General features: G+C 40.2%; 4 protein-coding genes across 5 annotated transcripts; 1 reads left to right on the forward strand and 3 right to left on the reverse strand.

Annotated features, from left to right (window-relative positions):
• Positions 1-7,573: 7,573 nt before the first annotated feature.
• cact (NF-kappa-B inhibitor cactus) lies at positions 7,574-23,827 on the reverse strand. Of its 2 annotated transcripts, none has more exons than XM_065237248.1 (5): positions 22,761-23,827; positions 20,456-20,808; positions 9,507-9,595; positions 8,981-9,232; positions 7,574-8,297 (listed from the first exon to the last, which is right to left on the reverse strand). In XM_065237248.1, the coding sequence occupies exons 1-5, from the start codon at positions 23,195-23,197 to the stop codon at positions 8,226-8,228; spliced, it is 1,203 nt and encodes a 400-aa protein (XP_065093320.1). In that variant the 5' UTR covers positions 23,198-23,827; the 3' UTR covers positions 7,574-8,225. The 2 variants fall into 2 exon arrangements, with proteins under 2 accessions (XP_065093320.1, XP_065093321.1); XM_065237249.1 differs by having other exon boundaries at positions 7,574-8,829.
• Positions 23,828-34,168: 10,341 nt separating this feature from the next.
• On the reverse strand, positions 34,169-48,422 carry LOC135713997 (DNA replication complex GINS protein PSF1-like). The gene is made up of 3 exons (XM_065237257.1): positions 48,223-48,422; positions 48,093-48,157; positions 34,169-34,714 (listed from the first exon to the last, which is right to left on the reverse strand). The coding sequence occupies exons 1-3, from the start codon at positions 48,295-48,297 to the stop codon at positions 34,267-34,269; spliced, it is 588 nt and encodes a 195-aa protein (XP_065093329.1). The 5' UTR covers positions 48,298-48,422; the 3' UTR covers positions 34,169-34,266.
• A 183-nt stretch (positions 48,423-48,605) lies between these two features.
• On the forward strand, positions 48,606-49,502 carry mRpL4 (mitochondrial ribosomal protein L4). The gene has a single exon (XM_065237211.1). It carries the CDS (start codon positions 48,634-48,636, stop codon positions 49,468-49,470), a length of 837 nt encoding a protein of 278 aa, XP_065093283.1. The 5' UTR covers positions 48,606-48,633; the 3' UTR covers positions 49,471-49,502.
• A 30-nt stretch (positions 49,503-49,532) lies between these two features.
• Hyls1 (Hyls1 centriolar and ciliogenesis associated) lies at positions 49,533-50,433 on the reverse strand. Its single transcript, XM_065237256.1, has 3 exons — positions 50,245-50,433; positions 49,847-50,179; positions 49,533-49,786 (listed from the first exon to the last, which is right to left on the reverse strand). The coding sequence occupies exons 1-3, from the start codon at positions 50,339-50,341 to the stop codon at positions 49,617-49,619; spliced, it is 600 nt and encodes a 199-aa protein (XP_065093328.1). The 5' UTR covers positions 50,342-50,433; the 3' UTR covers positions 49,533-49,616.
• Between the last annotated feature and the right edge of the window lie 21,656 nt (positions 50,434-72,089).

The raw sequence follows: 72,089 nt of genomic DNA on the forward strand, positions 1-72,089 counted from the left end.
TGAAATAAATTTATGAAAGAAGCGAAGATCAGTGTTCCAATTTGATTAATCATTGGAAAATACCCAATCAGTTCAATGAACTGATCTACATTGGTATCGAGAAAAAACAGAACATTTTCAATTTTCATCATGCGTTCAATTGAACCGTTCGCGTTGTCAACATTGTTTTTCTTGTCACACTTTTCATACCGTCACTCTATGTGGCGATCAAGTGTGCTATGCGCGCTGCAAACAGACGTCAACAGCAACGCACGGTGGGGTTGAATTCGTGTTTCACGCAATCGTTAATTAACGACCCAACATGATGTGTTTAGTGCGAAATTGCGACAAAACTAAACAAGATAGAAAGTTGGTGTCAAAGAGAGAGTTGTAGCATAGAGGTAACTCTAAGACTAGAAGGTCCCGAAGAAACCTGCTCAACTTGTTGGCTCAGCTCTGGTACTCTCTTCGGTCACAAGCTAATCGATTCACCCCTCGAAACTTAGGAAAATCCACTAACCCCTCATTTTATCTGTCAAACTTTCATAGCAAATCAAAACAAACATTGTGTAGTACTAGAATTTCGACTAGAATGGGGTACGTTAATCCTTTACTTGGGACCAATAGGCTAGCCAAGTAGTGAGCCAATTTAAAATCGTTAGTTTCGTATTGATCGTTGGTTGTAGAGCGCATTGAGAGGCATCTTTTGGTTAGACAAAACAATACACTTTATTACGTATTTTTTTAAGTAATAAGGAAAAACCCGTAGAAAAACACAAGTTTTAGACTCGTTTACCCCTAAAATGTGTCTAAATGCAGTTTACTTAGGGTAGAAATAATACTATTAAGTAGGAAATTCACCAATCTGTCTAATGGATGCAAGAGTTTTGTGCTAAATGGCATAGTTTTCGAGTTAGAGCCAATTTATGGCAAGAATAGACCAAAACAGAAAAAGTTTAATAACTCAGAAATCTGAGATTTGATCATATGCGTAGAACAATTTTTTACTTCAAATATGATCTTCTATTGCCCCTTAAATTATTTGCACTAAGGAACCGAACACCCTGTATGCGATACAAAAACACCCATTCAAATTTACTTTCATTTATTTAAGAATCATAGGTGAAAAATTGTCCAACGTACAGTTTGAAATGATGGGTACATGACTTCGGACATTTGGACTGCTAACATGATTGGTGCTCATTTTCTTAAGGCGGAGCGTGGAAAACCAATCAAAGGTTAGGTACTCTATTCTGAAATCTGTGAAAGGGAACAGTATCATCACAGACAAACAGACATAACACATTGAATATTTCTCACTGTAAAACATCGTCGCAAAAACATTACCGCCATCTGTTGAGTACACTGTGGTGGGTAGTACGCTGAACAGATGGTGGTAGTGTGTAAACGTCAAACGCAAGGGAATTGACTATGCGCGCTACAGGTGGCGGTACTACCAACTACGATACTTTTAAATTGACCGTTAAATGCTTGTTCGATGAACAACTTGCAAGTGTTATGTCTGTTTGTCTGTGGTATCATGTAGAACAAAACGTCCAATGTAACACTCATTGATTATGTCACTGAGAAAAATCGTCCAATGTAACATGTCCGATGTACAACTTGACTAGTCAAAACGTCCACTGACTACAGTAAAAATAGTATTGCAAAATGTATTGTTTCTAAACAGTTGAAATAATAATATGTCGAACTTCAACTTCGTTTTCCTCAAAATGGCGGATATGTTACATTGGTCTATTTTAAAAGTGACGCGAGAATTCCACTCTCGCCAAATTTGTGAAGGAAGAACCATGGCGGAACAACAAACAAAAAATTTCGAGAGTGTATTTCTACGGCCACCACCGCCATTTTCACCAATGTTGATAGTTCAAAGGGTGGATGATCTGGGGGTAGCAACATTGTAAGAAATTATCAGGTCGTAGGATGGTTTCTTCTCAATTTCACGGCATAAACCATTTTTTTAAGTTTTTAGTTATGCATGATGTTAAATTACACTATTAACTATGGTAAATGACGGCTTTGGCAATATCTTATTCTATTATCGTCAGGAGGCAGTGTTGGTAGGAAAAGTGATTTTTGGCATTTAAGTCGAAACATTGATCTTTGAACGGCTATAACTTATATAACCGTACATCTTTTGACAAAGTTCGTGAACTATACTTTTACATGATTCGTTGCATGGTTTATGCAAAATTGTGAATCCTAAGGCGCATTATGGCAGGGAATCGTGGCTACTTTGGACTCCGCCGAATAAAGTTCACCGCACCATGAAGCTGACTATCTGCAAAACGCTTATTAGACCGGTAGTCCTCTACGGCCAACATACAATAATCATCGATCACATCACGCACGACAATGATTAGTTTAAAAAATAACCCAGCATCATTTCCTTGGAAATGGTGAAAAGGTTGGTAAAATTGGTCTAATGCAAAACAACAATGAACAAATTAATCATTCCCATTCAAGTAGATATAACTATAGAGTTGCGATCGGCTGAGATCCAGCAAAACAAACTGTCGAGCTGCTCTCGGTGGTGCCCATCTCGGCAACGACCAGATGGAAGACGACCTGAGTAACCTTCGCTGACTGCGCGGTTCTGGCGAAGTGCACGCCTTCTATGTACAACAAAGGACACCCAGGTCCTAGCTGGTAAGGTAAGGTAATATTGGTCATCTTTTACTTAATTAATAGCATGCACATTGTTCCGTCTCCGCCGAAAGTCAACTGATACGAACACGACCAACAAGCAACGAAGAACGAGACCATCAATAGGCTACAACATCCACCAATCAGCGACGACCACATCAACGCTCGCCGCTTTAAAAGAGGCATGCATCACCGTGCAAAACAAGAGTTCTTTTCCGACCAAGCACCAGCAAACATCAGCAGCAGTAGAAGCAGAATTTGTAGAGAGAAAGAGGAGAGAATAAACAGTTGTTAGCGTAGCCGTCCGATCAAGTTTATTTTGCACACATCCCTGGTTTGGAGCAGCGTCGAACCCACCAGCTCTTTTCAGAACCCTTACGAGTTGATTTCCGATCGACGCTTGCTTCCTCCACCACCCTGCCGATACAGTCCACTACCGAAAGGGAAAGTTCCCTCCCAGTCCGAACATAATTTGGTCCTTCGAACCGGATCACGAGCCAAGAAGCTTTCGCCGTGAAAGTTTACGCATAGATGTTCCTGCCAACTGGAACGAAGCCGATTTCCCACCGAAAGAAACGGACGTGCTACGCTAGCCAAGTACCAAACAAACAAAACTACTTCCGCTGCTGCCGATGACAGCATCGTGTGCGCAGTATACAAAAAAGTGAATCATATGAGTGAGCGCGTTCGCGAAAAACAATATTCCGAAAAGTGAATCGCATGCGTGTGATAGTTTACTACGCGTTCCAAAGATGACCGATGTGGAAAGGTTGATCGTACTTCGTGGCTTAGTAGAGGCGAAGGTAACGCGAATCCTGAAGGAAGTGCAAGAAACCGATATCACCATGCATCCGGTGCTGTGCAACAGGCACGCCAGGAACCTCCAGCGGTATTACCAGGAGTATCAATGGTTGCACAACAGAATTATGACCGCCATCTCTGCAGAGAGATTTGATGAGCAGGATGAGGACTACCTGCGTTTCGATGATCTGTACACCGAGGCCTGTATACTGGTGGAAACATTGCTGCTTGCCTTTCCAACTACCGATATCAGGCACCACCAACACCGAACACCATCACCGGCCACAAGCAAACCATACGCTCGGATCGTCCAAAATCAACCAATGACTCGAATGATGGAACAGCCCGTTCCGATTCCACTCGCGATGGAACTGCCATGTACGTTAATGACGATAAAGTTGCCACCGCAGCGTATGTCGTACCCGATCCAAACCATCGATGTGAAGACGATTGTGAATCAATCCACCGAAACGAAGTCGATCAAGAAGTCAACTGAAGTGGATAATCCAACTGAACTCTTGAAGGTGAAACCCATAATTATGCCGTTGAACTCCCATTGTGGACCGACCGAGGTCCGGCTAGTCGATGATTCACCTCCACCTACCAATGTGGCCGAGTACGGTAATCCTGCCGATACTGAAACCAAGCTGACAAGTACGATTGAAGATGAGGTTCCAACCGAAGCTGACTATGTTAAGCTCAACTCTGCGTGCAAGCCAAATTATCTTCCTCGTGGATTGACAGAGGACCGTTACGTCGAGAATTCAGCCAAGTTCGTAGAAGTCAAGCCTAATAACATGGCAAGTGAACCAACCGAGTGCCATGTCAATAAGGACTCACCTCAAGTCATGGATGTAAAACCGAAACGGTTTAAACATCCCGAAACAACCGAAGTCAATCCGAAGCTATTCCAAGACGACTTTCAAGCCATCGAACCGAAGTCCGTCGCAGCTGGTGAAGTTCCGAAAACAATCCTAACCTCGACTGGAACCAGACCGATCTTGAATTGTATCCCCGTCGGAAACCATCCGGTGTTGATGTCTTACCCGATGTCTACCGGAATCCTTCCAGTAATCAAGCCATTCCTGAGGGCCGCCAGAACCTATCCGGTGGTCCAACCGTCCCCGATGTCTGCTGGAATCCGTCCGGTGGTCAAGTCATTCTCGATGTCTGCCGAAACCAATTCGGTGGTCAAGCCATTCTCGATGTCTGCCGAAACCAATTCGGTGGTCAAGCCATTCCAGATGTCCGCCACAATCCAGCCGGTGGCCAAGCCGTTCCTGATCTCCACCGGAATCCAGCCTGTGATCAAGCCCTTCCTGATGTCTGCCGCAACCAATCCGGTGGTCAAACCGTTGTCGATGTCCGCCGGAACCAATCCGGTGGTCAAACCGTTCTCGATGTCCACCGAAACCAATTCAGTGGCCAAGCCGTTGCTGATCTCTGCCGGAATCCAGCCTGCGATCAAGCCTTTCCTGATGTCCGCCGGGACCAATCCGGTGGTCAAACCGTTCTCGATGTCCACCGAAACCAATTCAGTGGCCAAGCCGTTGCTGATCTCTGCCGGAATCCAGCCTGCGATCAAGCCTTTCCTGATGTCCGCCGGGACCAATCCGGTGGTCAAACCGTTCTCGATGTCCACCGAAACCAATTCAGTGGCCAAGCCGCTCCTGATCTCTACCGGAATCCAGCCTGCAATCAAGCCTTTCCTGATGTCCACCGGAACCAATCCGGTGGTCAAACCGTTCTCGATGTCCACCGAAACCAATTCAGTAGTCAAGCCGTTCCTGATCTCTGCCGGAATCCAGCCTGCGATCAAGCCTTTCCTGATGTCCGCCGGAACCAATCCGGTGGTCAAACCATTCTTGATGTCCACTGCAACCTGTCCGGTGGTCAAGCCATTAATGATATCCACTGGAACTCGTCCGGTCACCAAGCCGTTCCTGATGTCCGCCGGAATCAAAGCGGTAATCAAGCCTTTCCTGATGTCCACCGGAACCCGTCCGGTGTTCAAGCCGTTCCAAATGTCTACTGGAACCCGTCTGGTGGTCACGACCTTCATGATGTCCACTGGAACTCGTCCGGTGTCCAAGCAATTCCCGATGACCCTTAGAATTCATCAGGTAAACAAGCCGTTTCTGATGTCCCCTGGAAACCATCCGGTGAACAAGCCGTTACCGATGTCAACAGGAGACCATTCGGTGTTGTATTTTCCGATGCCAACTCGAAATCATCAGGTGCTAAAGCTATTCCCGATGTCTGCCGGAACCCGGCCCGTGTTCAAGATGTTTCCGATGTCTACTGGAAAACGTTCGGTATTCATGCGGTACCCGAAGCCAATGGAAAAGTATCCGGTGTTCAAGCGGTTTCTGATGCCAACCGAAAACTGTCCGATGTTCAAGCCGGTCCCGATGTCAGCTGGAATTCACTCAAGGCCAGTTCTGGAGCCAAGTGCACTCGTTCCGTTACCGACGTCTGAGAAACAACAAATAAGAGATCCACCAGACAAGCCAAGCTCAGCTAATCCTGTACCGAAGATGCCCTATCCTGATTCCAATGATATCGTTCCAATACCAAAGCCTGAGGAGCCACCGCCACAGGATCTTTCTATTCGACATCGAGCCAGCAAGCTCAGACTGAGAACACTACTTTGCGCCGCTCACCTTCTAACCCGGTTAGTACAGAAGGTATTACCAGTCCTGGATATGGAGTTCCGAGAAATTGTGCTATGGTGCGAAAGTACGATAGTGCTGGCCTGGATCAACAAACCGCTCAACCAACTACAGTCAACCGGAACGCTGTGATCCAAAAACAAACCGATATCGTGTCTTGGTGGAGTGGTCCTGAGTTCCTCCAGAGAGAAAGGTACAACATCGAACTACCCGAAAATATTCCAGACCAGATGCTACCTGCACTGAAAGCAGTTATCGTCAACCCAGATGACCCAGTCGACCTGAAGAAAAAGCAGCCCTTAATCATCCCGCAACCACGCCAGGCAACCGAAACTATCACCCAAGTGGTTCAGTTTGTTCATTTGGCGGAAGACATTCAGCGAGTTGTTACCCACGACCCTTGCAAGAAATTGGCAAACCTGCATCCGATCTACACTGATGGCCTGGAAGCGTTATACGATCTGAGCACCGATGCCTTCCTGGCATTCTTCAAGCGTTTCATTGAACAACGAGGTAGCAGCAGCAGCATTCGGATAATTGTACTATTTTCCAAAGTACCCACCCAGAAATTATCCTACTACACAGGAAGAAGAACCTACGAGCCATGCCGATCATCCGTGAAACCCTGATACCGACACCCAATCCGCAATTCTAGACAATCGTTGTTAATCGTTGAGTTACCTCAACCGGGGGAGTATGTTCCGTCTCCGCCGAAAGTCAACTGATACGAACACGACCAACAAGCAGCGAAGAACGAGACCATCAATAGGCTACAACATCCACCAATCAGCGACGACCACATCAACGCTCGCCGCTTTAAAAGAGGCATGCATCACCGTGCAAAACAAGAGTTCTTTTCCGACCAAGCACCAGCAAACATCAGCAGCAGTAGAAGCAGAATTTGTAGAGAGAAAGAGGAGAGAATAAACAGTTGTTAGCGTAGCCGTCCGATCAAGTTTATTTTGCACACATCCCTGGTTTGGAGCAGCGTCGAACCCACCAGCTCTTTTCAGAACCCTTACGAGTTGATTTCCGATCGACGCTTGCTTCCTCCACCACCCTGCCGATACAGTCCACTACCGAAAGGGAAAGTTCCCTCCCAGTCCGAACACACATAACCTGAACATACATATGAACGACTAAGAAGGGTTTTCAGCATTTTATGTAAATTTCACTGCTGCAAGCGAAATAAACAGCATCTTGAGAGTGACTAATTCGATTCGCCGAGAAGATGAAGGTACACATCTGGGGACGCATTGTGTTCGAAGAAACCACATGGAGACTGACAGTAGGATGACACACATTAAGGGGTGTTTCCCGAGTTCACAGCAGCAATGAATCAAACCGGCGTGCGCGCACGGATGGTTTACACATGTCCGGTAGTGAAGTACCGTTGTTTCCTCTAGCGCGATATCAAAGTCATGGACGTTTCTTTCACAATGCAAGCCGGGAGATTCCAGTAGAATATGCTATTTTATTACAGTTCACTTCTGATAACATCCTATTTGCGATCGATGAGATCAACCATACGATGTATGGGGATGCTAAGGTGTGTAAGTGTCCCATTTCGGACACCGTTAGATTTGTTTATAAATACGAAGACATTATAACATAGGAAACAAAAAAGATTTCAAATATGTGTAACATACAACTAAACGCTTTACTTGCTAAACGTATATTTTCTCATTTTGCTACAAATTTTACTGTTAATGGATTAAATTGGTCCGGTGTAGAAGACAATTTCACATGACAAAAATCTACAGAAATACATTGTTTTTTTTTTCTAGCTACTCACAAAGTTATTTTTCCAGATAGGAGAGAAAAGTCTGTCCCAGAAAAAGCGGCTCTATCGGTGCCTGTCTTTCTTATCAGGCAGTTAATGCACACATGGCTCTTGTTCTGGGATGTCGGTGAAGAAAGTTAGCAAATAAGGCACAACTACATTTAACACATAGAGGGGAGGGGGTCACAAAATCGCCTGTCTGGTCCTTTTGCTTTGTGCTAAAATCCCGATCGACTGCTACCGATCAACCAATAATCTTTGCTTTTGTAAAGGTGCTGCTTTGTTTCATTGTTTGTTTTGTCTCGTGTGACTAAAAGCACGATTTACGCTACATTGATCGTGGAAAGTCCTGCGAAATTGGTACCAAATGCATTGGATCCGTAATACGATGATATCTGCGTGGAACATATAATGAGATATTATTTAGTTGTACTGGATCGAATGCTTTCGACAGTTACGATCTGAACACCGGTACGGAATAGTCTAAAATGAATCGTTTAAGAAAACAAAACGACTGTTTTTTTTTTCGTGATAATAAGGCGTTAGTTTATATTTTAATATGTACAATTACACAGAGTTACAACAGTTTTTAACCAATTGTGTTGAGTCTTATTAGCAATAAAGGTTGATTTTAGTACTTACAAACATAAATATAACCTTAATTAGTGAGACTATTTTTGTTTTGAACATTTTTCCTAATTGCTATGATTTTTGATCTATTTTAATCAGAAGTCTTTTGCCCTTAGAAACTAGTCAACAACGGATGCACTCACGCCCTACGCGGCCAGCCAGACGACACTCATGCGATTCGTACAAAAAGGACACACATGCCCTACCATCACCAACACCACACTGATGAGATAGAGGAAGGCCAGACACATACACAGAGAGATAAGGATTACTTAGTAGCAGCTGGAGAAGCGATTACTGAAGAGAAGAGAAAAAACGAAAAATTAAGCGTTAGTTTGTTTCGTGAGCCAACACCCGTGTAAGGGGAATGGTAAATTTGGAAGACATTCCCTAAACGATTCATTTGATATCTCTAGAATGGCAATTGGGGCCGTTTTGGACTATTTACCTGTTCGTCTTCTTCGCTGTCCTCTTCCTCGTAGTCACTCTCCGGGGGCGTTAGCAGTTCCGCGCCGTGGTTTTTCAGTCCGACCAGCAGGGACTGGTTGTGCTGGATGGCGGCCAGTTGGTAGGCGGTAAGGCCGGCATACGTTACCTGCTCGAGCCGCAGTTTGGGGCACTCGTCGAGCAAGAAGTTGGCCAGCTGCTCGTTGCTGGACTCGATGGCAATGTGCAACGGCGTTAGGCCCGATTTGCCTTCCTACGGAGGAATAAAAAACGGAAACATGGTTATTATGACTGTTGCCATGAACTAAATGTTTCGTTATTGGGAAGGTTGATTCGTATTCTTGAGCTGTTACAAGATAACTAACGTAGCTATTTTATGACGTTTTTCATTGTTTGATAAGCATACAGACTTAATGAAACATAATTGTTTGATTGTTACATTATTGGAAATGAAATTTGAGAAAGAATACGAAATCAACGATTTCACAATGGTGACCAAATGCGATTCTAAAAGAATAACAACTTACCCGTGAGTTAATGTCGGCTCCAACGCTAACCAAATACCGAAGAATCTCAACGTTGGACGTCTCAGCGGCAATGTGAACACATCGTTTTCCTGGAATCATAGAAAAAGAAATTCAAGATTAATTAACCGAGCGTACATTGCGCCGATGTTTCGGGAAATACCCCAATGCGTAAAATATTGAGCATAGTAAATAATGATGAATGAAGACATGTCACGTCCGGGGAGCAAATATTACAATGCGCAGCGCGTGGAAAATAATATATAATAAAAGAATGAATCCGCTTACAAATAATTGATAAGAGGCACATTTTGCGAAACGATTGGTATTCTCAAAGGAAATTTCCAGAATGATAAGCCATGGAAACTTAGCAGAAGACATATCTCAAAATTTTGCATTTATTTATGAACATAAAAGCACGCGCGTGTGAAAGCCATTACAAATGCGCGGAAATTTCCAAAATACTCCACCAGCTATGGGCAAATGAGCAAGAACCGGTTTCCCGCTGTTTAGGGGTAAACCTTCTGCGCTTGGGCAAATTCAACGATCTATATTATCTACATATTTCGATTGATTTTGTCTATCGACCCCTCTCAGCCCTCTCTCAGCAGAAGGAGTTGTCTCAGGTGGGCGCGCGTATCAGTGAAGGGTAAAGAGCGAGCCGAAACAAAGCGATTCAATCAAACCAGTCAGTCAGTCGGTCGGTCGGCTATAGTAGGTAGATATGTGTGTTTGTTCGAGCACAACTTGCACAAACAAAAGCAGGTATTACAGACAGCGAGTGCAAAGCGTAATACAAAAAACGTGAAAACCCCCTGGAATTCCCAGAGTCGCTACGTATTCACGTGTGTATGACGGGTACTTCCAGGCGTGCTGTACGTATGGTCTTGAGTGAGGGCACTCGCGTGGTGGGCACTAACTAAACTTTGGGCGATTCAACCCATTACCGATTGCGCAAAACGGGGACATCGTTCGCATTCGATGATTACGGGGGGCATGATTAATCCGTCTCGTATTGTACGCGGAACTTTGACCAGTCAGGAATATCCCCAAATTCATCATCGTCGTCATGATGATTACGCCGTCGCGCAGGAATGCATGCTTTTATTTTTAAAACATCCGCGCAGATGAGGACACACGAAAGCAGTGTGGAAAGCGGACAGCGTTCGGTTAAATTTAAATCACGGGCCGGTCGAATGTTGGGAAAAAAATTTCCACTTTCAATATTTATATCCGACGCATTCTCGCGAGTGAGTGGGCTTAGAATGGCGTTGTTTGAATACAGAGAAGGTAACAGCTGGGACGTGCTGAATGGTGATCTTCTGGGCGTTGGAAACTGGTTTCTTGTATTTTTTTTTGTTCATAAAGAATAGCGATTACAGGTGGTTTTAATATTAATTTGATTCTTTAGAAGATATTTATGGCTCAAATGCTTACCAGCTTTGAGATGAATTACCATTGTTACAATACTTACGACCTATTGAGAAAACTATTGGAATCAACAAACAAATCGGCATCAACATTTGCATGCGGACGAAAATGTTATCGTTATTAATGTTCCGCTCTATTGAAATGTTGATGCCGAAATGATATCTGACAATGGAACGGAAAAAATATATGTTAGGACGTTTTAACGGTTTGAAAATCAAGTTATGTTTTTAATTATTTATATCGATAATGCGGAACATTCCCATACAATTGGTAGCTATTTAGCGGTGCTACAGAATGGTATCAAAAAAGTATTTTGGACATAGGTCCATTTTAAATGTTACGCGATATATGATCTAAAATTAAGGACTGCATCGAAACTAAGGTTGCCTTCAAATCAGTAAAAATATTTGTAAATGAAAACAAGTTCTTCTATTTTCTGTGTCATGCTCTTCTTTACAAGTTAACGATTTAAAACAAACAAAACGATATTCTTTGAGGTACTGATACCATCTTAAAGTTAGTTGCTCTTATGAGAATTTGCACAGCGTATTTTTGCATTTTTTGAAGGCATCGTACCAGCATATTTTTAACTATTTCAAGTTTTAATAATCTCTTTGTAGATGCTCTTTACAATTGCCACTCAAAATCAGTCGTCAAAACCCAATAGGTCTTAGTTTCGAGAAAGTTGAATGAATTGATGTCGTTTTCAGAAAAGTCGAATTTTAACATTTTTTTCTAATTTTCAGCTAGCATAACTTAGTAAATTCATGTCAAATTAGGCAAAAACTACGTTTCCTTTACAACCTTTTCGATGGATGCTACACGGCGAATGAGAACGGTCCAAATTTGAGGTTAGTTTACGCATAATCGCCAAAGGTGTAGGAACTCAGCGATGAGTAAATTACCTCATGTTTTTTGTTGTTGTGGAAAACCTCAAAAATCTGCCGGAAAATGAGGGAAATTGACGGAAATAGTAGGAGTAGTACCAATATACTGAGTGAATCCAATCTTTACTTTTCTCATATTCTGGAATTTGTTCCATGAGGCAAATTTACTCATCGCTGAGTTCCTGCCCTTTATGTGAATTATAAGTAAGTTAAGCTTAAATTTGGGTCGTTCTCATTCGCCGTGTAAGGCTACTAAGATCATGAAATAGCGTACAAAAATCGTACGATGGGTACATAAAGTACGAAAAACCTTTGTCACGGTGTGCAACATTTTATAAGAGGACCAAAATATAAGACCATAAAAGCACCTTACAGAATATATTTTTTTTAAAGAAGAGTACTTCATTTTGAATTATGTTCTATCGATTTGGCTAGAAATATTTGTTTATAACTTATTTTCGATAAGTAATTGAAGTCACTTTAACACTCTTGTCTGGGGGTGAGATTTGAACTCGTGACTTTGGCATGAGAGGTATCGCTTGGCATTGACAGTTGTACACACCAACTGCACTATAGATGTGCAAAGAGTAGGTAAATCTTAACATTTGAATCAACACCAATGAATTTATACACATAGTCCGAGGTGTGCAGCGAGCATTTCTCACTCGATTTTCACAACGCAAAAACAACTGTGTGCAAAGTTATAAGCAAATGAGCAGTTCGTGACCAAAACTGTGTATGCCAAGCATGGAGGTATGGATTCTAATCACTACGCCGGGGTCGCTCCCGATACAGTCCTTATATTCCTAAAAACAAACTTCATACGGGGCAGGAGTGCCACTCTTACATTTAATATGTAAAACATATAAAAATGTTAAACTATTTTGCATAAAAAAATATCAAACAGAGTTTAAATTTGATCTTTAAGAAGTGCTTGGCTTATCATATTTGTATAAACATGTATCGTTAAGTTCAATACAATGTAACAGACAATAAGCTGTTGCTTAAGTCGTAAGTTAGTCATTGTTTATAAATAAACGTTAATCTGGTTCATTCTAAGATGTATGGGCTTTTTGCCTCATAAGAGTGGCTCTCTTATCCCGTAGCATTTAAAAAAAGTAGATATGACAGTTACCGTATGCGTGATAATGCTTGCACCATCGTACCAATAAGGTTCACGTTTCACCTGTGCATAAAATGCCTTGGTTTTCTTTGCCTGCACGTAACCTATAGCTCATACCGTAGTAGGCTGTGTATAAAAGAAAATGATTTACTTAGTTTGACAGTTGCACCATGACGAAGTGGCAGCGTATTCGTGATTTGTCCCACGCGCAAATGTCGCAAAAAGACATTTCAATCGCTGTGGGAGTGTCCCGGTGGACCGTCAAAAGGGTTTTAGACCGAGAAAAGAAAGGACAACTATCTGCGAAGGTGGCCACAGGTCGTCTGAGGTCAGCTCGGGTTCCGAGGGTTATCGCTGCTATCAAAAGGAAGATTCGGGTGAATCCAGTGCGTTCAATAAGGAAAATGGTAAAGGAACACGGGATCAGTGACTTTACGGAACGGAATATCGCAAAGGAAGATTGCGGGGCGAAGTCGAGGGCACGGAAAAAAAAACTCACATGATTACCAACCGCATCCGGGAGCTACGAATCGAACGATGCAAGAAAATCTTGAACTTCTTTGAGCGAAAAAATCCGGTAATCCTGTTCACCGACGAGAGCATGTTTGCCGTCGATACCGTATCAAATTCCAGAACCGATCGGTATATTAGTTCTTTTCCAGTAAAAGACGTGGCCGACGAGCACAAGAACGTGTATGTAGCGTTATGGTGTTTGGATTGGTGGCTTCCGATGGCATTCCAGAAGGCAACAAGGTCAACACGGAGGTCTACATCGGGATTTTAAGTAAGTATGTTCTTCCGTGGATCAAAGAACAGTACGGTCCGAAGCCAAATGTTGTATTTCAACAAGATGGGGCTCGTGCCACACCTCGAACCGCACTCAGAAGTGGGTGCAGGCACATTTTCCGTTCTGGGCGAAGGATATGTGGTCGCCATTCAGTCCCGATCTTAATCCGCTGGATTACTCAATATGGCGCGTCATGAAGGCCTGTTCTAAAGGCCACCCGAGTACAGCAAGCCTCAGACAAACATTGACCCGTACCTGGAGAGAAATGGATCCAGACTACATTATTAGAACCTGCCGTGCAATCCTGGAAGCATGTGGAGGCCGTAATTGCAGCAAGTGGAAACTCGATCGATGATTAACCTGGTTTAAGACTCTGAGACACATCTCCCCTTTGAAAAAAAAAACTCAAAAACGAAATTTTTTAGATTTTTTTTAAATTTTGAAATTGATCAATGGTGTAAACATTATCATGCATACGGTAGATAGTTTTGATGTGGATTAATTTAAATGAATACATTGTTATATATTATTATTAGGGTGACCTTCTTGCCCCTAGTTCCCCTACGTCAATTTCAAATCATAAAAGTACCACGATCCGGTTCTCAACGAGACTTAAAGAACGCAAAAAGTACACAGAGCTTAGGATAGTGAGCCTTAGCTCAGGACTATTTGAGGAAAATAATTAGGCGATAATGGCATTTGATTGATGTATAATTATAACTTAAGACTGGCAACTGATTGATTGCTTTTATAAGCATACCATGACTGCGATAAAAGCTGCGTGTATTATAATAAAAATAAAATTAATGCACTTATCAATAAGTTTGTTTTGCAACATTGTGTCATCATTGAATCGCTTAGTTAAATACTGGTACACTGCGACACAGCAGTGAGATTGAGAAAAAAAAACGTCCAAACAGGTTTTTAACGCGAGTGATTCCTGAATTTTCGATTAACCGGTAGGTTTTTGCTGAATCATTGCCATCCATTTGAGAAGAGACAGAGTAAAAAATCAAGACAATCTGTTTGTCATGCAAGGATTCCTTGAGAGGCGCGGTGATGATTCAGCAGTGTTAAGCCTTTAAATAATTTATCGCGCTTCAAAATTTGCCTTTTTGTATGGATTGATTTAGCGATCTTTTATTTTTAGGAACGAATGCTTCTGGGATTCTATTTCAGGAAAATGATGGAAGCACATAACTGCTCGGAACGGAAATAAACTCTCCATAATTCGATATTGAAGTATTTTGCGAATGTGATTTGTTGAACTACCTTTATCATGACAATATTTATAGAAACAAGCAAGGACAAGATTGATTGTTGAAAAGCAAGCGAATGTATGTAAATTCATGCAAAATCTGGTTATATTCTGAAATTTTCTAGGGCTTTAATTCTGCAAAATTTGCTACGTCTTATCGTTCCTATTTATATTCGCAATGTCTTGTCACTCCTGAAGATTACTAGCCCAGTTCACCCATAGGAATTTTGGGTCAATGAGTGTTCTTTCCCCAATGCAGCTTGTTTTGTGGATTTTGAGTGTTGGGTTTCGCACCTGCTAGTCAACGATGAAACGCTAGTTCAGGTTTCGTGCTTGAATGACTGCGTTATGGTTTTCCCCCGCTAGATTAAAATGCAATATCCAGATCTTCTTCGCACAGGATGTAGCTAGATTGATTGCTTCGAGGACTTGAAGAGCTTCAAACGACGAGCGAAGTCGAATAACCTTTTCCCAAATCCAAAGAAAACAGAAGCGATCATATTTTGCAAGAACAATACACCCGATACGGACATCGATTTGTAGGGAAACACCCAGACTATCTACAATAATGAAGAAAACTGTTCGTTTTGAAGGGTCCATTAGGTGGAACGAACTTCCTTTGAGGACCAGATAACATCTCGCACTACCGTTCATACTGGCGACAACGCTCTGCTAAGAAAACGCAACCCCACCCCAATACTCCTCCCCTGATCCCATAATTCGACAATGTACCCCTCTAATCTCTGTTAAGCCGCGAGTATTCCGCTCAACTCCTACTAGACATAAAATTAAGTGAATTTTGTTGCAAACAATTAACAATTCATTATCGGCTCCGTAAAGCTAACACGTAATAAATGAACTAGATGAAAAAAGAAGACACTAATGTTGATAGTTAAGTGCAATTCAAATGTGTAGTCTTACTTTAATTTCCTTAACAGAGTTACAGACGCTTTAACCTTGAATGGTCGTTCGCGTTTTGTTTGTTATTGGAAATAAAAACTTTACCTTTACCTTATCTTATGTAAACAGATTAATTAAAATTATTTCCTTTAAAAATTCAATTAATTTGTCTTTGTTTTTTTAAAATAATATTTGAGTAATTCCTTAAATTTTAATTTTATATAATATTTCTTTCTTAGGTTTGCTAATTCTTTACATTCTAAAAGAATGTTCCCTGATTTTCCAGTAATTTTCAAACAAATTCCAGTTGCAGTGTCTACAAGGTTTTTGGTTTTCAGATAGTCGACACCCTGTTAAATTTGGGTGAGTCGTGATATGGTGATAGAAGATATCCATGTGTTAAACGAGTGCGTCCAATTCTAAGCTTAGTAAGTGCACGTTGCTCTTATTGATCATATCGGTCCTTCCATTTTAATACGTTTTTTTTTTATTATTTTGTTTAACTGAGTACCTGGATTGGACGAGCTCCATTCCCACTGCCGGCTTCTCAAATTTTTGTTTTTATAGATCTATTAGCATCTATTGCCCCGGAATCCACACCAAATTGATGTCTTTATTCAACGCTGCATTTTCACAGGCATGGTTCCATGGATTTGGGCAAGAACCAGTTTCAAATGCCATCAGCCTGCTGGCACTATCGGAGAACATAACTGTCTTCTTGTTTTCTGGGGCCTTGCGAATTGCTGTGCATATGGCCATTACCCCTGTCGATAAAACTGAACATTCAGCGTTGATTCTGCCGCACATTTCGAAAAACTCCGAATACGCACCAAATCCAGTAATTTCTTCATGTTTATAACCGTCAGTATACATTTTGAAATACTCTTTATATGTTTCATAAATCATCGCTCTGTAAGCAGCCAATGCTTTAACTGAATTTTCACCCGCTTTTACCATACGAAAATTCCTTTTGACTAAATCATGAATGTTCACTGAGCCGCCAATCGGATTCTATCACAAGCGTGCACAGAAGAGCTGCACTGTCCGTCATTCTGTACATTTGAGAACTGTGTTGGGCCTTTGGTACACCTTAAATAGATACACGCGACTTTTACTTGTCAAAAAGTACTCTATGTACAGCGAGTTTGCCTCATACTGCTGAGCACACTAACGGATTTGCATTAATCATATAATACGTATATAGTTTCTAGGAATTCTAGATTGATTTTGCTAAAATAACAACAATGTTTCGAGTTCACAGAAGCTGATAATCGATAGTTACGTGGAAAACTGATGCTTACGAAAGCGATGCAGTTGTAAACAATTATGACAACTTGAAACACATAATCCTAGTGCAAATATCATAAAAAAAGCTGCTATGATCTTATGAATGCTAGTAATGAATGGCGATTCTTCGGGAACTTCGCTTCTGATCTCATGTGGAAGACCAATGAATTTGCAGTCCTACATCCGTCGTATTACGCTGAAATAAACTCAGAGATGCTTGATGATAATGTTACGGACAAACAAAAATCCCAAATACGACTTAATCTGTCTACCAGTTGTTGTTACTTTGGAATAAATACGGTTTGTTGGAACGTTTCCAATTTTATAGATTCCGGTTTTGTCTAGATCAGCCAAAAGTTTTGATGTTTTTGTGGAGCATTTTTGATTCGATCGATTCCTCTTTCAGAGGATTCATGAAGAACCGCTAAAAGAAACCCTATTTATACTTGTAATTGCGACTAGTTTGAATTCGTAAACAACCATGAAAACTCATAGAACGAATGTTTCCGATCATTGTAAAGTAAAATGCAGTCCAAAATGCTCACCCGGTGGCTTTGAAAATTTTGAGCTCAGAGACAGTCTGCTTATCTCAATGGGGAGGTATTCTACAGCTTGGAAGAGGCGATTCTTCGGGAACTCCGGTGACCGGACCATGTCTTTCCAAATCGACGTCTATCGTACTATGTAGCGTACCGTAAAACGGGGTGCATAGAAATGGTGGGGCGAAAAGAAACAAAACTTTCCACTACTAAAAGTATGACTAAGATTATCTTGGAAAAACATCCACAAACATTTTCCCCTGTTACTTAGATACTGAAAGAGTTCCACCAAGCTATTGGTTGGTAGCACTGCTGTAATTTTTCTATAAATTTCACAAAGTTATGGTCCGCTTACTGTAACAGTAAGTGAAATAATTTTCAATCATCACCAGGTATTTTACACCTTCAAATGCGTTGGGAAGCATTTCCATTCGGCCCATTTTACGGTACATCCATAGGTCTTCGTGTGGCTTGTTCAACTGATAAGGGATTTGTTTTTTTTTTCAGTATGCTGCTGGAGAAGCTTGATGATGCTACGGGGGAAAATCCCCGAGTATGATTTAATCAGTGCACTGGAATTAATGCCGGTACGTTGAACTAACAACCATAGATTCCGTAAAATGTTTCCAAATACGTACAACTATCACCGGGGGAAGGTCATATCGAGTAATCATATCTCAGGCGTGAAACAATAAAATGCCGACCGTACCGAACCAGATCGCTCATAAGTAACTAACTGTCAGGAAAAACCACTTTTTACCTGTCAGGTATGTAGTATGTAGTGGCATGAACATACATACACAAAATGCGAGGGAGATAACGAGACAGGTGTTTTTTTTTGAGTCGTGGTGGTAGTGAGGCAACCACTATGCACTGTTACCTACCGCAATGTATGTACCTAGGCACATTTATATCATCATCATCACCATCATCATCATCATCAAGCAGGTCTATTTCCAATGTGTCCGCTCCGTTCGTATTTTTATCATCGGGAAGCGAGGCCGAACAACGTGGTCTGGTTTGATGAGGTGTGGGAGGGTAATCAAAACAAAAATAGCAAACTATTCGACGAGGCATACGATGTACATGGCCTTCTGTGTTGGTGTCGGTCGATATACGTGTAATATGACGTTACAACTACGAACCGACATTCGTCTATACCATTAATACTGCAACAGCACACTCGACGACGACGACGCCAACGACGATGGTTAGGCTGGTTGTTGGGAAGCAGCGCAGCAGCAACAGTAGACGATGAATGTGTGCGACTCGTTGGCAACGGGCGGGGTGTGCTGGCAGCGGTCGGTCGGTGTGGGAAACATGAAAGAGAGCACGACATTGGGGAAAACCCAAAAGTTCGAGCGCACCACGATGAGGGAGCGGTTTGCTTTCGGAAAAGGGGCGCCCCTGGGGTGTTAAAGATATTCCGACATAACTTCTTCGCTCTGGGTTTCGCGGGTTTACAAAACAAAACGAAGGCGAATTAAAATCGATGCCACGGTTTTGCACTGAACCGACGCGAGGCCACGGAAGAGGGTGAACGTTAAGTTACGCAAAGAAAGAAGACAGAAAAACAGCGACGAGGAGATGACTAGGGAAAGCCCCAAGATCGAGATTGACCTCCTTCAACTGTGCGGTAGCTGTTGCTGAAGGCGAGGGAGAAGTAGCTATTTTAAGCAACCGGGAAAAGCCCACAGGAGAAAGCCATGCGAAGGCTTCCGCCTTTCTTCGTACGGGGCGCAGATAAAACCCACTGATTGGTGGTGCTTGCTTACTGCTTACTGCTATCGAGAGGTTTTGGTATTTTCCCATCGTAATGAAGCGGTTTTACCGGTCTGTGTATGTGATTCGCATGACTTTACCAACCGCACTCAGCGAGACAATAAATAAATGGCCTTCTTGCCATCCGTCAGTCAGTTGGGATATTTCTTCAACTGGAATTTCTCAAGCTCACATAAAACGCAACAAATTTCCTCATCTTCAATTTGTCAACAAAGCCATCCACCAAACAGGCCAATTAAAATAACCGACCTATCTTGCTTTCGCTCGTTCTCTTCAGCCTGCAGACGGAAAATATGCACGGCCTAATTTTAGCACGCAGGAAAACCTAATTTTAGAGCATATTTCCTTCGACTGCGGTGAAATTCCACCGAGTGATATATTTTTTCCCTTGGCGAATGAAATCTCCGTCATAGAACAGCACACCGATTGCCGTCCGTGTGAAAATTCCGACCAAGATGATGAGAAGGAAAGGAAGAGAACGCGCCGCGCAATTTGGGTTTTTTCGAGGGGCATTTTTCTATTTTTACCACCCCAAACGCGACCAGTATTGGATGCGGTGTGGGAACGAAATCTTTACCATAAAAAGTCCTGTTTCCATTCATTCATTTGGCGGCGAAAGAGTGACGTGTTGGAAAATAAGTGAATCGCACGGGTTGGTAAGAGAATTGAATGACCGACGACAACGCCCGAACGGGTCGACCCACGTTGAGCGTTAGGGTATGAGATCATTTTGTGCGATCGATCGTCATGCAACATTATGTTATTTCCCTGTTTGGACAGACGCCGAGCGAGACAAAGGCCAATAGTAGTATATTAAGCGGCGGTGAGAGCCTGGAGTCTGGTTTTTCAGCTGCCGGTTGGAATTCCCCGAGCGGCTTCAATTCAACAAGCAGGATGATAATGGTGATGATGATGATTGTGATCGGGAAGTGGAAGAACTTGGATGAGAGGCACTTACCATTATAGTTCCACTGTTCGAGATCTTGTGGAATTTTGATCGCTGCTTGAGCAGCGGGACTGCTTTGCTGGAATTCCACGGCGTTCAGGGGAGTTAGGAGTTCCTTTGCGCAATCGGTCCTCCGATGCAGGCAGGCCAGATGCAGTGGAGTGTTTCCTTCGATGTCACGGATACTGGTCTTGGCTCCGGCCACGACCAACCGACGAACGATTTTTGGCTGACCGGTTAGCACCGAAAGGTGCAGCGGCGTTTGGCCAATATCGTTCTGGATATCCAGCCAGGGCCGCGGTGCAACGTGAATCAAATTGAAAACGACTTCGGTGGCCTCGTGGATCACGGCCAGATGAAGGTATCTGTGGAAGAAAAGAGAGCGTACAACATTTCAGTTAAATTTGATTATAAAATGCATGCGTAGGGTATATGGAGAACCTGATACTACAGGGATTGACGTTCATTCCTAGCCGCGAGGCGACAAACAAACAAACAAGCGATCGATGGAACAGTACTGTTACTGTCACTGTCTGACCGCGGCTGCTGCCGTTAACGGGTTGGTAGGTTTTTACGCTCGGCAGGCGTTAATGAGTTAGAGAAGTATTGAGAAAACATGTTCTAGTATTGAGCAGCAACGATTCCCGACAGAGCCAGACGAAGCCGGGTAGGGGGATGAAGTATTTTCTAGGAATTAGGAATTGCTTTCTGGGAACAAAAAGATACAACAACTTGCTATGAACAGCCATTGACGTAGCTAATGGGGATGAGCTTAGGATGCTTGGCTACCGCCATCTAGGCCCCATCCAGATTTTTTGGAAGATTTATATAATTTAAATTGGCGATATTGGAATCTCCAAAAAAAATCTGAAGCGAGCCTGGATCATTCTGGAGCGGACCAGGTACCCTAGGCACCCCCATAAGCTACGCAAATGTAAACAGCGAGTGACGGTGTTGTGCATGAGTAAGGATTGGTCTAGGAACAATATTGATTTGATCGTATGATCGCATGCAAAACACCGCAATTGTTGATGACGTCACGATGATCTAAGAGTAAGAGTAATAGCAATAAAAACAGTGCCTTGAATGGCAAATTGCATCTGGCAGTTAATGAATGCTGACGGAAGCTCTACTACTGACTTTCATCAGTGAGAAACTGGTTGTACGATTGAGGAATTTTCCATTGACCGTTGAGAGATTATACGTTGGGTGATGCAACTAAGGAATCATCTACCGAGCAGGATATCTCGGAAATTAAGCGATTATCAGTTAAAAATTAACCAATTATTGATTGGGCTGTTCTTGGAATACTCGTGAGAGATAAAAGAGCGTGTTTTTACCACCGATACGAAGTTAATTAAGTGGAATTGGTGCACATTCTCCGTAAACATTATTTTTAAATTAGCTAAAAAACATTACTATTACATATAATTAGAAAGCAAATATCAACTGTGCTAGTATTCAAGGAATACTAAGGTGATGACAGGCTTACAGTTCAAATTTAGGGGAAAAAAAGAACAAAATAAGTTAGAAATATCCATTCATAAACTTTGTTAGACACAGTCAACCAGATGATAAAACACTGGTGATTGAAGTGGAATTTTATTTGTAGCTTGCTTTACTGAACACTTATTAGAAGTTGAAGTAAAACCACACATAAACAGACATAGCTCATTGAATATTTTTCAATATAAAACATCGTCGCAAAAACACTACCGCAATCTGTTGAGTATACTGTGGTGGGCAATACGCCGAACAGATGGCGGTAGTATGTAAACGTCAAACGCAAAGGAATTGACTAGGCGCGCCACAGGTGGCGGTACTACCAACTAAACAAAAAATATTTAAATTGTTCAAAACGTGTTCGATGAACAACTTGCAAGTGTTGTCTGTTTCTCTGTGATAAAACACTTCTGGAAGCCAATAGAACCTAAGATCAGGCCGAAGATTACAGAACAATCTGAACAAAAAAAAAAAACTATAAAATCGCACGCTCCAACTGGCGAAATCGAAGAACTTTGAACGACAAATCGTCCTCTAATGAAAATGCCAATAATAATTGACCAGTTTCTAGCGACAGGCAACAGACGTCAATTCCTTGCAATGGGGATTTTTTGCACAATCAAGCTCTCGGCGATTATTAAAACTGGAATAGGGGTTTTTCCAGAGCATGGCGTTGTTAGAGGAATTAAACAAAACACACAAGCGTAAGCCAACTGGACAGTTTCGAAATGCGCTTCTCATCGAAACTGATAATAACAAGTACCTACCAAGGCATTACAAATAAAGAATAACAACAAAGTAAAATAATACTCACGTATCGCCGTCTTCGTTCTGATGGAAGTACTTTTCCCATTTCATATAGTGCTGCTCCTTGCGGCTCATCTGCAGCTGGAGCAGACTCTTGCACAGGTCGTCCACCCTCATCGAATCGTTGGGCGCCGTGCGAGACTGTTGGCTCGAATCAAGATCCACCCCCGAATCGAAGGTACGTGAATCCTCTTCTTGATGCTGTTGTTGCTGTGCCAGTGCCTTCTGGTTTCCGGAGTGGAAAATCGGTTCCACCGGAGCTTCCTGCACCTCGGACGATGAGCTGAACAGATTGTCCGAACTAAGATTCTGGCCGGAATGAAAGCCGGAATCTACCGCTCCGCTGTCGGTGGCAAATTTATCGTCCTGCTGCTTTTGTCCCTCTGGAAGGGAAAGGTACGTAAAACCTCCGGCTGACGACGCTCCTCCCCTTGATGGATGCATCTTTTGAAAGGATTGGATCGCTTTTTGTTCGCTTGGCTGTTTGGCGCAAGATTCACGGTCTGCTGCTGTTTAACTATCTTTTCAATTACCACACGAATTCCTCTCACTTGAACTCGGACTGATCAAAGCCAGTATGAAATTAACTAGTTTTCTAATCGAAATTCAACACACTAACACAAGATGGCGATTCAAACAAGTCAAACTCGATGCCACAGATGTTTTCCACATATTCTGGATGCACTTTAAACCAACTTGTAAGATAATCCCGTAGTAACGCGCAAAAGGTCAAAATCGTTCGAGGCCTTTTAATTCCTGCCGTCTTGCTTCGCGAATCAATTTTCCTTCAATGCTATTTTATTTGGCGATCTCTGATGTAGTAGACGAGAATCAACGAGCTGACACAATCAGGTACTGACTGGCTAGCACTTGTCACATACACACCCAAACAAAATCACGCCAAGTGCCCGTCAAAATGGCTAGAACCAAACATGTGTTGGTGTATAGCTCGCTCACACGAACGTCGCGGGTAGAGAAAAATAAAGGAAAAAACGCGAAAACGAGCTTGCTCTGTCTGACGGTGATGCCGAACGAGAGTCGAAAAAAAACACTTCCGAAGCGTCTTGCAGTTCAAAGCGTACTGATCAGTTTCTGTTGCGGCCATCAAATGAAAGGCAGCCGATTTGAATCGGCGAACGTGTGTGTGTGTGTGTTGGTGTGTATTTCCCACAAAACGTTATTGCACACCGCGCACATGGTCGCAGAAAGCACGATATGGGAATACAAAAGAACACACATACGGGTTCCGTTACGTCACACACTATGTAGCTGCAAATGCGATATCACAACAAAACCACAAAAAGTACAATCGGCGCCTTAAAAGTAAACATAAGCGGGATCTTTAAGTGGTATCCGCTGATGATGAGTTTAAATGGGATTAATAACTTCACCAGCGGAAAAGTAAACGTTGTGATGGTTCAATAAAGAGATAATAAACAAGGTTTTTCGATTTACGACAACAAAATTGTTGAGAAACGATGGATGGAAAAGCTTGGATTTAGATTTTTTTTCGTCTGTTGCCTCTTTAGCCAACAGCATATTATATTGAATACTTTCGTAGGGTAAATGACGGCTTCAGCAATACGAGCGCTTATTTTTTGCATTCGAAAACATGTTTCAGAGCCCCATTTAGCCAAAATTGAACACTCAAGGACTTTATTTTACCCCTCTGACGATAATTCAAGCTGAACAATGCGTTAGGTCCTAAGTAACATTGACAGATTCTCTTCGTCAACTCCAGAACAACATGTGAAAAGGGCATACAAGCTTTTTGTAAACAAACCTTTGTAGGCCCTTTTCTCGCTACCCATATGACCCAACGCAAACCTTTAACATCACCGAGTAGGGGACACTTTCCCCTTCCCTATGATATTGCTGGTTTGCGTGGGCGACCCTCGGTTGGTGAGAAAAGGGCCTACAAAGGTTTGTTTACAAAAAGCTTGTATGCCCTTTTCACATGTTGTTCTGGAACTTTCTCTTTGCATCCTCACGGCCGTGTTATGACATTTCCAGCTATTTTCAGCACACAGATCAATGAAACAAGTTATTATCTAGCTTCTAATACGACAAATGGGATAAGAAACGGTTCTGTACCTAAGTTATTAACGAAAGAGAAAGTAGATGAAGAGAATCGATGAATGTTACTTCGGACTTAATGCATTGTTCAGCTTGAATTGGTAAACGTATTGTTGAAGCCGACATTTACCATAATTTCTTAGTGATGTGGATTTCCCGATTACATTTCATGAGCCTCTCTCTGCATCTGACTTTTTCCTTGTACAAATTTCACATAGCCATGGTTCCAACTTGAAATGTTCCTCGTCCTGAGATACTTGTGTTACAACAGAATCAAACTAGTCCAACAGATTATCTAGCTACGTAAAAAGTATTTACTAAATTTAGTAAACACATTCGTGGAGTTTTGCTAATACAGGGTTTCAACGGGCTAAGCCCTCCCAAAACCATATTCCAAGTATGGGGTAAATACAGGTAAATACATACTTTCCACGTTAATTTTTGCAGTTGATAGGTACATCGCATATGATATAAATTAAAAGACAAAGAGTTAGTTCCAATAATCATTAATCACGATTTTTGCTAAATTTTAAGCATATCCAATCGGTAGAAGTTCTCAAAATTCACAAAAACACAAGCCCAGGAAACGCCTAAATGTATGTATCTCCTATGTGATCATCGATGGTCAACCAATGATGTTTGTGAATCTTGAGAACTTCTACCGATTGGATGAACTTTAACAAAAATCGAGAATAATGATTATTGGAACTAACTCTTTGATTGATTTGGAGCCGCCAATTTCCAATAAATTTTTGTATGACGGCCTTATATTTATTTCCAATGGAGAAAATCACATTTCCCTTTATTTCTCGTAGGTATAATATGCAATTTACAACACGATAATGTGACTTCCAAACACACATGATTTAGAATTAAACTGATTCTTCCAGTTTGGAGGAGCCATGCTTTTAAATTGTCTTGATAATTATTTCCACCAGTGTATTTTGGATATGTTCTCGATTATTTTTTTCGAGAAAAGCTCCTTGCTGGGAATATGGTCACGGGTGGGATTTTTGGGCCAACAAATTCAACTAAGCCCTTTGGTACTATTGTTTTATAATTGAAGTAAATACAAACGTTTAAATCTTTTTTATTTAAAAAAGGCAAAGAATGAAAGAAGATTTTTTTGTATTGAAAGAACATTAACTGAAAGGTTTGTCAACTGGCGGACCTTTTGTTAAATTACATTTCAGCAAGAGGGCGGTGACTCTATTTAAGATGCAGGCAAGATTTTATTATGATATCGCACGTTCGGGTAAGAAGATTGGTGACAATTTTTTTGCAAAAAGATGGAGAGCAATGCAAGTAAGGTTAAACGGGCTAGATGGCCACCCTCAGGTTGATATAATTTTTATATATTGCAATCATTAATACATTGAACTATTATTTACCCTAGCCCTTTCATGTGTCTTCTAGCACCTACGCATTGATACAATTAAATGTATTTCAAATCAAATTTAGATTTCCAGTTCCAGCAAAACAGTTTGCTGAAATGGAAAAAGCAAAATAACTCTTTGCTGGAAATCATTATTAGCATTTTTAGCCAAGCTTGCAAATGCTCATTGCAGCATTGAAAATGCGATGAACCAGCTTACTTTACCTACTCTTCTTGCATCTTACAAATAAAAATTATCATTATATAATATCTCATAGTAATCCTATATACATAGAGATTCGCGGAAGTGGCCATTTTGAGCAAATCGAGCAGCGAGAACTGTCAAAATGTGAGCCAAACGAGCATGTTTATCGTTTGCCTGTATGCTTCAGTTGAAAAGTATTGTAATTGGGGTGAAATAAATTCAAACAGAAAAAAAATATATAGTATTAAAATGCGTATGTAAATGAGTGGTTGTCGCACAAAATGCATTTGGTGCTGATGAACCGGGATCGCTCCAGGCAGCTTCAGAACTTTCCCACCTTCTTTACCAAAATACAATTGCGTGTGCTCGAAGCAGTACATTTTAACTAGATACCACCAAATAATTATCATTGTAACATACACGGCACAAACGCATAGAATCAACTAGGAAAAAATCCGACGGTAGTCCGCAAAACTCCAGCCATTTTTCGAAGTTCATCGTTTTTCGGAAACCGGAACGACTACGATTAGGGCAATGCACTTTTTATTCCATAAATGTTATTCGAAATTTAAAGAAACATACACTACCGATCATAAGTTTAAGGACACGCCAAAAAAACCATGCAAATATGTTTTGTTCAATGATCTCTAATTTTACGTTCAATTTTCGATCTCCAAAGGTTATAGCATAAGTGTTCTACTACTTCTTTTATTTCAAAATTTGGCCAACCCAATTCTGAGAAAATCGGTCACGATTCTCCAGAGTAAATTTTGAAAAATATTGTAACTTTGGGTGAACTTTTAGCACACAAAATTTGAAAATTGTATTTAACAATTTGCCTACGAGGAAAGTTCCATTCAATACCTTTCAAATGATCTAAAGAGAACGAAAATTGGACGTAACATGACAGAGATATGAACATAACAAATTTGTCATGTTTTTTTGGGGGTGTCCTTAAACTTATGATCGGGAGTGTAGTTGACTAGTTCACTGAGAAATCAAACAACGTAAACAAACTTGTAGCGTAGACAATGATAAAATCACGCACAAAACAAACCACGTTGCCAAATCGTCTCATAATATTTCCGTTTGTCTCTGTATATAGGATTACTAATATCTCACAGTTTTATAATGCCGAAAAATAGTATTTAGCTGTAATAAGTATTTGTAAGCTTGTTTTTAGCATCGCCGAAATCCAGTAAATGTCAGAGCATTTGTTGATACGCAGTAAGATGAGCTTTCTGTATACTAAAATGAAAATTAAATCAAGAACAACATGTGAAAAGAGCATACAAGCTTTTTGTAAACAAACATTCTTATGCCCTTTTCTCGCCACCCATATGACACCAACGCAAACCATCAACATCGCCGGATAGGGAAGGTTTCCCCTTCCGATGATGTTGTTAGTTTGCGTGGGCGACCCTCGGTTGGCGAAAAGAGGGCCTACAAATGTTTGTTTACAAAAAGCTTGTATGCCCTTCTCACATGTGGCTCTTGAAATGAAGGTTGTTGCAAATGAAACTTAAAACGATTTATTTGTGTAGCCAAATATAAAAAGCAAAAATATACGTATGCACAGATTCTAAAAACATAAGATTTTTTATGTAAATTTGAAAGGTGTTTATTGTTCATCTTACTCCGTTTACCTCTAGATGCATTTAGATGAGAGATTTTTTTTTTAGCTTGATGCGCTAGCGAGATATTTTCTTTTGATCGTCGAATAGCGGTTTTGATGTGATACGCACCAATTGGGATCATTAATTTTGAAAATTTATCGGTTTTATACTCCATCTGAAAGAGCTTCGTTTTCTACGCACAACGATACTTTTTTCGAACCCTCGAGGTATATCTCGATATAACGTAACTGTCATTTTTGACTTCCATCACCGATTTCTCTCAATCGATGATTCAATCAAGCAAAAGAATAACAACATCGGACAGATGAAACAATCCCCCATCTAACTATTGATAATAGTGACTTGTATGATTGAATTGTCAATTTCGAGATATCGTCAATGGAAGCCAAAAGTGACAGTTACGTTATATCGAGGTATACCTGTATAGAGATTACGAGGGGCACGCACTTTTAGATACGAGCAACAATCAATACAAAGCTAATGATTTTTAATTGGCTCATTATATGACTAGCCCATTGATTTAAAGCACATCTATAAGCGTAGCCCATTCTCGTACTATAATCTGTGAAAGTTTGTGTTTGTTTTGAATTGGCATATCTTCTCGGTTAAATTGCAAACCGGTTAACGTACAGAACAAGAGAGTCGCGTGTGGGGTTTTCCGGATTTCAACTGTACCGACAATACATTTGACAGAGTTTAATGTGGGGTTCGTGTATTTTCCTGCATTTCAAGGGGTGCTTCAATAAGCTTGGGACCGAAGATCAGATACTTCCTGAGACAAAAGATTGAACATGTTTCTTCGGGACCCCCTGGTCTTAGTGTTAGCAACTAACTAACTAACAGAAACTAACGATTTTAAATTGGCTCACTACTTGACTAGCCTATTGGGCTCAAGTACATCTATAAGCGTACCTCATTCTAGTCGAAATTCTAGTACTACACTATGTTTGTTTTGATTCGCTATGAAAGTTTGACAGATAGAATGAGGGGTTCGTGAATTTTCCTAAGTTTCGAGCGGTGCATCGATTAGCTTGGGACCGAAGATAGTACCAGAGCTGAGCCAAAAAGTTGAGCACGTTTCTTCGGGACCTTCTGGTCTTAGAGTTGCCTCTATGGTGTTAGCATCTCTGGTCTGGTACTCTCTTCGGTCCCAAGCTAATTGATGCACCCTTCGAAACATGGGAAAATCCAAGAACCCCTCATTTTATCTGTCAAACTTTCAAAGCGAATGAAAACAAACATAATTTAGTACTAGAATTTCGACTAGAATGGGGTACGTTAATCGATTTGCTTGGGATCAATAGGCTAGTCAAGTAGTGAGCCAATTTTAAATTGATAGTTTCGTATTGATTGTTGGTGGTCTATGATACGAGTGCGTGGTATTGAAAATACTCATGAAAAGTATTTATTGGCAGTAAAATGGTAAAATACTTTGCGTGGCATTGAAAATAATCAACAAATCTTTAACGATAATTAGGATTTGATGAAAGCTCAATTGTATTTGATATACTAATGTCTGACTATAATTCAAGTATTTAAAGCTGAAGAGTTATTGACGTGAACGAAGCCATTGTTTCCAAATAAGTTACGCTCTCATCTCAAATCGCCCCGGATTTATTATTTGTTAGGCAAAACAAATTGACGAAAATGTGTTCTTTAATCAAACTTTTTGCACTTTTAAGGTAGTTGCAGGCTCTCAAATATGGACCAACAGGTCTGTCAAGAGCCACATGTGAAAAGGGCATACACGATTTTTGTAAACCAACCTTTGTAGACCCTTTCTCGCCAACCGAGGGTCGCCCACGTAAACCAACATTATCATCGGGAAGGGGAAAATTTCCCCTACCCGGTGATGTAGATGTGGGTGGCGAGAAAAAGACATAAGAAGGTTTGTTTACGAAAAGTTTCTATACCCTTTCCACATATTGTTCTTGATACAGGCACTCTGCAGCCAATATACACTCAGGTCTTTTTTTACACGGGGGATACGGTCCGTGTAAAAAAACCATGTGTAAAAAACCTACGAGATTTTGATTTTTCGCATGCTTAAATGTTTTTAAAAAATCGAATTTTGATGCCATTTGTAATTAAAGCATGATATGGTCCATATAGACATATTTTAAAAATTTCTGTATTTTCACCAAAAATTGTGATTTTTTTTTAAAGTATGCCATTCGATTACAAATAGCTTGAAACGGATAATGTGATTGGAATCAAGTCGATAGGTTGTATCGTTGTCGAGAAATCGTTAAAAACGTACCGTGTAAATCGTGGAAAACCGTGTAAAAAAAACCGTGTAAAAAAAGACTTCAGTGTAATATGGTTCTCCTAATAAAATGTGTATGGTAATTTTGCTTAACGACGTGCGTGGGGTATCATCCAAACCATTTGTGGAAAAGTTCGGCAATTTGGGTTATCGTTCGTTTATGGTATTTGTTTATTAGGGTCCACTATGTGCTTAAATTTATTTGATTGAAATTATAGATACTATAGATTGCATAGATGAGCGGAGACGAAGGAGAATGTAACCATATGAGACGTCAGTTAGTGTAGCTAAACAAGCTTGATGTCATCATGGTATTTTTTTGCGGAGGAAGTATTGTAATATTATGAGCAAAATTATTATTCATTTCATTGTAATTTTTTCTTAAGTAAATTAATTGAATAAATTAAAAATCAAAATGATGCATCACCATACCCAACAATCTAACGATGCAAATTCGGTGCGGCCCGGTTGGATAGAAGTCTGCTGGAAGACCACATAACGCTTCCGATACTCCACATTCCGATTTATTTTGCGGAAAACGGAAGAAGGGAATATTGTGCAAACCACTCCTAGATTCATTGTTGCAAAGATTTGCTTTGCACTTCATTTTTCGCACAAACTAAAATTGCACAACGAAGAGCTCTTTGATGGCATGAACATTTTTCACGGATGCCAGTAAGAGCATTTATTTTTAATGGTTGCCAAATACTCTTTTTGTGCTTTTGCTTATCTATAGATATATATTCCATATATGGAATCTATAGCATCTATCAGTGCTGCAAAATCTCGACAGTACACGGTGATATTGACAATTCTGCTTTGGTCACTCATTGGAGCCAGCAGTCATAGTCAAGGCAAACCATGTCAATTGTCAATGACAATGCTGTCAGTGACGAACATGTGCAGATTTATTTATTAGCTAAATTTGTAACGGAATTAAATGACTTGAGCAAAACAATTACATGGATCAATTTTAGTGAATAAGTATCTACGTCCTGAGCTACTTGGATAACAATAATGTGACACAGAATGTACTAAATTACACTTTTTGTTACCAGGTGAATCTTTGTCATTGACGAAAAAATGAATGAGATTTTGACGAAGGTTTTTTTGAGGATCAAGTCTGTCAGTGACTATGTGACGAACAATTTAGTCAATATCGCGCGAAAGTCTGTCAGTGACAATGACAATTCTCAGCACTGGCATCTATAATTGCAATAGTTGGGATAACAATGAAGTACTTTGAATGGACATGCATGTGTACGACATTGAGTGTTCGATTTTTCAAAACCATTTTCAGTCCCTTCACAGTTAAAAATAAATACATTCCCGAGTACCATACACGAACGATATCAGAAATGACTAAATTTTACTCCATGAGGTAGGTAGGTTTTGATCAAAGGTTGAAGTCATGCATTTTAGAACGTACCTTGCATAATTCTCAAATCGGCTATTTGTCCGTCTCATCTTGCGATTTTGAGAACATTCAACATTCAAGTAGTTAAATAAGCTGTAAACAAACATTGTTTAATACCTCGATTCAAACAATCGTTTCTGCTCGATACAGTCACAAAAACATTAGTTGTGTGATCTGTTAAATTTTAGTGATGAATATGTATAAATTATTCAAATTACTGAAACTAGTTCAATTTAACAATAAATACACTTCCAAGTGTACTTATTTTAGTCCTTCATCTTTACAGTACAGTAACATTGTGATAATGATTAAGGGAAGACGGGATAAGACCGCCACCCTAAGCAATACATTTAGTAGCTCAAAATTAGCAAGAAATTACACATTTTGCTATGAATAAGCATTTATTTATCTATGGACAAAAATTGTAAAATTTTCTGATTAATAACATTATTTATGCTTTTTCATCAATTTTTGGAACGATCAAAAAATATTCGTTCTTTCACAAGCGGGATAAGAAGGACCACCAGTGAGGTAAGACAGACCATGTCAAATTTTTCGACAACCATTGCACAAAATTGGACGCAACAAGCGCCCCATGAATAGTACTATGGTCACATAGATCATAAGTGAATATCTTTGGAATTGATCAACTGGTTCCACAGATTTGACCGGAACAGGTTCCAGTGACCATAAGTCCTGTGAGCACAGATCTAGAAATGATCAAAAAGGATTCAAACCTATATTTGGGGTGGCAAGACCAGCAATTCATAAGGTAAATGAAAAACGTGATGAAAGGGGGAGCTGATTTTTATTGAATTTTACGTGACGTGCTCTCTTTGTCGTTTTCCACAAATTTTAATAAATGCAAACCTTATTATCTGATGATCTTGTTTCTAGGTGCTGGGCACAAACAAACTAACACTGGGGAGGCGAATTTAATTTTTCAAATTTTCTTAGGCGATAGCAACCGGAATATATGTATTTTAATAAAATGACGTCATGCGATAAAACTTTCGCTCAATTTTATATGAAGAACGAGGTTCTCTAAAGCAGAAATTTTCAATTATTTTCACTCAATTTTACTAATTCCATAAACATTACTAAAATCAACGTCTGTTATCAATTATAAATTTCATCTTATGAGGACCTTACTCTGTATCACCCAGACCTCAACTATCAATAACATTGGTAAACTTTAGAAATGAGGTCACCATGTTGAGTATTCAATGTGTGTTTGTGTTGAATTTCGATTTAACTAAAGTAGCATTATCCGTAGCACGAATTTTAAAAGATCCCATCCTTTCGTGGTTATCAATCGCATCATGACCCTGATTGACACTTACCGTATACTCTCCAACAATTCTTTATGTTGCACACAGTTTTTGGACAATTTCCACGCACAGAACCTTTTTTCTTTTAAACTAATAGATGTTTCCTCTACTAAACCAAACTCAAAAATGATCTTTCTAGCTGTCATACCTTAAATAGGAAACTTTCCCGAAATATTATGGGAAAACACTCTTCCTTTTGCGTACTTTCCTGCTCTTCACTGCAACGCCAGCAGAGAGAAAGAGCAAATGCAGCGCATGTGTTCCTCCAAAATATCTACCCGTCCCGTACATACCTACAATTAGCAGCTGGATCGGATTTTTCGCTGGGAAAATCGCACAGTACCATATAGATTTAGCATAAGCAATTGGATAAACCTCGGCCATCTGTTTCCCGCTTGCGGTCCTTCTTTTCGGGCGGTATTTCCGTTCTTCCGAAAAACCCAGGTCGCAATAAACCAAACGCAAAGCGTCCTAGAGAGCACATGCGGCACACGGTCCTGTTGATTAACTTATGCGGAAGGGCTTTGTTTGCTAGGCGCCTTCGAATGTTAAATACATAATTAGCATAAAAAGTGCATTTTTATGCTCCTTCAAAACTAAAGGACCTCTCGGTTTCGCATCGAGATGGTGTGCAAGAGGAACGAAAGGGTTGGTGAAACTCTGAAATGCGACCAGATGAATTTTAAGAATCAGAATATACGATGTGGGATTTCAATTCTAGTTGGTTTTTCTATTTGGCCTATCCTAGCGGAAATTCCATAATTATTTCCGCTTTCTTCGTTTCCTTTTCATACTGGCAGGATATACCCGTTGTTGATGTTTATGAGACAAAACCTTCAAACAGAATAGGTAATCCTATTCATATTTATTATGTAAATAAAATAATTTTGAACTTTCCCACTCAGCTTGCTGGAGAGTTGAGATTGGCTTTAGATTTTTGCTAGGCGCCAGGCGATCAATCTTGCGGGTACTTTGCAGGAGCTGGCAGATTATTTGCCTCATTTATGACGTTGGAATTTCTTTTCGTTCCTTACATCTCTGAATAATTTATTACCTTTTGCTAGTTTTGTTGAAAACAGAAAATTATTCTACTCATTCCAGCATATGCGCAGTTGCCTGTACACATTTCCAATGCAAATCGCCATTAGGGAATATGATAATTTATTAAAAATGTATTTATTCAGCTTGTAGTTCGAACTATCCAATTCAGACAATGTGCTGTAGAATGCCCTGACGAATGAGCGCCTCACACTGCAGTTTTGGCAAATAGTGCTGGCTATTCTTCTTCAACAGCACAATTTCACCGTTTTCCAGTTCAAACTTACCGTAATCGGTCAGACAGCGCACCTCAATGAACAGCGACTTCGGTGGTTTGATATCGTTGGTCAGATTCAATCCAGTACCATCTCCAATCGTCATCATGTAGTTGGCCAACATCCGCGAGTAGTTGTTGAACCACTGCAGCTCCGGCTCGTTTAGATTGGCTTTGATATCGGCGGGCAATGTGGCACCCAGATGCCATCGTACTTTCTTCAACTTTTGAAGGCGATTGTGCAAGTAAACCATAACGCAGCGTTTATGTCTTTGAATCTGCTTGTGGCGGTACATCACCAACGGGAGGTATTTCCGGTCTCCGGTTTGATTGTAGGACATCCTAGATGTTAGAAAAAGGTAGAGAATCGTAAAAGATTGTAATTCGATATATAGCTTGGAAGAAAAGATGAAAAGTTACGCTTCGAAATGTAAAGGATATTATTGCTCATGTACTAGTCTTGAATAGCTTCTAATTAATCTACACACTGAATCTAGCTCGGTAAAATCCCCAACAGCCGATTACCTCTGCATTTAATTTTGCTGATATATAAGCAAAATATCTGTTTGCTAGCTGAATTCTCAGCAAAAATCTAATTTGCTAGCTGAGTTTTGGCGGTTCTCAACTAAATAAATTGCAGAATCTGGGATCTCGGCAAAAAAATAAGAAGTTCTGAAAGCAATCTCTATGAGAGTAAACGAAAGTTCCAGTAGTCACATATTAAGCTAAGAAGAAGAAAAATAAGGCAAATCAATGAACAAAGAGAGTGTACCTGTTCCATTTATTAAGGATCAGCAAAAAATGACCTGCCTACATATGAGTATAAATTTGCCCACCGTGTATGTAAGCCGAAAGTGTCAGAATTAGCTTAAATCTATTTCAGAGTGTACTACATAAGGGGTCATTGACAAATTATGTAAGGACTAGGGAGTCAACATTTCTTATAGTTTTTTTTTTGCAATGGGAGGAGTTTCAACATTTTTTATAGTTTTTTTTTGCAATGGGGGACGAGATCTGACATCTTCTTACATAATATTCAATAGATAGAAGAACATAATTTGATCTTAACCGTTTAGTAAAGCTAAATAGCAACATCATAGCAAAATAATATCACATTTTAATATCATAACTTATTAAGTTATTGGTATGTTCTTCAAAAAAATCAACTCAATAACATAGCATTGTTGTTCTGATATTAGATCATATTGATATCTTGATAGCTGGAATTTTTTTTAAGATACGAAAATCGCGCAAATTGCGAACGCCACCGCAAGAAAACTGTTGAGCAAAAAACAGTGTATTACACTTAAAGAGTGCTACCAAAATACATGTGACTATGTTGGCAAGTTGATTAATTTTGTTTTCCTCCTTAGATATTCTACTTAATTTACTATTGAGCTTTGTTTCAATTTAGTTATTTTACCGCTCGTATCAATCATTTCAAGATTTCGCGACCGTACCGAACAAATTCTATACTACAGAAGCTAAAAAAAACTTTTGGTGAGCTCTACCGCATTGCGAATCACTTCTGCGTAAGCTCCGTAGACGTAGGCGCGTTGATTCCGACAGCCGCGAAAAGTTAAACATCCCAAGTAACATTGCAGGTTTTATCGAGGTTTTATAGCATTCTACAAGTCTAAATTTTGATCTACAGAACCCTCATAAAACCAAAATTGTTACTTGGGATGCCTCAATACCACTTTTTTTTCCTCTGTTCGGGACCTAACACTACTGTGACCAGTAAATTGATCTATTGTAGTATATTCCGTGTCCTTAGTTTAGTGCATGTCGTATTACTCCATCACTATTGAGAAATCATGAAGTATTCGATTTTTTACAGTTGCCACTCTTGCATTTATCGCAAGGTTTCGACTCTAATTGAAATGTACCGCTATTTATACCCTTCGGAGTGTTGAAACACCCTCCAAAGGCGCGCCCCTTTGTCAGGCAAAATTGGATTCCTTAGCAATATTAGTTTCAATATTTCATCTGACATCTGACATCTTCTCACATAAGATTCAATGGATAGAAGAACATAATTTGATCTTTAGGTAATAGCAAAATCATAGTAAAATAATATAAAATTTTGCTATAATATAAAATAATATAAAAATATAAAAATTATTAAGTTATTGGTAGAGTAGAGCGCTACTTCATCGTAATCGCCCATTTCCGTTCTATCGATCAGAAAAGATCAATAAAATCAATCACCGTGCACAAATTAATAATATGATTGATCCGATGCGTTAGTTCATTAGCTACAATATAAATCCTTTTAGAGCGCATTGTATGAATATTTACGCTCAATGTTCTCAAAACAAAAGAACCGCTCCTAGCGAATCTTCGTTTATCCGTAGGACGAAGAAAATCTAATGGGGTTTCAATGCGTTAGGGCAGAATGGAAACTCGTAGGACCAAGCAGTATTAAATTTTGAATAATATCTCAACAATTTGTGACTGTTTATCGAATCCAACGGTATGGAAAGGTGAATAAATTTAGATGTCATCTTTGGCAGAAATATTCTGTTTTTTGTTCAAACCCGTTCAAAAACGAGAGTTAAAGCGCGGTTGTGCTTAGTAGAACGGAAATTAGATCAAAAACCTTATGTTCTTCAAAAAATCAACTTTATAACATTGCATGTTCTTAATATTTTAGCAAACATTTTGTGAAACATAAACTAAGAACTCATAGAGTATTATTTTATGATTTTCTACCGCAAAGTCAACCATTTATATGGCATAAAAGGGAAAATAATTCCATTTGATATAAATAAGACAATTCAGTCACACCATTATTGCAGTTCACACTTAAATTGTGACGTTTCAGATGTTGGTTTCAATAACATGGCGGCATATCAGCCAGCTGGATAAAAATCATTCCTTCTACATTCAACTTGGCTGAAAATGAAGACAACCTTAACCGATAGACCAACTACCTGCATGGATTTTAATTTTGACGTAAAAACATTCTCTTGATCAAGGCAACCTCTGAGTATCAAAGACAATGGACAATGTTCATTCGTGGCTGGAAGGTCATTATCGCCTGCGTTGTTGTCAATAGTCAATATTAATATTCGTCTTCATCTTGGTGGGAATGATTTTGAGGATCAAATTCAAAAAAATTATTTTCATTTTACACAAATATAGCACTGAAGAATGTATTGTGTTAATTTTTACACAGATCGATGGGAAATCATTGCCTCATGCTGAATTGATGATAATATCGAGGTTTTAGGCTCTGGGGTCGACAATATTTAAAATAATCTATTTACCCAAAATGAATTTGATTATTTTGCTTTTGAGCATCGTTTCTGATTTTTACAATTTTGGGATGGATAATCAAGCACTTTTTTTAAAAACTCTTTATTTGTTCCAAATTCAAAATAAATTACATTTCATTTTAACCTAGGTGCTCCAGTTACTACAGTAACTTATCAATAAATAGATTCAAAATAATCTATTTTTTAAAACAGCATGTCAGTATAATAATTGAAATCTTAAAACTAAATCTTATCTAAGTATAAAGGGAATTAATCGTTGCAATTGAGGATTGCAACGATTTTTGCCTGAAATTATTAATTATTTTGTTGGACATTTGTTCTAAAGTCTCAACATTCGAAATTCTATGTACTTCGGTAGTACTGTACCAGGGAGGCAACTTCAAAATCATTTTCAGAACTTTGTTCTGAATCCTTTGAAGTGCTTTTTTCCTGGTAGTGCAACAACTAGACCATATTGGCACAGCGTAAAGCATGGCCGGTCTAAAAACTTGTTTAAATATTAGAAGTTTATTCGTCAGGCAAAGTTTGGATTTCCTGTTAATAAGAGGATACAAACATTTTATATATTTGTTACATTTGGCTTGAATGCCCTCAATGTGATCTTTAAAAGTTAATTTTTGGTCAACTACTAATCCAAGATATTTCAATTGGTTTGACCAGGAAATTGGAACTCCGTTCATAGTGACTATGTGACTACTACTAGGTTTCAAAAAGGAAGCTCTAGGCTTATGTGGAAATATTATAAGTTGAGTTTTGGAAGCGTTGGGAGAAATCTTCCATTTTTGTAAATAAGAAGAGAAATATCTAAACTTTTCTGCAGTCTGCTGCAAACAACACGAAGACTTCTTCCTTTAGCGGAAATGCCTGTGTCATCAGCGAACAAAGATTTGTGGCAACCCTGAGGCAAATCAGGGAGGTCCGAAGTGAAAATGTTATACAATATAGGCCCAAGAATGCTACCCTGAGGAACTCCTGCTCTAACAGGTAGTCGATTAGATTTGGAATTTTGATAATTTACCTGCAGAGTTCTGTCAGTTAAATAATTTTGAACTAATTTCATAATGTAAAGTGGAAAATTAAACTTTTTCAATTTAGCAATCAAACCTTCATGCCAAACACTGTCGAAAGCTTTTTCTATGTCTAGAAGAGCAACTCCAGTTGAGTAGCCTTCAGATTTGTTTGAACGAATTAAATTGGTAACTCTTAAGAGTTGATGAGTAGTTGAATTCCCATGGCGGAATCCAAACTGCTCATCTACAAAAATTGAGTTCGTATTGATGTGAAGCATCATTCTATTTAAAACTATCTTTTCAAAAGGTTTACTTATTGAAGAAAGCAAACTTATTGGACGGTAGCTAGAAGCTTCAGCTGGATTTTTATCCGGCTTCAAAATTGGAACAACTTTTGCATTTTTCCATTTATCAGGAAAGTATGCCAAATGGAAACATCTGTTAAATAATTTTACCAAGAAAGACAAGGTACTCTCTGGGAGTTTTTTGATGAGGATATAGAAAATTCCATCATCACCTGGAGCTTTCATATTATGAATTTTTTTTAGTTATAGACCTTACTTCGTCCAAATCAGTCTCCCAGGAATCATCAAAAATATTTTCCCGAGAGAAAATATTCAGATAATCCCGAGCAACCTGATTCACAATAGGACTAGTAAGGCCCAAACTGAAATTATAGGAACTCTCAAATTGATTAGCAAGCTTCTGAGCTTTTTCCAAATTTGTGATCAAAATTTTACCACCTTCTTTAAGCGGTTTTAGCGGTGGAATGGTTTTTTTTTTTTCAAAATTTAAGTGAGTTTCCAAAAGGGTTTAGAACTCGGGTCTAATTTAGAAACATTATTTTCAAAAGTTTTGTTCCTCAGGGCAGACAATCGTGTTTTAATTTATTTTTGCAAATCCCGCCAGATATTTTTCATGGCAGGATCGCGTGTTCTTTGATATTGTCTCCTACGGACATGTTTAAGACGGATCAAGAGCTGAAGATCATCGTCTATTATAATTGAATCGAATTTAACCTCGTATTTTGTTACTAAGGCAGCTCTTGCTTCAACTATAGAAGTAGTCAGAGATTCAATAGCTCTATGGTAATAGAAAGTAGAGCTGTTGGAATTAAAAATTATTTCTTGGGATATTTCAAAAGTTACTGGAAGGTGATCATTACCGAAGTCAGCATGGGTAACCAATTGGCTGAGCTCGACCTATCTTTGTGTTCAAGATCGCTATCATTGGATTGTCAGTGGAAGGTTATCAATGATCCCCATGGTAGCGATCATTTGCCAATCATCATTTCAATAAAGTGTGGCCCTCACTCTGCAGAACCATCTCGGGTTCCATTTGATCTTACAAGGAACATCGACTGGCAGAGATATGCAACGGCGGTGACAATCGGTGTCGAATCAATAGATGCGCTTCCACCATTGGAAGAATATCGATTCCTAGCCGATTTGATTTACAAAAGCTCACTGGAAGCTCAAAAAAGAAAAGTTCCAAGTGCACCCTTTAAAAGGAGACCAGCCACACCTGGTTGGGACGAAGAATGCACAAAATTGTATGTAGAAAAATCTGATGCTTTCAAAGCTTTTCGTAGACACAAAACCTCCACTTACTTCGAGGAATATTCAAAGCTTGAGACAAAGCTGAAACAATTAATCAAAGCAAAAAAACGCGGTTATTGGCGCAATTTCGTCGAGGGACTCTCACGAGAAACCTCAATGAACACCTTGTGGAGGGTGGCTCGCAACATGCGTAACCGCTCATCTTTCAATGAGAGTGAAGAATACTCCAACCGATGGATATTCGATTTCGCTAAAAAGGTCTGTCCGGACTCAGTTCCAGCACAAAATATTCTTCGAGAAGCGTCTCCTAGCGGCGGCTCTCTGGATAGACCATTCACAATGCTGGATTTCTCTATGGCTCTTCTTTCATCAAATAACTCCTCACCGGGAAGCGATATGATTAAATTCAATCTTCTGAAAAATCTCCCAGATATCGCTAAAAGACGCTTGCTAGATTTATTCAATTCCTTGCTAGAAAACAACATTGTACCGCCTGAATGGAGACAGGTCAAAGTAATAGCCATTAAAAAACCTGGCAAATCAGCGTCTGACCATAACTCATACCGTCCGATTGCTATGCTTTCGTGCATTAGGAAATTGTTGGAGAAAATGATCCTTCGGAGACTCGATCAGTGGGTCGAAACAAATAACTTGCTATCAAATACACAGTTTGGGTTCCGCAAGAGCAAAGGAACAAACGATTGTCTAGCGCTGCTTTCCACAGATATTCAACTGGCCTTTGCGCACAAGGAGCAATTGGCTTCAGTATTCTTGGACATTAAGGGGGCTTTTGATTCAGTTTCCATTGAAATTCTGTCAGACAATCTGCACAGATGTGGACTTTCTGGAATTTTAAATAATTTCTTGTACAATTTGTTGTCAGAAAAGCAAATGAACTTTTCTCTTGGACAACTGACAACTTCCAGAATTAGTTACATGGGCCTGCCCCAAGGCTCATGTCTCAGCCCTCTTCTTTATAACTTTTATGTCAAAGATATCGACAACTGTTTGGCAGAACAATGCACGCTAAGACAACTTGCAGATGACGGTGTGGTTTCCGTAAGAGGTCCACATGCCGTGGACTTGCAAGGACCATTGCAAAATTCCTTAGATAACTTGTCTTCTTGGGCTATGAATCTAGGGATCGAATTCTCACCGCAGAAAACTGAACTGGTAGTGTTTACTCGAAAGCGGTACCCAGCCCAAATGCAGCTTAATCTTTTGGGCAGAAACATTACCCAATCATTGTCTTTCAAGTACCTTGGGGTCTGGTTTGATTCAAAGTGCACTTGGAATGCCCATATTACGTATTTGAAGCAAAAATGTCAGCAGAGGATCAACTTTCTCCGTTCAATTTGCGGCACATGGTGGGGTGCTCATCCGGGAGACCTCATAACGCTTTATAACAACTATTCTCTCTGTTCTAGAGTACGGCTCTTTCTGCTTTCTCTCGGCAAGAAAAAGTCACCTAATAAAATTGGAACGAATTCAATATCGTTGTCTGCGTATTGCTGTAGGCTGTATGCACTCAACGCATAACATGAGTCTCGAGGTTCTGGCAGGAGTAACACCCCTCCAGAACCGTTTCTGGGAGCTCTCTCTCAGAATACTAATCAAATGCGGAGTGACAAACACACTTATAATTGCTAATTTTGAAGAAATTCTTGGGCTGAACACACAATCTCGATTTATGAGAATCTACCACCACTACATATCATCAGATATGTGTCTTCCTTGTTATACTCCAGACCGTGTTCACTTCACCAATCGCAGTTCCTCAATTGAATATGATCTGACCATGAAACAAGCAACTCATGGGATTCCCGATCAACTTCGACCTATTATTATTCCGCGTATTTTTACTGAAAAGTACCAACAAGTCAATTGCATGAAAAGATATTTTACAGACGGGTCCCGTCTCAATGGATCCACTGGCTTCGGTGTCTTCAATGAAAACTCTAGCGCCTTCCGCAAACTTCAGGAACCTTGTTCCGTTTTTGTTGCTGAGCTGGCAGCAATCAACTTCGCATTGGGGATGATTTCCAATATGCCCACAGACCATTACTTCATCTTCTCGGATAGTCTCAGTTCGATTGAGGCTATTCGGTCGATGAAACAAGGTAGGCACTCATCTTATTTCCTTTCAAAGGTAAAGGAGCAGATGTGTGTGCTGGTCGAAAGATCATATATGATTACCTTTGTATGGGTCCCCTCACATTGCTCAATCCCAGGCAATGAGAAGGCGGACTCTCTCGCAAAGGTGGGCGCGCAGGAAGGCGAATTGTATGACAGGCAAATTTCACACGATGAATTTTACCATTTAGTGCGTCAGAGTACCTTTTCGAGTTGGCAAACCGATTGGGACACTGGAAATCTTGGACGGTGGTTACATTCAATTATTCCTAATGTTTCTTCGAGAGCGTGGTTTAAAGGCTTGGGCTTAAGTCGTGACTTCATTCGCGTGATGAGTAGACTTATGTCCAACCACTACTCGCTAGATGCTCATCTCAATAGAATAAACCTCGTGGACAGCAACATCTGTCGGTGTGGAAACGGTTACGATGACATCGAACACGCAGTTTGGCAATGTACGGATAATGACGCCGCCAGAGAGCGACTTTTGAATACCCTCGAGGCCCAAGGAAGACAACCCTATGTTCCTATCAGAGACGTGTTGGCAACCCGTGATCTCTGCTATATGCAGTCCGTTTATGTTTTTCTTCAAATGTCTAGTATAAGAATTTAATTCCTTTTGTCTTTTGTCTCTCTTTATTAGTTTTTGTTTGTCTTGTCCCCCCGTCTCGATGAGTCTCATCGTCGCCCACTGGTCACCCACCATAGCCGGTCGAACTCCGGACGAAGCTAGAACAGCACTACCGTTCATACTGGCGACAACGCTCTGATGAGACAACGAAACCCTACCCCAAGCTCCTCCCCTGATCCTATCCTTCGAAAATGTACCCTTCTAACCTCGAGTAAGCCGCGAGTAATCGGCCCAACTCCTACTAGACATAGAATTAAGTGAATTTTGTTACACACAGTGAACAATGAATTATCGGCTCCGTAAAGCTAACGCGATTGAGCCTCCCAAATAAACGAACTAGATAAAAAAAAAAAAACCAATTGGCTACAAAGTCGACATGAATCAGTTAAGACCTAATCAATAGTTGAGGGATTTCTGGCTGAAGAAACGCATGTTGGGCTGTTTGGATATTGAATAGTGTAATAACCTGTAGAACAATCATCAAACAGAATATTACCATAGAGGTAACTCTAAGACTAGAAGGTCCTGAAATAACGTGCTCAACTTTTTGGTTCAGCTCTGGTACTCTCTTCGGTCCCAAGCTAATCGATTCACCCCTCGAAACATAGGAAAAACCAATAACCCCTCAGATTATCTGTCAAACTTTCATAGCGAATCAAAACAAACATTGCGTAGTACTATAATTTCGACTAGAATGAGATACGTTAATCTTTTGCTTGGGACCAGTAGGCTAGTCAAGTAGTGAGCCAATTTAAAATCGTTAGTTTCGTATTGATTGTTGATATTACCATTGGAATTGCTTTGAGCATTATTCAATGAGCGGTGTTTTGCATTAAAATCACCAATAATGAAGAATTTAGACCTATGACGGGTAAGTTTCTGAAGGTCAACCTTGAGAAATTTTTTTTTGCTGGCCTACGCATTGGAATGGCAAATAGGCTGCTATAAACGTAAGTTGTCCAAATTTTGTTTCAACAGAAACTCCCAAAGTTTCAAAAAGAATTTTATGTTTGATTCGTCTATGAACAATTATGGCAACGCCAGTGTTCACTCGGCTGTCGACAGAAGCAGACCACTCTCAATGTGTGTCACGCGATTGTCTGTTTACTCGGTAGCAACCATTGTGTGGTCCTCCTCATTGTTCTTCGTCAGCAGTTCTTTCAGTCGATGCGTCGTCGACTTAGCAAAGCAACCGTTTCGTGATGAATGTGTGAGTGCTGACCACGTTTTGCGTCCATTGCTACAATGGAAGCGCTCAGACCCTCTTTGGCAGATCTGCCATACAATGAAACCACTGGAAGCGGCTCCCGTTCTGGTAGAGGAGGCTTATTGGATAGCAGAAGATAAAATGTTTATTATGTTGTACCTTTTGACTATAGTTTTAAGATGTAATTAATTAATTAATTTAGCTTTATTAGGGAGGCTTTCAGCCTTGGGCTGGTTCGCCTCCAGTTTTAAGATGTATTGTATAGTGAACAAGAATCCTCGGCTCTGTAAAGTTAATTCGGTTGAGCCTTATCAAATAAATTAATAAAAAAAAAAAAAAAAAATGATGGCAACGCAACCACAGGGTCCATCAAGACGATCATTTCTATAAATGAAATAATTTGCGTCCATCTTAACCTTATGGTCAGGTTTAAGGAACGTTTCAGTTATAACGGCAATATGTACGTTATGAACTCTCAAAAAGTTAAATAGCTCGTCTTCATTATCTTTAAGAGATCGAGCATTACAATTTAAAATGTTTAATGCTTTAAAATCCATTGCTGAATTTCAAATTCTTGACAATATTGTTTGCAAATTTTACTCCAGTTTGAATAGCATCAAACATGGAATTAGATTTAACCTTATCAGAAATCATGTAAATTAATGATTTCTGTAAAAATTCCATTTTAAGAGCAGTAATGCTTCCTAAGCCAACATTTTCAAAATTTCCGTTAGAAATACGTTGGTTAGTATTTTGATTTCTCCCCGCTGCAATAGCAGCATTAACTCGCTAAACATTGTTAGCAGCGAGGGGAGTAGACAAGACAAGATGACAAATTTGAAGCAGGGGTGATATTTGTACCTACGGGTACGAATGTAGAATTTGTTCCTCGCTGACCGTTGTTAACAGCAGAGTAATTTGTACTTGCTCGGGAATGTGGAGCGTTTCCTACCACAATTTAAATTTCTTAGGATCTTCCTTCACAGAAAAGTCGTCCTTTGCGTGAGAGGAATCACCACAATTCATGCATTTAGCTGGCATGTAGCAATTTTTAGTTCCGTGACCCTGGCACTTACGGCACTGGGTGAGGTTTTGAAAACTTCCTCCAGTCTTCTCAAAAAAGGATTACTTCGGGAAGGGTCCAAACAAGAATCGAAGAGGAATAAGAGTTGAACAATAAGGTAGAAATTGTACAGGTTGAGCACTGAAAAGTGCTGTTTAAATTTGTTGTAGCTTTAGGTAGTAGTAACACTTCCTTCAACATAAAGTAAATAGATCCGCACGGCAAGAGAACACAATGCGGACTGTGATAATCAAGCACTGCTGAATATCACCAAACGCGTATCCGATGATGTATAATGAACTCATTTTTGTTCGTTTTTCTCGTACGTCACAGCGAAGATATTCAAAATGAATGTAATTCATCTACACTGGGTTGAAGCGCTTTTCCTTGCGTGTGATGGTTTATGATAAAAACAGACACTATATATTGACAGTTCGAAATTGTATAAAAAATCCAAAAAAAGATGTTTGAAAAGCATGGAAATCACGAATTTTCAAAGTTCATAGAGAGTTTCTATATGCCATTTTTAGTAATATTTTCTAGAAAACTTTTTTTTTCAATTTACAATCAACTTTCTGGCTAAAATTGGTATTTTACAAGATGATATTTTTAATTTAGTTCAGTCAACATAGGTATTTGGAGAAAAATAATTAATATTATCCCAAGATAACTATGTAATAAACTAAATGACATAACTTATTGAAAACATATTAAGAAACATAGGAGTAAACAGCTTGGCGTGGTCGATTACAAAAAGAGAATCTAATTTATGAATTGTAATCCTTTCTATAGTAACGATGTTAGCAAAGTCTGCATTCCTAAATATCGATACATTTTATCTTAATAACGGTTTTTAAAAGTTTATTAAAGTAGTATGTCTATTATTGCTCAAGTTATTCTGGATTGCTTAAGTTTAAAGAACTTCTTTTCATGTGGAAAAAAGGTTGTTTATTGATGGCATATTGTGCATTTTTTAAAAGTTTAAAATATTTTTAAAACTAAAACCTACAAGATAATATGCTTTTGCAATTACTTAAGGCAATGTTAACATAATTTATTAGTTGTATTATGGTATACTTTTTTTTTTTGATTTGTTTTCCATCGATCTTGTTTTCCATGCTGAGCACCAATGCTACAGACGCCAGGGAGGCAGCTCCCAAACCTGGACCCGAAGGAAGGCGAGTTATTCTTGAACAATTAGTAGAAAACACTCTAATCTACTTAAAGCTTATGTCGACGTCTGTTCAAGAGTATATCTTTTATTGAAAATCACTGAACGATATAAACCTTGACAATCGAAGAAACTTTTGGCCCGTTTTCCTTTCACATTCAACATGTTGATATTATAGATACTATAGATTTCATTGATAAGCGGAGACCTAAAAAGTTGCTTTAAAGATTTCAAAGTTGAATTCCATCCGGTCTCACCAAACAGTGTTTATTCAATCACTGCGTGGTGAGTGGTGGTGTTCTCCACAACGAAAGGCTTCCCACAAAAAGCTAGCTATCAAGGCTGCCTCAACCGCTGATCGGATTCAGTTCCAATCACCGTGTGTGGTGGTGTCCGGTCGTCGGCATCAGCAGCAGCAGCGTTACTTTCGACGCGTGGCGTTGAACATTGTTCTCCAGTACACAACGAAAGGCGGACTGCAGCCCACATGAGCATCCATAGAAGGAGGAAGAAGCCACACCGCTATTGATCGGAATCAGTAGCTCTTCGTGAGTCGCTGTGGGCCATCTATGCCAAGCGCGTCATACTAAAGAGTATAAACAGAGAGAACCCCAGCTCAAATTGCTATTCCTATTGCTGCAGGTAACAAATAAAATTTATCACATAAGACCTTGTAGTTTTTTAATAGTAACACTTGCTATTGGTTTGATATTCTCATCGTTTTTTGGACACATCAATATATTTTTTTCGAACCCATAGACTTTCATCACGATTTTCAAATCAAGATTTAAAGCAAAGTCATAACTTCATTGTTTGATACTAAACTAACAAGCTGACAGTTGGTGTTTTTTCCTAAAGTTAATCGCATTTATTTAAATTAGTTCCAGTGTATCAAAATTAATGAAATTTTGGATTATTTCGGGTCCATTTTTAATTCAGATTACGAATATGCATTTACCTCAATAAGAGTATTGAGGTAAATGCATATTCGAACTCAATTGGCACGTTTCGTAAATTTTAGGGCTTGTTGCTAAAATCGAACGGGTAAAGTTTGAGTGTTGATTAATAATACAATGCTCAAACAGTGAAAACTAATGTTATGAGATGAAATTTGTTCGAGAAAAATCATGAATTAAATTTCTCATATACCATAATTTTCATTGTTGTTAACCATGAATTTTTACTGATTTCATGATAATTTTTGTCGATTTCCAATGTTTTGACAGTAAATATCATGGTTACAATGACAATGAAAATCATTAGATTTGTTTTACGAGTTGTGTCAAATATGGTACCTTCACGGTAAACCTTATTTAAAAAAAAAGTCTTATGTTCCACAAAACTATATAGGGGAAATGGCACTAATGATGACCTATGGATCGAAGATTGGGTCCATCGGTAACAATCTGCTATTTATCAATTTTATCTAGATGAACGCGTCATTAGGACGGTACTAATGGATATTTTTGGTCGCTATTTCACCTAATTCACGCAATAAATCTACATTAAAATAAATTTAAAGCAATGACGTGATATATTCGACGTTATTTTGAGTTGTGCCAGTATTGCATGAAACCGACAATATGTCGCCATATGCATCGTATTCTAGTACTTCAATTTATGTAAACAAAGGATAAAAATTTAATTCATGTAGGGCACACTTACGCATAGGAATAATTTTCCTGATAAATTTGATTTATATCCTCCAGTACAGACCGCACACCATCATCCTAAAACAATAGTTTATTGAATTAATTAACAAACAATCATACACATTTAAGCATTGACTACGTACGTTGAACGGTGGTATGGTTTCCGTTGTCCTGGTCAATTCGCGAACCAATTCAAAAGCTCTATCGGTAGACGACATATTGATGCATCCAAATCTCCCTGATCTACTTTTTCACCACTTGCATGTAAACACGTAAATTCAATTCATTTTTGTCACAAAAAAGCCGGAGAATTCGATTAAATTAAATTTTGTTTTTATTTACCTCGCGGCATTTCGCGCGCTTAAACCGTTATAATTTCGTTTTTGTTTTGCTTCGTATCTTTGCGAGAGATGTTTTTGTTCAAGATTTATACATTAAAGAAGGTATTCCTTTGGGGGTAGGAATCAATTTTGACAGATTTTACTCTTCTCGGGTGGGTTTCATGCATGTGGTGTTTACAAAACTCAATCGCGTAACACTTCGTGCTGGTAAAAATGTTCCAATTACTTCAAAAAAGTGCCGGAAAGCTTCTTGGATTTAAAGTTCCTCCAGTTGTAGCAATTAACCAATGTCGGGCTCTAGCTCAACAACAGCAACAACTTCAGCCGACCGAGCTCAATCCCTTTCGTGCTCCACGTTCTGTGTGGATCGAAAATCTGGACACCATCGAGGAACAAAAACTAGGAATCCAGGAGCTGAGCAGTGAAATCTTTGGCGCTACACCGAGAATCGACATCGTCCACCAGAATATCGAATGGCAGCGCAAGTATCGATTCGTTAGTTTTGCTAACACCAAAACTAGGAATGAAGTTCGGGGTGGCGGTAGGAAACCATGGCCGCAGAAGGGATTGGGTAAAGCTCGTCACGGTTCGATCCGTTCGCCACTGTGGCGGGGAGGTGGAATTGCCCATGGACCACGATCGCCTACAACGCACTTCTACATGCTTCCGTTTTTCAACCGGGTGCTGGGGTTGGTTTCGACGCTTTCCATCAAACTAGCCCAGGATGATTTGCATATAGTAAAAGATTTGGAAATTCCAACGGAGGATCCCCAGTATCTGCGGGAGTTGGTTCAGGAGCGAGCGTGGGGACCATCGGTGTTGTTTATCGACAGCAGCGACATTATGCCGCGGAATATTTCCGCTGGAGCGGACACCATCGATCACATCAACCTGATGCCGGTCTATGGACTGAATGTCTACTCGATGCTGAAGCACGACACCGTGGTGTTCACGAAAAAGGCCGCCGAAGAGATTGAATCCAAGCTCACCGAACATCTGCATCGAAGCGATGCAAGATCGCTGATGACGAAGTTCAAAGTAGACCGATAAATTATGTTTGAAATATAAATAGATTGATTTAACGAGTCTGGTTTATGTTATTCATTCGAAATTTCGTTACAATAATCAGTCTCCAATTGGGTCTAAGATATACGTTAATGGACGGAACTTTTGTCGTTTGCTAGAATGAATTGCACCTATTTTTCAGCCAGCAACTTTGTTCGAATCTGCCATCTGAGATCGGAATGGTCGTTCTCCCCTGGGAGTTGATTCTTGAATCGTGTCCAATCCTTCTGGTACGCGTGGTATAGAGACACGGGATCATGCTTACGGAAGCTATTCGCACTGGTACTCCTAGGCCGGATCCCTGGAATGGAAGCAGCAAATTAATCATTTTCGCTTCAGAAAAGTAACTTTTCCAACTTACACATCTTGTTCGCAACGTGTTCCTTCTCCCTGAGAGGCTTCCTAGGCTTGCCACTCATTTGGTGATTTTCCTTTCCATCTTGCTCATCTACAGGTGTCACCACCTCGGAACGGTGGGGTTCTGCTTCGTGAATTATCTCTCTTCTGGAATTCACCGTTGAATGTTGCCTCGAAGGCGGTTTCCGTGCAATCTTCGCATTGTAGCTGATTGTCGTAAGGGTATGCAACCGTTGGAATGTGTTCATCTGTTGAGCTGCTCGGGCCAAAGCGTCTTGATCCACCGTTGCACCACCAGGGCCACTTCGCGTGTCGAATTTGATTAGCTTGCGTAAATCTGCAACCGGTGAAGGTACATTGTAATGATTGTAATGCTATTTAAGACATGGTCTACCTACTAACCTTTCTGGAACTCCTTCAGTTGCTCGGGTGTGATATTCCGGTAGCCAAGTTGATTCAAATGGCTTAGTATTTCCCGTGCGTCTAGAGGAATAGACATACTGCGGTTGTTAAATCAATAGGAAAGCAATAGTATTGAAAACAACGATCTTTTCACTACTCAAGGTCGCCTAAAATTGTTTGTTTACGATCAGGGACCGATAAAGCCGATAAAACGTTGTCGGTTTGACAGCGTCGCAGCTCGTTTCGCTGCATCAGCTGACATAAAGAAGGTATTCCCAAGAATTGTTACATAGGTAGGAATTGGATGTTAATACATTCAAACATAGATGGCAATAATGTATCTGCTGGAGGAATAAGGGCGGTCAAATATTACGTAATGCAAGAGGGGTGAAGGTAGTCTGACAAAGTGTGATAAACCATGTGTTATGTATAGATAAAGTGGGTGATGAGGGGGTGGGTGTATTCGAAAATAAAACTTTTGTGTTACGTAATATTTGAAGAGACCCAAAGGCAATGTAGTGTATTTTTTACTCTAGTTCAATCTAGGTGGCACTAGATTGATGAATCAAAGCTAACCCTCGTGAAGAATAGAAGAACTATGGAAACGATAAGTTCCTGCAGGGGAGATTGGTAAATCAAAGTAGGCCCCCATGGAGAATGGAAGAACTATGAATGTGATGCTTTAAAAGATTTGCACGGTGAGATATATAAGTGCAATAGCACAAACGAAGTGACAGACAACTAACTGGTGAAGAAATCAATTAAAATAATGTGGTTTGCTGTAATAGAATTTTCTTAGAAGCTTGTGCCATGCCAAATTTCTGCCCTCATCACTCTTTTGAGGGTTCCCCTATTCACAGCCAGAAGCCATAGGCATATCCAGAGGGGGGCAGGTCAAAAAGGTCTATATTCGGTTAAGACTAATTTACAGATTCAACTTATGCTACGAAGTTAGTTCTTGGTTATAGCGAATTTGTTTTTGATTCAGTTCCAACCCGGATTGGGTATCAAGATTGGGACGGCATGTTGTCTGTCAAACGTAACTGTAAACGTTTGTTTTTGTAACCTGGCTCGGGTTGAGGTTCGCACTGACAATAAGTTCGCACCACCAGTTCCAACCCGGATAATAAACAAATTCGCTATTAGTGTCGAATGTGGGAGCAATGTGGGTGTTTATTTGTTTCTGCCAATGCTGCTAATGCGTTCTGGTGATTCTTCTGCTGGGTGGCCTGGTGACATCATGATATCGGTTATTGTCGTGATTCCATCGATGAACGTGTTTATTGTTTGGGATCTGGTGTGATGGTGGAAATCTGCTAAATTACGTTGTGGGCTACGTTGTTACTAATTCCTCCCCCATTAAGTATCTTTGTCCTCAAAGATGGAAGGTTCTTAGTGGCGCGGGTGTATCAAAAAATGCTTGAAGTTTCTTTTCCCGTTCTTCTTGTAGTTCTTCTGGATTGCTGCTAAGCGACTTGCTTTCTGCTGATAGTGATGATGGCTCCAGCTTCTTTAGCGTGATGGTTCTTGGTTCTTTGTTGAATTTGACTGTTATGGTAGACTTTGATGTTCGTCTGAAAAGTGCCAAACGATTGTTATTGAGCTACTGATCATATAATTACCGTTGAGAGTTCAAAGGATCCGAATAAGTTGAGTTACCAGCTCAAGAAGATGTTTTCCAGCTTCAGTAGTTATATTTTCTCACGGTGTTCCATAGTTTAATTTTGGATGTATTCAACAGGTGGGATGTCTATAACATGAATCTCTTCCGCACGTAGTCCTGTGGTTGAGAAATATGGTTTTGGTACAATACAGATTTCATTGAACCAAATTACAAGTTTTATAAAAACTCAATGGAGTACCAGTAAAGATATGCCGGAGCACGATTTGAAAATCCCTTGGTTAACCTCTTTTAAGGAGTGTTCAAGTTATAAAACGGACACACACAGTTCAGACTTTTTTACTATGCTAAGTAATGCTTTCTTCGGCAAGTTTTAAGCTCTACTTATAAGCAATATAGAAAAAAAAATAACAAACAATTAATTTGAAGCCACATATTATCTTCACGAAATTTTCACAAGTGCACTAAAATGCATTTCTTATACTTCTGCACGTTCCTTCGGGACCTTCTAGTCTTAAGGCCCACGCACATTAGATCCAGATCGGACGCGTCGCGGCAAACTGACAGCTAAATCTATTGTCTAACTGTCAAATTTACGTCAACGGAACGCAAACGGATCTAATGTGGGTGGTCCTTTAGAGTTACCTCTATGCTAATACCGTAAGTTTAAGCTATTCAGTAACACTTTTTTTTTTATTAATTTTGTATTGAATATACACATTTGAAATACATAAAATGAGTTTTGTTCTGACAGATTTGGGAAGAAATATTATAGTCATATCAACATGATACTGTAGTGCGATAATTTATTAGATAAAGAAAGTTCTAAGGAGGACAGATTGATAGTTCCGCTAGAGTACGGCAGTGTGAAAATTGAACAGAAGTTGAAATTGAGCGAAGGGCCATTAATGCGACAATACTAATCAAACGCACACTCCTTTACCTAGCTCATACATTGATGAATGAGGGGATCTAACTTAAGTTATAATTTGCCGTTAAATTGTGTTGAATTGTTGTTATAGTGCCATAAATCTTATAATTCTAATGTAAATTGCCTACATTAAGGTTCATTTATGCATATCCGGATATATATAAAGTTATATGAGTGTTTCAAAAATTAACATAAAACTTAAAAAAAAAGATGAAATGGAGGAAAATAGTTGTAAAAATATGCAAATGTTTAGTTTTGTTTTCAGTTTCTATAAATGTTTTGTATGCAGCCGAAGGAACTCGAGCTTCAGAGCGTGTCCAGTTTGTGAATAGCTTTAAGCTGGAAATGTATTTGCGTTAGATTAAAGGTTATTTAAGTTAAGTAAAGAAACAAGCCTACAATTCGTGTTTTCCTTCCTTTTTGCTGCAACTCCTCATCTTCAAATGTGTAAATAATTCACTAGAAATTAGTGTAAATGTAATTTAGTGTAAATGTAACTTTAGTTTTCCTTGCGTGTTGCAACTGTACCAAAGTTCGATCTTTTGACATTACTTACCTTACCAATCAGGCTAAGGCCTTGTTGTCCTCTGCTGTCCGAAAAAGTCGTCTCGATCCATGGCCACACTTCGCCAACCTCGTAGTCTGCGAAGGGTCCACAGGTCGCCTTCAACTTGTTCGATCCACCTTGCCCACTGCGCGCCTCTTCTTTTTGTTCCTGTTAGGTCGCTTTGTAGCACCATTTTCACTGGGTCGTCGTGCGGCATTTTTATGACGTGTCCTGCCCACCGTAGTCGCCCAATTTTTGCAATGTGGACTATGGATGGTTCTCCCAGCAGCTGGTGCAATTCGTGGTTCATTCACCTCCTCCACGTTCCGTCATCCATCTGCACTCTACCGTAGATGGTACGCAACACCTTCCGTTCGAAAACACCAAGGGCGCGTTGGTCCTCCACGAGCATAGTCCAGGTCTCGTGGCCGTAGAGGACCACCGGTCTAATCAGCGTCTTGTAGACAGTCAACTTCGTGCGGCGGCGAATTTTATTCGAGCGGAACGTCCTCCGGAGTCCAAATGCGTCTTTGAATTTCTCTGCTGATATCATTTTCGGCGGTCACCAGTGAACCCAAATACACGAACTTATTGACCACCTCGATTTCGTCACCGTCAATCTGAACTCGGGGTGGGAGGCTAACATTGTCTTCCCTAGAACCTCTTCCTTTCATGAATTTTGTCTTTGATGCGTTGATGGCAAGTCCATTCCGCCTAGCTTCAGCCTTCAGTCTGATGAACGTTTCCGCCATCGTTTCAAAGTTCCGTGTCATGATGTCAATTTCATCGGCGAAGCCAAGAAGCTGGATGGACTTCCTGAAGATCGTGCCACTCGTGTCTATCCCAGCTCTTCTGAGCACACCTTCTAACGCGATGTTGAATAGCAGACTCGAAAGTCCATCACCTTGCCGTAACCCCCTTCGAGATTCAAATGGCCTCGAGAGTGTCCCCGATACTCAAACAACGCACATCACTCGATCCATCGTCGCCTTGACCAATCGCGTCAGTTTATCCGGAAATCCGTACTCGTGCATAATCTGCCATATCTGATCTAAAAATGTATAAGTCTTAAATTTTACACTTAGCTGTTGGGCGTCAAGCGCCTTCTGTTAGCAAAAAAGGCAAAGAATCTTCGGCGAAGCATATTCCGTGTCAAGTTGAAATCGAACATCGACGCTACTCGGTTGAACACTCGCTGCAAGCCGTGAATAGCGCTCCCTAAGCTATAATTATTTCTAAGAAGTGGAAGTCTCAGCATAAGACTGTTGCGTAGTGATCGAGGTTGAACATTAATGTTCACTTGTTGAAGAATTGCTCCTTGCAGAGTATCGGCGACGGTTAAAGCTCTGAAAACATCTCTACGGATACGTACGGGCTCGAAATTGATCAATTGGCAGCGATTCTCATAGCTTGGAAGACGAAGTGGGTATCTCCAAGGCAGCTTACGGAGCGCGAAGCGAAGAAAACGTCGTTGCACAGATTCAATTCGCTCGGCCCCATTATTGTAGTTTTGGCTCCAGAATGATCCAACGTAGATCGTACGAGAGAGCAATAGAGCGATTTCAAGCAGTAAATGTCTGTGAAGTTCTTAGTAATCTTGAAGACAAAGCCAAGAGTTCTGGACGCTTTATCGACGACATACGATATATGGTGTGAGTATGTCAGCTTTGAGTCTAGACAATCGCCTAAGTCTTTCACGCAATGCACCCGTTCGATAGTCGTGCCTAGTAGTTTGTAGTTGAAAATAATCGGTTGTTTCTTGCGTGAGAAAGTAATGACTGTACACTTAGCTGGGTAGACTACACCAGTCAGCAAATATGTCAATCTGATTTTGGAGAGAACGGCAGTCGGCGAGTGAGCGGATGCGCAGAAAAATTTTCAGATCGTCTGCAAACGATAATTGTGGCCCTGTGATAACATGCTGAACGTCGTCGAAGTAAAGGAGAAATACCAATGGTCCCAGATGGGTACCCTGAGGTATACCGGACTTTGCGCAGAAGCTTGCTGAGCGACAAGTACCCAAAGTTACTGTCAATTGGCGCTCCGTGAGGTATGAACGAAACCATTTCAAAAGATTTCCTCCGATCCCTAGCCTATCAAGCTTAGCGATCGAAATTTCGTGGTTCAGCTTATCGAAGGCTGCCGTAAGATCTGTGTAGATAACGTCCGTTTGGGTCCGAGCAATCAAACTGTCTGTGATGTAATACGTTAGGCACAGCAGGTTCGTAGTTGTGGAACGCCCAGTTATGAATCCATGTTGATCTATACTTAGATATTGCTTGCAATGCGCATTAAGGGACTCTACGACAACCAATTCAAGAAGTTTTGATGCAGCACTCAGTGACTTGATTCTCCGGTAGTTGTTTACGTTGCGTTTGGCTTTTCTTTTTATGAACAGGAAATATATTCGCAGTCTTCCAGCAAGACGGAAAGCTGTCGCTGGAAAGAGAGAGCTGGAATATGCGGCGCAGTGGATCTAAAAGACAAGTGATGTTCTTTTTAAGAATAATCGACGGAACACCATCGGGTCCAGCCTTAGCTGAAGTCTTAAGTTTAGATGTTGCTCTAGAAATCGTATCTGTATCGACCATGCTGAGCGTTTGGTTGACCAAAGGAACATTACGGGCCGCGGAAGTAATGAGATAAGCGGAGAGTTGCTCGTCTTCAAACACACTAGCAAAATTTGGCTGAGAACAGGTTGCAAATATCTTGTTGAGTGCCAGCAGTTTCATCATTAAAAATCATGGAAGAGGGTAAGCCGACTTCCCTGCGTTGCTCATTTACGAAGTTCCAGAAGGATTTCGGGTGTGATTTTAGCCGCCGTTGAATCCTCCTTTGATAGCGTTGAAAACAGAGACGACTTAACCGATTATACTCGTGGTTGAGTCTGACATAGTAGCATTTCAGCGGCAGTGTGCGGAGTTTAGTAAATATTTTGAGAGCAGCCTTTTTAGTTCTTTCAACGAGCGAAGATCTTTCGTCATCCACGGGACGCGATAGTCGATATGGATGATCTTTTTGAAAACGTGTCTGTCAATGACATATGCCAAGACGTGAGAAAAGGTTTGTGCAGCAATGTTGACGTCTACAGGATCTAGAATATGCTCTCAATCTAGGTTAGACAGCACATGGACAATACTGCGATGCACAGCTCTGTGGAAGTCATATGACACAGTGTTTGGAGTGCTGGTGAAATCACGGCAGACGGCAAGAATGCGTCCCGGAGAGCAGTTGACTGTGATGGCTCCATGTTGCCGACTGACAGATGTTTGAGGTGAGTTGAAGGCACTGGAATTATGATCATCATCAGGCAGTGAAAGGTCGCTATTAAGTGTGTACTTGCCTAATATAGCAAGCTGGGAGACCCTCAATCCACAGCTAAACTCAGGGCTAGGACGACTTGGATGAACGCTGGCTGCAATAGGCGTGACTGATTTAGAAGAACTAGGGACTCCCAAAATGGTAGAGGTTTGGCTCAAGAGATTTTCAGAAGGCGTCACCGAAAATTCGGTTTGGTCGGGGGTCAGAATAACTTGAGTATGGGAGAACTCATCACGCAACGATGAACTTAAATCACAGAGGTACTTGCCTATGCAAACACCACACCACCAATTACAGGGCCGAGACGACTATGTTGAACGAAGGCGGCGGTAGGCGGTACTGTGTTGGGGCGATCGGTGGCTTCCATCAGGCTTTTTACGGTGACTGTTATACTGGGTGTACCTTAAGGGGCTGGCATATCGAGGGGTGCTGGTGTCCCAAAAGGTCAAAATCATATTGAACAGATCCAGTAATATTTCTGCAAATTTTCGTAATCATTACGAGGATAATCAAAAATCTTTGTTTTCTGAACAATTCACTAAATGGATTTACGTCACATTGTCATCTCACGGCAGTCAAGGAGTTGTTTTCCAGCTTCATTAGTTGTATTTTCTCACGGTGTTCCATAGTTTAATTTTGAATGTATTCAACAGGTGGGATGTCTATAACATGAATCTCGTCCGCTCTTAGTCCTGTGGTTGGGAAATATGGTTTTCCGGGTAAGGCCATTACGTAGTTTGAATAGAGTTCTCCATTGATGTGAAGATTACATTGCGTAAACTGTATAAGAAATGATCCGTTCAGCGGTTGGCTAGAGTTACGACGACGGCGTCGTTGATTAAAATGGTTTCGTATTGATCCTTTTTACGAGTCCTCCAGAGTAGACTTTTTCGAACGTGCAATTTGAGTGCTGTTCAATAGTTAATCTGTAAATACACTCATTGACGTGTTCGAGTTGCGAGTTATCACACAAGAAATAGTCGCTCTGCTCTTCGCATTGTTAATCCATTTTGTAGACATGCGTCGCATTTCTTAGGATGTAGTTCTTGTCAAGTGAGAAACGTTTCATTGACATAATGATTGAGTCAACGTAGTCATATTCAAAAGTTATGGTCGATATAATGTGAGCACAGACAAACAGACATAACACATCAAAAAATGGTTATATTCCATTTAATTCCGCCTAATTAATTTTGGTATCCAGGACAGATACGTATTTCGACTACAATATGCAGTCTTCATCAGTGTCATTGCCCCTCACACTCGTTCGTGAGAAGGTTTCCGTTCAAGTCCTTGCACATATCGGCTTACGGCACGTAGCCTTTGCGCGAACTATTAAACTTCTCGTAGAACTTCCGTGTGTCTTTTACGCGGTACAGATTTTCCATCGCCTCGCGATCTCGGTCTTCCTGCTAACGCTTCGTCCTTCGGAAAACCGAGTTTTGCCTGTTCCACGCTCCATATTCAATCTCGTGCGGTGTTGCAGCATTCTCGGCCGTGCTGCATCCTTCTCCTCTACTAACAGTTTGAATTCGCCGTCAAACCAGTCATTTTTTCGGTTCGGGATCGCAGCACCTAGAGCCGCTGCAGCAGTACTACCTATGATGGAACGAATGTCCCTCCAGCCATCTTCCTGAGAAGCTCTTCCGTGGGTAGTGCAACTTCCAGCTGATCTGCGATCTTTTGACATCTTCTTTTGACGTAGGACTACGTCTGTGATTTCTATATGGGGGTACACTTTGTGAAACCCGAAAATGGAACATGTAACAAAATTATGAAAGATTTTGAACTTTAATAACTCAGCTGCCCCTGGACCAATTTCAATAATTTCATCACCAATCGATCAGAAATATTGTTACGCATCAATAACAATGCTTTTAAACAAGAAACTATTGAAAAAGTGGCAAAGTCAAGCATTGTCCAATGTACAAATGAAAAGTGATAATTTATCACTGTTTTCATGAAATAAACATTCTTCCCAAACCCAGTCGTCATAATCGAGTAGCACTTGGTTGCACATCTATCTGCTTTAACCTGAAAAGATATAAAAGAGCGGTGCTGTCTAGCCTCAACTCATTTTCGCTGTGAACGGCAGGCAGCAGAAGCAACAAAAACTGGTCGTGGCAAAAGAGGCGCCAAGCGTCATCGCAAGGTTCTTCGTGATAACCACCATCCGTCGTCTGGCTCGCCTTGGCGGTGTCAAACGTATCTGCGGTCTGATCTACGAGAAAACACGAGGTGTGCTGAAGGTGTTCCTGGAAAATGTGATCCATGATGCTGTCACCTACTCTGAACACGCCAAGCGTAAGCGGCCTTGGATGTCGTCTGCGCTTTAAAGCAACAGGTGCACTCTGTACGGTTTCGGAGGTTAAATCATCACCAACCTTGGCAACAAAACGGCCCTTTTCAGAGGCAACAAGCTCACAGAGTTAGAAAAGCATTTATCTGTGCCTGTTTGTCCATATTCAGAACCACACGCCCCCTAACGATCACACAAAATTATCTCCAGAGTTGTAATCTTGTAACCAAACTTGGAAGCAGGGGTGCAAGTGATTTTGATCGATTCTCTACATCTTTCGTTAATAACTCGTTAATTGCCCTTTCACCATCGGCAAACTACGCATAAAAGAGTAACGCTACTTGATAGCAAACGACTTATGATGGGAGGAGTCTGTGTAGCTTACCGGCGTGTGTAAAAAGAAAGTCAATCAAAATTTCATTTTGTGATTATTTCCCAAACACAGACATCACATTGAAACACCATCGTGATTATGCATTGTAGAATTCTCTATGTATTCCAATTAGTGCAGTGCTTCAGTGTTTACACTCCACGTTGGATAGAGTCAATATTCGAAGTGAAACAAGTGTTTACATAGAAATTCTGTAAAAATCTTCAAAAATTCTCAACACATGGCTGCTAAATATCTCCGAGATTATCGGAAGCGCGTGAGAGACCAGGAGGCAGGGAAACATGCGAAACAGACGCGGACCGTTGCTGAACGCGTTCAAATGTGTCGAGCCAACAAGAAAGCTTCCAAAGGTAATCCTAATTTTAGGATTTATTCACTAGCCGCCCAACTTCAAACATTTGAATAATGAATTGTTCATTTTGGAATTATGTTTCTAAATGTGGAGGCGAACCAGCCCAAGGCTGAAAGCCTCCCTAATAAAGGTAAATAATAATAATAATAATAATGTTTCTAAATCATTTATTTTGTTATTAATATATTAGTGAATGGAGCATCAAAAACAAACTTGTAGTTCTACGTCAACAGTACGGTCGTGCTTCGGACACAACCCTTAACTTTTTTTTATCTTACGCCAGCCCGTAAGTTTTCGTGTAACGTCAACTAGCAGGGTTAATTTAAATAGTGATGTGCGTTCAGTGGGCTTAACAATAATAGTTCAAAGGAAAATTTGAACAGATTGTTGATTTCCACAGATTAATCGCTCTATAGATTTAACAAATTTTGGCCTATTCTGCACAATGGATTGTCATGGTCGTTGTGTACCACTGGACACCAATGAATAATTCGAAATAAAGGTGGACCATCTGTTTTGAAAGTTCAGTTGACAATTTACTAATAAAATTCGATTAATCGCAGATATGCCAAATGAAACGTGAGAGCTACAGCATCATTTTTTTTTCAAAAAATTATTCTTGATAAATTTATTAATTTACTGCCTATTTGCATAAAATTTAAAAGAGCAAAAGTTACTTGTAGAAATAACTTGTGGGGTTTAAAGTTTTTAACCGAGGTCTTCCATCTCGACAGTCAGTTGTATCTCCAACGCATATAATCATCCCAACCCATTTTGTGTAATAGGTGTAATAATCTTTGATGTTTTTTTTGTGCATTTTAGTTTGAAATTATACTCTTTTCGAAGCACTATTAGTCTCAAATTAAATTTGCGATGTGTTCAATGCAAAATAATAAATCGTGCTAAATGGTTCGACACGTAAGCAAGGCAGATTGTGCTTACACGCTTTAAGAATTTGCGACAATAACGTTTCAAATATTTGAAGTTACTTTTCAATACGCTCCTCATGTTTTCATACCTGGATGAATGTTTCAGTAATAGAAACATTTGCAAGACATACTATTATAAAATCGGTTTCAATGCATTTCACCTTCCAACATTATCGAAAACGCCTGCTACTCGCAACCAATTACCAATCATCAACTACCGGAATACACTGCAGCCTACTTAATGGCATCAATTGATGCTTATTAATCAGCGTAAATGTGATTATGTATCCACTGAACGTGATTCGATTCTGATCGCGAAAAATTAACCGACGAGTTCGGTCGTCCCCGTTTCCCGTATGTGCTGATGGTGATTAAATCGCAAATTGTAAACCAGACTCACAGATATCCACATAGCGTTGTTATCTGCGTCTATCAGGAATCGATATTCGTGCCCTCATCCTCACGCATCCTGCATCCTACGATGTTGGTGGATGATATGGTGATGATAGGCAGCTACCAGCCAACCAACCAATGGACAACAACGAGCGCAGTTGATGGCTTTGAAAAATTACATTGTATTTCCCTGTAGCGATCGATGCACTGCACTCCAACCACGCTTTCTGCTTCGTTCTTCGTCGGCTAGGTACCACCCTCCCGTAGGCTATAAAAACCAGTAGCGTCGCTTTTAATTACTATTAATTTTAAGTAGTATTTTTTTTTTCTTTTCAGGGAAAAATGGCGTTGCTGCTGCCGAAGAAAAGAAGAAAGAAATCAATAAGACGTGTGCATATTCCTGGATCGCTGCTTTGCTGTACTTGATTACATGAAAATTAATAAAAAAATTTCCTGAGCACCGCGTGTCCCGGATGGAGCCTTTTCAGAGCAGCAGCAGGCAGCGGTTCCTTGCCAAAGCCATACCTCCATTCACATAGGAAACCACGCTGAGAGGGCAAGAGGGCACAGAATAATATAAGAAAGAAGTCATTTACAAGTTTCGAGCACTCGGCACTTGTGGGCGAGGATGTGTATGGGTAAATGTTTGCATCAGCTCTCTATATGAAAAATGTATTCCTAGATAAAGGAATTTTGAAAAGAAATTAAATTCACTCGACGGTGGTGTGGTACATAAAATATGGTGTCCCGGGTCTGTATTTATACCTTCATATAAGATTGCAAGCGAAAAAGCAGGGTGAGGTTAGGCTATGAAAAAGTTTTATCTCGAAATTTTATAAGAAAACGAGTAACACACAGAAGGCCAAAAAAGTATGAGCATTTTGCATGCACAATTTTATTTGCGATGAAAATTGGAAACGAACAGTACTTTTCTTCCGCTGTCGTCGTCGTCGTCGTTGGTCGTCCCGCCCGGTTGTCTTGTTCTGATGAAAAACGACGGAAACTATTTCCATTTCCACGAGTCATTTTTTTTTCCTTCGCTGGTAGCATTTCTTCAAACCTCGGCAAGCAGCGGTAAGAGCAAGTGGAGAATGAGTCGAGTAAAAAAAAAAGTAAACCATCGAAGCAAGCGAGTAGAAGATCCCAGGGTGTAGATATTCGATTGCTCCGCCTTCGCTTCGGTGGCGCATGACACGGGTATGGTTGCGAGAAATGATGGGGCTCTTTGTGGTGGATCCGAGCAAGCTGGAGCCGAAGTTCCCCATCATCACACACACCACAAATACATGGAGGAAAGCTAGCTGCAGTTCGCGAGCGGGAGAAAGAACCATGACTCGGTTCAAAACAGAGAGAGCGAACATAGAGCTTTTTAGATAAGTAAACAAAAGCATGCCCCATGAGAAAACTGCGAGGATGGTGGTAATTCTGCAACTGCTCTGAATGATGACGACGACGACGATGAGCAGTATGGGGATTTTTATGACGGCTGCGATGCGATTTTATGTTGCCAAGGTATCGGTACACGATCGTCAGTGGCAGTGTGGCGTCGTCGTCGTTCCGTGCTTTTACCACCCATAGCTCATATAGATTGCTTATACGGTGGGAATTTCATGGAAACAGGCGCATCATTGCAATGGGGGTCCGCCAGTGTTGGAAGGTTTGATTTCCAATATTGATCTTAATTACATGTTGGGAATGGAATTTTTCAGAAATTTTTCTTCGAAACCTTTTTAGTTTTAAAATTGATTCAGTTCCTCCAGAGTTTGGAAACCCTTAAAAACTGGAATCTCATATATGGGTTTATGCGCCTTTGAGTTTTGCCTTGCAAAATTCGACGTCGCAAAAATCACCGATGAGTTTTCAGGTTCAAATATGCACTTCTTTATAATTTGACGTTATTCATTGTTATTACTATTGTTTTTGCATCAGGGGTTGGTAAACTAACACAGCATGCTATCAATTGACGTTTGAGTGTTTTTTATAAGTTTAAAGCTGGAATGATTTTCCGGTGTTGTGAGTGTGAGTGCGTGAATATGAATGAGAATATCAAGCGTGAATTTTGTTTGTCGCTTTCGCAAGCGAGTCTATTCTCTCAGGGAAGCTCAATGAATGAGATTTGAGAATGATTTTCCGAACACTGCCTCCAGGAAACACAGAAAGGTTTATTTTTTATTTTTATTTATTAGCCCTACTGCTGAAATCTGTCATTGACAATGAAACATTTCACGTGATATTGAAAACAATATTTCTGAAACTTTAATGTTTCAGTTCATATTAAGAAGTTTGAGTCACATTGCTTGCTCATCGTTAGGTTAGGTTTATGTTTTTTTTTTATTAAAGAGACTTTAAGGCAAAACTTGCTGTGTGAAATTCATCGACGTCGCCGGTGCCGGGTTCGAATGGTTACAACAACAACTCGATTATAAGTGGTGTGATGTGGTATGATGAACTCGGTGGCCTTAGAGCTACTGTTTTTGCGTACTAAGGAGAAAATCGTGGGTTTCATCTCAGGATCCCGGAACATTCAAGATTTGTCAGATTTCATTACTTAACTTGAAACTGTCACTTTAATTCAGTGTTCCATTTACCAAAATGGACCCTGCTGTACACAGCACCCTCTTATCTAGGCTTTCATTCAACATTCAAATGATTTCTTGTGGAAGTGCAAAGGGTTACTCGGCTTCCATAAACGTAACTATTACGTCAACACATTCCTACTCATTCATTAATTGACCTGCATTCCAACGTAGCCAGCGTTGGTATTCCCTATTATAAAGTTTAAGATCATCAGTTTTTATACATTGAGAATGTTTGTTAGTTGGTTCTTTGTGTAATTACACGTTATCTGGCAATAATAGAGTATCACCCGCGAGCGCTCAATCATGCTCATTAGAGTGATGCAAACCTTTAAATTCCACAGTGTTCAAACGGATTCAAAGTCCTGATCAGCCTCCCAAAATTTGAAGCAAATTGTAAGGAATTGGCACAAGCTAGTCGAAGTTTATATAGCAATTAATATGAGAAAACTAAACTTTTTGTTCATTGTTTTCTAGACTATTTTCAGTAGATCTGATGAAAAGTTCAATAGTCAATCTCATTATTAATTTTGTTGACTTCATTTTTAATTCAGCGCACAATTTTACGTACCCCGTGTCCAATATATTCTCAAACAAATTTAAACTTCTATTATTTCAAATCAGTTATTCGGATTGTATTGGATTTTTTTATTGAAAGGTTAAATACAGCATATGTTTTGGAATAACAACGCCTTTAACCTTTTTGACCAGCTTCAAACGTTTTTCAAACTCATTACAAGCAGCATGCACGACTTTCATCGGCATTTTGTCTCAAACTCGAAGGATTACGGTTTTGAACTGGGTGAAAGTAGACACCTTGTGCTCGTCGAGGTGCTCATTTATTTTCGACAGCATGTATGACCACACAAACTAATTCAAGCGGTTTAGATCGGGTGAACTGGGAGGCCATTTATCCTTGACCAAAAATTCGGTAACATTTGCCCGACACCAGTTTTGCCCAAATCCACTGTATGAGACTCTGTCCTGCTGAAACACGTAATCATCCTTCCCGTTAATTTTAACCTTGGTTTCGCGACATTCTGCAAAACTTCCGTTTTATAATATAAAGCGTTGATCTTAACGTCTTTTTCGATGAAAACAAGTGGTAGCTTGCAAATACCCACCAAACCATCACGGAAGAGGCGCTTAGGAGCCGTTTGTAGTAGATAGGGTTGGTGCTGAATAAATAATGAGTAGAATCGAGGGAGCGTGAAGCGTGATAGTCCGTATATAAACGGAATCTCATTGGTTAGACAATTTTGATAGGTTAGCAGGTATAAATATGAGGTACCTAAGCTCGTTGAAGACAATCATACCAATCCGCAAACCCGGTTAGGATCCATCACTACCTTCCAGCTATAGACCAATCAGCCTCCTTTCAGCGCTGAGCAAATTATCGAGAAACTCATTCTCAATCGTTTGCTCAAGTTTGTCGTTTGTCGAGGAGAACAACATTCTCCTACCTGAACAGTTTGGGTTTAGGAAGGGGCATTCCACAAATCACCAGCTAGTTCGGGTGATGAATAACATTCGAAGTAACAAAGCTTCAAGCCATAGCAAGCCATGGCATTGCTAGACATTGAAAAGGCGTTTGACAATGTTTGGCATGACGGACTTGGGTACAAGCTTTGTAACTTCAACTTTCCACCACATCTTGTAAAAATCACCCGTAACTACCTCCAGCAAAGGTCGTTTAAGGTATCGTTGAATGGTTGCAATTCAAACACCTGTTCCATCCCAGCAGGTGTTCCGCAAGGTAGTCTTTTGGGCCCTTTGCTATACAGCATCTACACTTCCGACATTCCTCCCTTGGGCATCTCTTCCTGTTCGCAGATGATACCGCTATAAGCGTCAAGGGAAGGAGGTCTCGTGAAATAACAAACAAACTTCAACGATGCCTTGACGCATTTGCTGATTATGCCAACACGTGGAAAATCAAAATCAATGCCTCCAAAACCCAATCAATAATGTTCCTCCATCGACAATCTCGCAAACTAAAACCGGCTCCCTCTTGTACTGTAATAATGGATGGCACAAGGGTTGAGTGGTCCACGGAAGTAACATATCTTTGTATGTTATTTGACATAGATAGGGCAGTAGTTAAGTGTTCCAATCTATCTAGGTGCTTGTATCCGCTAATTTGCCGCAGATCTCGTCTCTCTAGGGTGAACAAACTGGCTGTCTACAAACAAATCATTGCGCCTGCGATCTTCTACGCAGCTCCGGTGTGAGAATCATGTGCACAACTCACAGGAACAAAATACAAGTAGCGCAGAACAGGGTATTGAGGATGATCCTTGATCGTCCTTTCGATACCCGCATTTCCGACCTCCATCAAGAGGCTAACATTCCGAAAGTAGATTTTCAAATTAACGAAACTAGGAACAAATTTGTGCAAAAATGCAATACATCAGAACATGCTTTGATAAGCAATTTGTATATAGTAGGTTAGGTTTATATAGTAGTTGTAGATTAGTTGTAGCTGTAAATAGTAGTTTTAAGTAGTCTCCTTTTTCAAATTCAAAACAAACCAATCACACCAAGGTGGTCATACTCTAACAGGCCTGATAGGACTAGGAACAGTAAATAATAATTAAAATTTCAAAATAACTAAAGTTGAAAAGACGCATCTGTGTCACTTGAAAATTCATACATGTAAACCAAACAAATACAAGAAATATAGATCATTCAAAGTCAGTCAAAAGTCTCGTTGAAGACATTCTTGGGACGAATTCCACAAGTCAAGGAGAGCAGTCGAGAGCATCGCGGATTCGTGTAGCCGTGACTGAGGCTGGAAACCGCAGCCGTATCAGTAAATAGGGTAAAAGTGAGTATAGTGAAATGGAAAAAAATACACTGAGGAAATTTTCGGAGCATTATTGCCATGACCTGATAGATGATAAATAAGAATTGCCATGACCTGATGGATGGTAAATAAGAAGTATGCTAAAATAAGTGAGAATTGTAGAATTCTTGAAATTTTTTGGAGCGAGAGGTCTCCAAGGCAAAATGCGATAAGACTCCAGCAAAATAGATGGTATAAGTGAGACCTACTACAAAAACAAACAAATTACCGGAGCGAGAGATTTCCGAGGTTGAACATAAACAGCGAGAGGTCTTTTAGCCAAAGTTTTAATACAGGAGATCTTGATTTTCAGTAATAAGATGCACCCATGATGAGTAAAGAGATAGGAAATTAATGAAGATGGAGATGTATAAAATGAATGTAAACTTATCGAAGATTGATTTGCTAGCTTGAGATATTTTGATTATATTTGATTGAGATTTAAATGCGTTACACCTCCTGTAAGTAGCAGCAGCAGTAGCAGCAAGAACTGCTACGCAGCAGTCAAGGAGAGCAGCCGAGAGCATCGCGGATTCGTGTAGCCTTGGCTAGAAACCTTGGTCCGGTCACGACACCGTGGAATGTTTCTGTCGCTATCTGGGATTTACTTGGACCTGCAGGCCCGTTTTGGACATTGTGAGACTGTTGCAGCACAAATAAATTTTCATCGGAAAAGACAAAGTCTCGTCCAGCGTGCCGCGATAGAAGGAAAGTTGCTGTTTCAAACCTTTTCTTCTTGGAAGATTCCGAAACTCCGTGAACTTTATGTTTCTTGAAACCTTGGCACCCCAGGGCATGTTTGAGTACATTGTGCATGATCGATTTCGAGACATTAAGATCAGCGCCCATTTTACGTACAGTGCGGTCTTAATCACTCGTTCAGTTCTAGCTGAACGTCTTCGGCCTTATCTTTTCCGGTCATCCAACGAGAAGTCCCACGGTACCTTCTAATGGTTCGATTCACAGGTTCTTCAAACACATGACAATAGCACCTGGGTGCTCTCCTTCCAAAAGCTTTTTTATCACCACAGCATGAAATTCTTTCATCCCAAGTAACAATTTTGGTTTTATGAGGGTTCTGTAGACCATGATTTAGACTTGTAGAATGCTATAAAACCACGATAAAACCTGCAATGTTACTTGGGATCGTTGATAAAAGATGGACACTGAATGAAAATAATCCATGGGACTGACATCAAATATTTCCACTATGGGATTTCACAAATTTGACACCTACCCTCTTAACTGGTCTATAAATATATGGCCCATAACAAACTTGAACAACACATACGAACTTTGCGGCTGTATTGCATATTTTACAGCTGTCGTTTAAGCCGCATGTGTTCGTTTTGCGTTGGTTGTAAGTGTGTGAGCAGGCAACAGAAAAATACTGGCTTGGCAGCCCCTTGAAATAATCAAACAGAATTTTAAATGGTTTGTGTAAACACAGTGCAAGATTACACCAAAACATAGATAGTCTATGAACTGTAGCTTCACCACTACGACGATATGAAATAAGGGGTTACTCCGAGAGTCGAAGTGAGTTTTGTCACTAGTGAAGTGAGAAAAGTCACGTCGTGGTGGCGGGACTCTCTGTGCAAATCAAATAGAGAGTCACGTCACCACGATGTGACTTTTTCACTTCACCAGTGACAAAAGTCACTTCGACTCTCGGAATAACCCCCAGAATCAAAGGACAATAATTGAAGTTGTTTTTCTTTTAACTTTTATTTTTAAACTAGTGTAATTTTATGGCATGATCAAGCAGCACTTTGTGGGCAACACTGTTTTGTGCAGTGTGACATCGTTGCCATAATTTTTGAACTCTATTCTACGTGCCAGAAATACCAATGTTCCAGCAACCGGTGGAAACTAACGGTTGGCTCACTACTTGACTAGCCTATTGGTCCCTAGTAAATCGATTAACGTACTCCATTCTAGTCGAAATTCTAGTACTACACTATGTTTGTTTTGATTCGCTATGAAAGTTTGACAGATAAAATGAGGGGTTAGTGGATTTTCCTATGTTTCGAGGGGTGCATCGCTTGGGACCGAAGAGAGTACCAGAGCTGAGCCATAAAGTAGAGCACGTTTCTTCTGAACCTTCTGGTCTTAGAGTTACCTCTATGGTAATAGCAACAATCAATACGAAACTAACGATTTTAAATTGGCTCACCACTTTAGTAGCCTATTGGTCCCAAGCAAACGATTAACGTACCCTATTCTAGTTGAAATTCTATTACTACACTATGTTTGTTTTGATTCGCTTAAAAGTTTGACAGATAACATCAGGGGTGTGTGGATTCATGCAGAACATGCAGGGGTGAGTGAAATAGCTTGGGACTGCATGGGACCGTTGTTCTGGTACTGAGTGAGCCAAAAATAATAATGATTTTCTTCGGGACCCAGTGGTCTTAGAGTTACCTCTATGGTAATAGTGAGACAAAAAGGTAAGCTGCGAATTTGTATCGATCCATCCCAAGTAAATAAGAACCTGTTCCGCCGTGTGCATCCGCTTTCGACTTTAGAGTAAATTTCAGCTCGCATTTGTAATTCCAAACGTTTCACGATCTTGGACATGAAAAAAGTTTTTTGGCGAATTCCTGTGTGCTAGTGAACGATGAAATATTTAGCTTTCGGCAAACCGTGGGGGAGATTTACTTGTAAAAGGTTGCCCTTTGGGTTGGCCTCCGCTCCTGAAGTGTTTCAAAAGTTGATGAACATATTGTTGCAAGGGCTAGACGGGGTCGAAAGTTCGATGAACTATATCCTTATTCATGCTCCATCGGAAGTAAGATAGAGCGAGATTAGCAAAATGGTGTTGGGAAGACTAAATGAAGCTAGTCTGAAGCTGAATAAGGATTAATGCTTCTACAACAAGTCCACAGTGAAATTTCTTGGTCATTTGATTACACAAGAAGAAGTTAAAGCGGATCCTGAAACGCTAGAGGCTATTAAAAGGTTAAAACGTCCTACGAATAAGCTTCAATTACTGCGGATTCTAGGATCTGTTACGTATTTGGGGAAATTCATTTATAATTTGTCAGCAATTACAGAGCCACTAAAGAAACTATTAGTGAAAGACACATAATGGGCCTGGGATCAACATCAGGAGCAAGCGTTTACAAAAATAAATCAACTGATGTTGAATCCCCCAGTCCTTGCATACTATGATGTGAACGCAAAAGTTACACTGTCTGTTGATGCTAGCTCGAAAGCTTTCGGAGCAGTCCTTCTTCAAAATCGTAGACCGGTGGCCTATGCGTCAAAATCATTGACAAAAGCCCAAGAAAACCATCCACAAATTGAGAAGGAGGCTGCAGTCATTCGGTTTGCGTCTTACAGATTTCAAGACTATATATATATGGGAAAGAATTGGAAATCGGGACTGACCATAAGCCTTTGGAATCGATCTTCAAGAAGTCTCTAGATAGAGCTCCACCACGATTAAAACGGATCCTTCTTGACGTCACTCAGTATGGCCCTATTATTAAATAAAAAAAAGGGATAGATTTTCCTCTACCAGACATCCTCAGCAGGGATGTGGACAACGTGGTCTCGAGGGAAAAGGCAGATAAACTAGAAGTTCACATTGTTCTATAAATGTTCAAGTTAGCTAGACAGGAAATCGTTACTGTAGGTTCGAAGGATCCAAAGATAGTCAAATTGATCGAAGTTAGTATGGTTGGTTGGCCGAATGAAAAACGATTGCTTCCGGACATTCTTCGGAAGAATTGGTCTTTTTGGGACCTGATGGCAGAATATGAGGGATTTGGTTTTCGAGCACATCAAATTATAATACCGAAAAATCTGAGAAGTAAAATGCTCAAAGTGATATATGCAGGACACACAGGAATCCAAGAGCACACACGCCGAAACAAATACTGTTTTGGGTTGGAATGACTACAGAAATAGCAAAAATAGAGGAGGATTGTGCAGTCTGTGAAAAGTACCAAAGATTTATTGTAAAACATGAGCTGATGAACAATGAATTTTCTACCCTATCGCTCGAAATTGTTTCTTCGGATCTGTTTCATTTCGATGGAAACGAGTATCTGTTGATAGCAGATGGTTATTCCGGATTTTTAGACATTGTCAAATTGAACGAACCAGCAGCCAACGTTGTTATGGAACACCTGAAGCGCTGGTTTGCAACACATGGGATACCACGAGTCCTGTACGCTGACAATGGGTCTCAATATTCAGCTCATGACTTTGCAAACTTCAGCAAAGAGTGGTCATTCGATCACGTTACGTCTAGCCCTCATTTTACCAGGAGCAATGGCCTTGCAGAAAGATTCGTGCAAACTGCCAAAAATTTGCTTAAGCGATGCGCGGAGGATGATTCAGATGTTCAATTGGCTTTTCTAATGCTAAGAAATATACCAAGAGACGAAGAATTACAATCAGCAAACCAACGACTAATGAATCGCATTCTACGTTCCACCGTTCCAGCAATGGAATGTGTCCTCAAGCCGCAGGTGATTGACAACGTTGCGGAAATGTAAAAGCAGCCTAAACGACAAATTACGTACCTCAATAAACAAAAAACTTGTACTATGTAATACTGACTACCTACATAACATCCCTAACGACAAACACCATACCTGAAAACACAACACACATATGCAAACTACCTATACACGTTTATAAGGAATAGAAGCAATGCTTTTTCTCTCGTCGTGGAAAGTCCTTATCAAAATCAAATGATTTGACGGGCTTTCGGAGCATCTACTTCCTGATATCTGCAAGATGACTTGAGGTTCAGTACGAGAGGCTTTCCGAGGCTGTTGCATGACATTCCTGGATCGCTTTCTACTTCCTTGCATTTCGTGTAGGAACGTTCGCAACGTAATCAAGTAGTGAAAATTCGGATAATGTCTCTCGAAACGAGTCCGAAAGCGTGTAAGTAAGTGGAGGGCAGGTATACCGTTCCTATTTTTTGTGTGTTCCACTTATGGCCTGGGAATTCTATAGGCCATCATTGGAACACAATAGGAACGTCCAGCAACAGTTCAGCGTTAGGGAAACTAGGATTAATAATTGTGTGCATCACTGTACTATAGATTAGGGAATCCAGGAGAAATTAGTGACCACGATCGTCTGCATGTATGCAGATCACACTCTACCTACATACAAGAGAGATAAGCACGATAGGCAATCAGTGATGTGCTCTCGCAGCATCACTGGTATATAGGGATAGGAGAATAGCCAAATAGTTCCCGACCACCGACGATACCGGTATCGATTCAGTTCGAACGCGTTGATTTAATACAGCTCACTTGGCGTTTGGTAGTCCATAGAATAAAATAATTACTTAGTGATCATATCGCACGGTGTTCCACAGTGTTTAAAGTGCATAATCCAAACTAGCTATTTGCGAGTGCGTACGTAGTGCAAAACTGGGAAATACCCAACAACAACTTCCTCAATTTCAGCTTCACGACTGGGAATGTACACCCAATACTGCTTCGAAAATTGCTGAAAGGCAAAAATCCTGTTTGCCTGATCATGGTCATTAATGGTAATGCACAATTTGACGGGTTCTCACCTTCATGATCTCGGTCACTGTTGAACAATGTATTATCAGATCATTTGAAATCCAAATAACATTTGAAACTGTTTTGATCGGGCCGTAAA

The sequence above is a fragment of the Ochlerotatus camptorhynchus genome, unplaced genomic scaffold, assembly GCF_037179485.1.
Source record: "Ochlerotatus camptorhynchus isolate MF236.1 unplaced genomic scaffold, CSIRO-AGI_Acam_v1.1 ptg000598l, whole genome shotgun sequence".
Classification (NCBI taxonomy): domain Eukaryota; kingdom Metazoa; phylum Arthropoda; class Insecta; order Diptera; family Culicidae; genus Ochlerotatus; species Ochlerotatus camptorhynchus.

Excerpts from the sequence above, each read along its gene's own strand:
- cact (XM_065237248.1), bottom strand. The coding sequence starts at position 23,197 with ATGCATCCATCAAGGGGAGGAGCGTCGTCAGCCGGAGGTTTTACGTAC. Across the intron at positions 20,809-22,760 it reads CAGAACGAAGACGGCGATAC|ATACCTTCATCTGGCCGTGA; the intron begins GTGAGTATTATT and ends TTTCTTCCACAG. Across the intron at positions 9,233-9,506 it reads GAGCCGACATTAACTCACGG|GAAGGCAAATCGGGCCTAAC; the intron begins GTAAGTTGTTAT and ends ATTCCTCCGTAG.
- LOC135713997 (XM_065237257.1), bottom strand. The coding sequence starts at position 48,297 with ATGTCGTCTACCGATAGAGCTTTTGAATTGGTTCGCGAATTGACCAGG. Across the intron at positions 48,158-48,222 it reads AAACCATACCACCGTTCAAC|GATGATGGTGTGCGGTCTGT; the intron begins GTACGTAGTCAA and ends CTATTGTTTTAG. Across the intron at positions 34,715-48,092 it reads CAGGAAAATTATTCCTATGC|GATGTCCTACAATCAAACCG; the intron begins GTAAGTGTGCCC and ends TCTAACATCTAG.
- mRpL4 (XM_065237211.1), top strand. The coding sequence starts at position 48,634 with ATGTTCCAATTACTTCAAAAAAGTGCCGGAAAGCTTCTTGGATTTAAA.
- Hyls1 (XM_065237256.1), bottom strand. The coding sequence starts at position 50,341 with ATGTCTATTCCTCTAGACGCACGGGAAATACTAAGCCATTTGAATCAA. Across the intron at positions 50,180-50,244 it reads ACTGAAGGAGTTCCAGAAAG|ATTTACGCAAGCTAATCAAA; the intron begins GTTAGTAGGTAG and ends CACCGGTTGCAG. Across the intron at positions 49,787-49,846 it reads ACACGTTGCGAACAAGATGT|GGATCCGGCCTAGGAGTACC; the intron begins GTAAGTTGGAAA and ends CTTCCATTCCAG.